Source organism: Hemibagrus wyckioides, linkage group LG02 (genome assembly GCF_019097595.1).
Source record: "Hemibagrus wyckioides isolate EC202008001 linkage group LG02, SWU_Hwy_1.0, whole genome shotgun sequence".
Classification (NCBI taxonomy): domain Eukaryota; kingdom Metazoa; phylum Chordata; class Actinopteri; order Siluriformes; family Bagridae; genus Hemibagrus; species Hemibagrus wyckioides.
Window position 1 is genome coordinate 2,959,359 of NC_080711.1, and position 71,732 is coordinate 3,031,090.

At 41.6% G+C, this 71,732-nt stretch overlaps 4 protein-coding genes, 1 long non-coding RNA gene and 1 other non-coding gene across 10 annotated transcripts in view; 2 read left to right on the forward strand and 4 right to left on the reverse strand.

The window, feature by feature from the left end:
• Positions 1–2,976: 2,976 nt before the first annotated feature.
• Positions 2,977–3,050, reverse strand: trnat-agu (transfer RNA threonine (anticodon AGU)). The gene has a single exon. It is a non-coding gene; the product is annotated as a tRNA-Thr (tRNA).
• Positions 3,051–8,010: 4,960 nt separating this feature from the next.
• Positions 8,011–31,755, reverse strand: LOC131362740 (uncharacterized). Its single transcript, XR_009206234.1, has 4 exons — positions 31,103–31,755; positions 29,368–29,945; positions 16,783–16,947; positions 8,011–8,963 (listed from the first exon to the last, which is right to left on the reverse strand). It is a non-coding gene; the product is annotated as an uncharacterized LOC131362740 (long non-coding RNA).
• On the forward strand, positions 22,908–29,562 carry pyya (peptide YYa). The gene is made up of 4 exons (XM_058404959.1): positions 22,908–23,090; positions 24,808–24,995; positions 27,789–27,869; positions 29,390–29,562. The coding sequence occupies exons 2-4, from the start codon at positions 24,808–24,810 to the stop codon at positions 29,412–29,414; spliced, it is 294 nt and encodes a 97-aa protein (XP_058260942.1). The 5' UTR covers positions 22,908–23,090; the 3' UTR covers positions 29,415–29,562.
• mpp2a (MAGUK p55 scaffold protein 2a) lies at positions 31,155–44,396 on the forward strand. 2 transcript variants are annotated; one of them, XM_058404938.1, is made up of 13 exons: positions 31,155–31,253; positions 35,600–35,648; positions 36,247–36,344; positions 36,457–36,609; positions 36,691–36,840; positions 37,082–37,309; positions 38,015–38,146; positions 38,601–38,703; positions 39,067–39,135; positions 39,875–40,036; positions 40,139–40,341; positions 40,426–40,554; positions 40,662–44,396. In XM_058404938.1, the coding sequence occupies exons 1-13, from the start codon at positions 31,221–31,223 to the stop codon at positions 40,836–40,838; spliced, it is 1,686 nt and encodes a 561-aa protein (XP_058260921.1). In that variant the 5' UTR covers positions 31,155–31,220; the 3' UTR covers positions 40,839–44,396. The 2 variants fall into 2 exon arrangements, with proteins under 2 accessions (XP_058260921.1, XP_058260930.1); XM_058404947.1 differs by lacking the exon at positions 31,155–31,253 and adding an exon at positions 31,614–33,654.
• A 4,539-nt stretch (positions 44,397–48,935) lies between these two features.
• si:dkey-283b1.6 (uncharacterized) lies at positions 48,936–53,552 on the reverse strand. Of its 3 annotated transcripts, none has more exons than XM_058406555.1 (4): positions 53,362–53,552; positions 52,419–52,494; positions 51,146–51,374; positions 48,936–50,070 (listed from the first exon to the last, which is right to left on the reverse strand). In XM_058406555.1, the coding sequence occupies exons 2-4, from the start codon at positions 52,454–52,456 to the stop codon at positions 49,948–49,950; spliced, it is 390 nt and encodes a 129-aa protein (XP_058262538.1). In that variant the 5' UTR covers positions 52,457–52,494; positions 53,362–53,552; the 3' UTR covers positions 48,936–49,947. The 3 variants fall into 3 exon arrangements, with proteins under 3 accessions (XP_058262538.1, XP_058262554.1, XP_058262547.1); XM_058406571.1 differs by lacking the exon at positions 53,362–53,552 and adding an exon at positions 52,665–53,355; XM_058406564.1 differs by lacking the exon at positions 53,362–53,552 and adding an exon at positions 52,665–53,355 and having other exon boundaries at positions 52,419–52,551.
• Positions 53,553–53,770: 218 nt separating this feature from the next.
• abi3a (ABI family, member 3a) overlaps positions 53,771–71,732 on the reverse strand; it is a 21,041-nt gene continuing 3,079 nt past the window's right edge. The window contains exons 2-11 of one of the 2 annotated variants that reach the window (XM_058374168.1): positions 70,471–70,641; positions 69,125–69,304; positions 63,727–63,785; positions 60,542–60,625; positions 60,202–60,464; positions 57,028–57,120; positions 56,668–56,796; positions 56,139–56,231; positions 54,393–54,524; positions 53,771–54,309 (exon numbers count right to left, since the gene is read on the reverse strand). In XM_058374168.1, coding sequence (XP_058230151.1) covers positions 54,146–54,309; positions 54,393–54,524; positions 56,139–56,231; positions 56,668–56,796; positions 57,028–57,120; positions 60,202–60,464; positions 60,542–60,625; positions 63,727–63,785; positions 69,125–69,304; positions 70,471–70,641 — 1,368 coding nt within the window. In that variant the 3' untranslated portion in view covers positions 53,771–54,145. The remainder of the gene's footprint in view (positions 54,310–54,392; positions 54,525–56,138; positions 56,232–56,667; positions 56,797–57,027; positions 57,121–60,201; positions 60,465–60,541; positions 60,626–63,726; positions 63,786–69,124; positions 69,305–70,470; positions 70,642–71,732) is intronic. The other variant, XM_058374176.1, reaches the window with a different exon arrangement.

Here is a 71,732-nt window from a genome sequence, read left to right on the forward strand (position 1 = left end):
TCAACAAAGCTTTAACATCATAAACAATGATTAGCTACCCTTAGTTTCCAGCAGCAAACACCATGTTACTGAGCACGAGCACAATTTGTAGGAACTTCTGACAAGAATCATCAATCAGTGAAAATAAACGTTAATTAAGGCAAAAAATATTAAATCTAACCAGTTTTGATGAAGTTAACCCATTCACAAAATTATTTATTCATTCATTAAGTCATTAAACTTACATTTCCCAATCAACCGGCTACATGCACCGGCTACATGCGCTGCCACATGGTGAAAAGGGAGAAAAATGTATTTAGGAAACGTCTCATAGAGAAACAAAGTCCTGTATAAGCGTCTATCTGATACAGTGGCCGAGAAGTGCAAAACAAAATAACAAATCCGGAAACAAAAGAGTTCTGCGCTCGCTTTAAAGTATTTTTTTCTATAGCTAACTTTAAATCTTTTAAATAAAATAACAAATATATACACCTGTCTAATATTGTGTTGGTCCCCCTTTTGCTGCCAAAACAGCCCTGACCCGTCCTTCACTGTGTATTCTGACACCTTTCTATCAGAACCAGCATTAACTTCTTCATTAACTCCGTCTGTTGGATTGGATCACACGGGCCAGCCTTCGCTCCCCACGTGCATCAATGACCCTTGACCCTGTCGCTGGTTTACCATTGTTCCTTGCTTGGACCACTTTTGAAAGATACTGACCACTGCAGACCGGGAACACCCCACAAGAGCTGCAGTTTGCTCTGATCCAGTGGTCTAGCCATCACAATTTGGCCCTTCATCAAACTCGCTCAAATCCTTACACTTGTCCATTTTTTCTGCTTCTAACATCAACTTTGAGGACAAAATGTTGACTTCAGGACCAGGTGGCGTTGCAGATATGCCACCAGGACCAGGTGGTGGTGCAGATATGCCATCAGGACCAGGTGGCGGTGCAGATATGCCATCAGGACCAGGTGGCGGTGCAGATTTGCCATCAGGACCAGGTGGCGGTGCAGATATGCCATCAGGACCAGGTGGCGGTGCAGATATGCCATCAGGACCAGGTGGCGGTGCAGATATGCCATCAGGACCAGGTGGCGGTGCAGGTATGCCATCAGGACCAGGTGGCGGTGCAGGTATGCCATCAGGACCAGGTGGTGGTGCAGGTATGCCATCAGGACCAGGTGGTGGTGCAGGTATGCTATCAGGACCAGATGGTGGTGCAGGTATGCTATCAGGACCAGATGGTGGTGCAGGTATGCCATCAGGACCAGCCTCTTTATTTGCTGTGTTAGCTCCCTGCTCAGGAATTGAACCTGGGCTGCAGCAATGAGAGTAAGATCCTGCCACTGGACCACCAGGAGGCCATAATGTATGTATGTATATGTAACAATAAGAAAGGCTTCTAAGCACTCTCCCAGGTATGCCATGTGGACCAGCCATCTTATTTGCATCTAATACCAGATTAGAACCAAGTGCTGTTATAGAAAACTAATCAACAATCAGAATGCTATAAACCACAATACCTTATAATGTGTGCTACAGGTTCCTTTATCAGCGTGAGCTCTATCATCACTGTGATGCCAGACTCCGGGCTGTGTCACCTCGTCTACTTCTGATGGCCTTGTTAGCACTTCAGCACAAGTGCTATGTAATCCGGTGTAGAGGGAGGCAGCGTGCCAAACCCACAGGTGAAATGTATCGACCCTTAATGAGAGACTGCCTTGTTTTCTGGCATTCGAATGCCACTGGGAGAGGAGACTTCAATTCCTGGAGCTGGCAGCTTCATCAAGGAGGCGACTCTCCTCGCATCGATTTCTGCACTTTCATTCTCACAACTGTCCACTCGTTTGTCTGTAATTGGCTGGTTTACGGTTTGTGAAGCCATACAAACAGAGACATCGTGCTCGAGTCTGGGAAAGTTACACAGTTGATCCTGACTTCCTGACGTGACTATACTATGTCGATTGTAGAGAAGCTCAAGTAGGATTAAGGTTCCATGTGTTTTGTCATTATGTTGTAGCGTTGACACAAATTTCAATAGTGGCGCCCTCCAAAAGTATTGGCACCCACTGAAAAAATGCATGCATGTGCAATCAGTTCAAACGTACTGTATATGAATATTGCAATTTTATTATAAATTTCTTTCTGGGTTACTGACCAGATGGACACCAGTTTAAGCCTCAGCACTGTCAAGCTGCAACTGTTGGGCCCTTAAATAAGGCCCTTAACCCTCTCTGTTCCAGGGTGCTGCATTCTTTCTTCTTCTTCTAGCTTCTTCACTGAGGCTCTTCTTGTAATGTCCAACAAAGTCCTTTGTCTACTGCTCAATCAATGCAGAACTCCTTTACATTCTTAGCTTTGTGGATGTGGACATGACTCTTTAGTCCAGACCAGCTGGTGTGGTAGACGTGTGTTTTTCCCTCTGTTGGAGAACCTTACACTGAATTTTACTGGTTGAAGATCAAATTTCATCTGCTTTTTAGATGATCACCATCTTGTTTATCTAAGTCTGAACCTCATGGCAGAAGCAACCATATTTTGGCCTGAAACATGGTTGTTTAGGTGGCTCAAGTGGTTAAGGATGGGTTGTTGATCAGAGGATTGGGGTTCAATCCCCATTACTGTGCAATTGAGCAAGGTTCTTAACCCTCTCTGCTCCAGGGAACTGTATCATAGCTGCCTCTGCGCTCTGACCACAACTTCCTCAGCTGGGATATGTGAAGAAAAGAATTGCACTGTGCGTTAATGTATATATAACGGATAATAAAGGATTATCGTCCTCAGTTCTTCAAACATCTCTGCTGAATTTGCACCTACATTCAACCTGCCTAAGTTTTCCCACAGATTCAAGATACTGGTGCTTGCCTACAAAGCACCATCAAGGGCCTAACAGTGGCAGTACTGGGGTTAACAACCCAGAGCCTTAACCACTTGAGCTACCACTGTCCCCAGAAAGAGTTGGCACAACCATTCTACACCAACATACAAGCCAGGCACTGCTGGGATTTGAACCCAGGATCTCCTGTTTACTAGACAGGCGCTTTAACCAACTAAGCCACAGCGCCACAGGCACTGAGCTCCCTGTGTTACTGTATTCATTGATAAAGACTTCAAATCACTCTTGTATGTTGCTCTGGAGAAGAGCGTCTGCCAAATGCCAGAAATGTAAATGTAAATTTATGACAGCATGAGTCTTTATTAAAAAAAACTCAAAACAGATCTCCACGTTCTTTTCACCAACCATGCTGATGATGTGTTTTCACTTCAAAGTTTCATCGACCCACAACACAACACCAGGCCTGGTTTTAATAAAACTTGGACTTCTCAGGAAGAACGTCTTAACTGTAATGCTTCCAGAGATGCTTTTTAATGTTAAGTTAGTATTTATCCCTGAGCAAGCCTGAGGTGACGCTGGTGAGGAAAACCTCCCTGAGATGATCTGAGGAAGAAACCTTGAGGCTCAGAAGGGAACCTCATCTTCATTTGGGTGACACTGGACTAATAAATAATGTAAATATATCTAGAATTCTACAGCGTTGTAGAAATGCGACTGATAGAAAACGATCTAGAGATTTTGACACGATGCTACAGATGCAAGTTAGGATGGAAAAAATGAGGCCAGTCGTTCCGAGTCAGTCTGAGCCGTCATAATTTATATTTATTTCAAAAACGTTTGACTTGAGCCATTGATTTCTTCACTAGAAAAATCCCAGCCAAGGCAAGTCAAGAACATAATACATGGCCCGAGAATACTACAGTCCGGAGTGAGCCATTTGATGCGCAGCCCGGTATAATGGGCTGAGAAATGACGATGATAAAATAAAAGAATGTGGATAAGTGTGTCTCGCGACAACAGCAGGAGTCTGACTAAGCCAGTCGCGGGAAAAAAAACACCCCACTTTTTCACGATTCCCCTGGAGTGTTTCTCATTTCAGAAAGGGCAGAGGAGATAATTGGAGCGATCAGGCGCACAGAAGGGCCGTGTAGTTTTGAATTAGATTGCTTCGCCGTTCAGCTTTTACGAGGCTGGATGATAGTTTGGAGCGACAGGGCTGACAGCGTGACATGTGGCTTGGTGTGTCAAAGAGAGAAAAAATGTGCCGTAAGCTTTCGCTGTACACCTCTGAGCTCGATCCTTAACGGCTTCACACCAGTGTGTTTTTCATATGAAATAATGGCTTCAGCATACTATGTAGTTTCCAGTAGAGCGCAATTTAGGATTCGGCCCCAGTAATAAAGATATATTCCACTGGGAGAGAGAGTGTGTGTGTGTGTGTGTGTGTGTGTGTGGGATAGGAGGCATTGAAGATCTCCGGTGGCGTTTCCATTTCCATTTCCAGCACCTCATGGCACTTTAATGATTATGACTACAAGCTCAGTAAAACAAATACTGACTGCTGTTAGTCCAAATATCTGACATCTCCATCTCCATCTCTCTCTCTCTCTCTCTCACTCTGTCTCTCTGAGAACACATATGAAATAACCTATTAACACGCACAAACGTTTTATCGCCAAAAAGTTAATAAAAGTTAAGAGGTGTTAGTCTGCAGTCTTTAACTCTTTTATCCAGAACACTGGGATGGAAATGGAATTCTGAGACGTTTTCGTTCAGTGTAAAGTACTGAGTGATGTTCAGGCTGTGAGTCTGATCAAAAACGAGTCTGTTGGCTTTCAGTGTGTGTTTTAGACGTGTGTTTTTCCCTGTTTGAACCTTATACTGAATTTTACTGGTTGAAGATCAAATTTCATCTGCTTTTTAGATGATCACCACCTTGTTTATCTAAGTCTGAACCTCATGGCAGAAGCAACCATATTTTGGCCTGAAACATGGTTGTTTAGGTGGCTCAAGTGGTTAAGGATGGGTTGTTGATCAGAGGATTGGGGTTCAATCCCCATTACTGTGCAATTGAGCAAGGTTCTTAACCCTCTCTGCTCCAGGGAACTGTATCATAGCTGCCTCTGCGCTCTGACCACAACTTCCTCAGCTGGGATATGTGAAGAAAAGAATTGCACTGTGCGTTAATGTATATATAACGGATAATAAAGGATTATCGTCCTCAGTTCTTCAAACATCTCTGCTGAATTTGCACCTACATGACTTCAACCTGCCTAAGTTTTCCCACAGATTCAAGATACTGGTGCTTGCCTACAAAGCACCATCAAGGGCCTAACAGTGGCAGTACTGGGGTTAACAACCCAGAGCCTTAACCACTTGAGCTACCACTGTCCCCAGAAAGAGTTGGCACAACCATTCTACACCAACATACAAGCCAGGCACTGCTGGGATTTGAACCCAGGATCTCCTGTTTACTAGACAGGCGCTTTGACAGGCAATGAGCGCCCTGTGTTACTGTATTCATTGATAAAGACTTCAACGCACTCTTGTATGTTGCTCTGGAGAAGAACGTCTGCCAAATGCCAGAAATGTAAATGTAAATTTATGACAGCATGAATCTTTATTAAAAAAAACTCAAAACAGATCTCCACGTTCTTTTCACCAACCATGCTGATGATGTGCTTCGACAGAAAAAGTTTTACTTTTAATAAAACCAGGCCTGAATAAAATAAGATGCACTCAGAGCGTCTCAGAGAGCAGAAATGGGTTTGATATCAACATTTACTTGGGGAAAAATATCCTGGGACTTCTCTATGAATATATCACCCTTAGTAGGCTAAAAACAAAACAGAAATACTCCTGAAACACGATAAATTCTTAAAGTCCTGAGTGTCTGCTTTCATATGAGCTTCATATTAACCACCACTGTGATATGAGACATGACGAAGACACTCAATCATCAACAAAACAGGAGGAAAGTCCAGTTTTCTGGTCTCTGGGGAAAATAAGAAGAAATCTACATTTGGCAGACACCCTTCATTTTATACAAAGGAGCTGCTGAGAGTTGAAGACCTTACTCAGGGGCCCAGCAGTAGGGTTGGACCTGGGATTCAAACTCAGAACCTTCTGATCAGCTTCCCAAAGTCTTAACCACGAAACTGCCAGATCCCCACAAGCTGTCAATGTCTAAGAGCTACAAAAAACGTTTCAGCTTTATCTGTGACTGATACAAAAAGCTGACACTGGAGACTCCTTTACAATCCCCCACAAAAGTCTTTGTGTAGCTCGTTACTACAGAAATGATGGATTGATTTGCATAATAAAGAAATCTACAATTCCTGATCGGTTTTTATTTTCCACATAAGGCTAGTAAGGTGTCTGCTGTGATGCATGAAAAAATCCAAACCAGAAAAGAAAAAGTCAGATAGTAAAATTTGTTTACACAAAGCAAGGCGTGACTTGAGGCGAGACATCCTGTCACCCAGCTAAGACTAACTGCACTGATTACGAACAACGCTGCAGGAACGTTTCAGCTCCAGGCAAAAGGAATTATAAATGAAATAATAAAGACAGAAATCTCCAGGTTTCTCTTTTTCTGTCTTTGGGCAGATCAGTTTTCTTTAAAAAAAAAAAAAGTATTTTATTCTTTATCCATCCATTACATATTAAAAGTGTAGGAAGGAAAAAAAAAAAGATCAGATGTTCAGTCACATTCTTCACAGTGAAAATCAGACGACGTGACGAATAACATGCTTTTATTTCCGATTAGTTCAGGAACTGAAAGACTAACTCCCTCGAGATCGATCAGAATGTCAGTCTGGTTATAAATTCCGACCGTAATCCATTATTCATCTGTCATTTTTAACCTGTCTTTGTTTTTTCATGGCTTTGGTTTGAAGTCTCAGTCACAGGAGCCCGATTCCATCAACAAGTCCTCGGATCCTTGAGACCCTCCAAACCTCCTTCTCACCTTACGGAATAAACAAGGTGATAAAAATCGACGTGCCGGACACTCTGGGGGATCTCCAGCTAAGGGTTCGGTCGTGACGATCTCTCTGCCTACTGCGAGGCTGTGAACCTGTAAGCCTGATCTATTTTAGTGCGTCACTAATAACTACAGGAAAATCCATAAATGCGCTAGCTCCAGGCTAACTTTTTAAGATTGACAACGCAATGACACACGGCACCTTTTTTACATCGAATTGATAGGCGGAGTCAAAAATATACAAGCTTCCTGTCCTAGCGTGATCGCTATAGACTAAATAGCATGCATTTTTGGGGAATATATAACAGCCGCTTTTTTGTTTTCATTAACCATCAGCTTGTGTACTTTGGCAGCTTTGTGTTTAGCCTAAAACAGATGCAGAAGGGAAGCCTAGAGGCTCGATATACATCACTACGCGGTAGTCTGGTTTCTGTCTACTGCTTTACAAATTATTCTCGGCTCAAATTAGAACTCGACCTCAGCACGAGACCCTGATTCATTTGGTCGGTGTCGCCGTATGACATCTGGCTGCTCGTGAACATGAAATGAGCGTGAGATGGAATGAACCTGCACTGCACAGCACTGGGGTGAGAAAGCTTGTGCTTCTTGTGCTAACTAATACGTTAGCACTTAATTACAGATTGTTCACATTAGAATCAGAACCAGCTTTACTGCCAAGTACTGAGGGTTTTACACTTACAAGGAATTTGGCTTGGTGTAATATAAACATAAACATATAAAGTGAAAATATAGATAAATACACACCGATCAGGTATAGCATTATGACCACCTGTTTAATATTGTGTTGGTCCACATTTTGCTGCCAAAACAGCCCTGACCCATCGAGGCATGGTATATCCCTGAAGGTGTGCTGTGGTATCTGGCACCAAGATGTTAGCAGCAGATCCTTTAAGTCCTCTAAGTTGTATACATGGATATGTACAGGAATTAAAGGATACTTTTGATAGACACTGACCACTGCAGACCAGGAACATCCCACAAGAGCTGCAGTTTTGGAGATGCTCTGATCCAGTGATCTAGCCATCACAATTCGTCCCTTGGTCAAACTCGCTCAAATCCTTACACTTGTCCATTTTTCCTGCTTCTAACATCAACTTTGAGGACAAAATGTTGACTTGCTGCCTAATATATCCCACCCACTAACAGGTGCCATGATGAGGAGATACTCAGTCTTATTCACTTATTCACTGCTCACAGTGTCATGGCTGATCAGTGTATACACTGTGAAATAGTGCAGTATTATATTGTATAAAAAATGAACCACTGCAAACAATTAAATTAAATAGTACCCTTACATAGCAGACGTAGAGACAGACGCTCCAGATATGGTCGTCGGATCTGATAATACACTGTAGTCTTCAGTCTTTAACTCTTTTATTTTTATCTTTTTTTGAGTTACACAACATTGTTCATTCTGTGTTTTTAAAGTGAATGAATCCCCACACCACCCTGAGATCCAGACTAGGATGTACAGTATAAGCTGGACAAGTCAAATCTGTTGATATGTATGACACTTTGTTGAAAAAAGAATCATTTGTAAATGACTCACTGAATGAATCAGTGAATAGTTTGTAAGTGACTCATTGAATGAATCAGCGAATCATTTGTAAGTTTTCTAGTTTGTGGTTAATATCAGCAGCAGCTTTTCTTGCTGTGACATGACGTGGCTGTTGGTGTATGAGAGCAGGAAAATGACTTGGGCATATACTTGGCAAAATACTTAACACATCAAGAACACTATAAACTACAACACTTCAGCATCGGCCTTCCTCTGGCTCCTGTTGCCAAACACGTAGTCATGTCTGATTTTCTGTGTAGAAATCCTAACCACCAGGACCACACTCCCTCCTGCTGCTTCCTCTTCAGCACTCATCATGTTCTGCGTCAGCTACGGTGAAGCACTCAGGGTTCTAGAGCTGGACTAACCGCAGGGAAAACCCTGGAGCTCCTCTGGTTTTGGGAAAGCTCCCAAATAAGCACTTAAGTAGCAGAGCAGGTCTCAGTGACGTATTTCCACTACGCCTCGTGTTCACGGGCTCTTTTCCGCTCACACAGTCAGTACAGCAGAAACAGGCCGTGAGTTTATTTTGGCAAATCCAGAAAACAGCAGGACCAGAAAGCAGGCGGGATGAGGCTCTAGAGAAACAGAAAGAGTTTAAACTGTAGAACAAATGACAAAAAGACAGAAATAATCACAGATCACTAAAGAAACAGGGCAAGTGTCTCTGCAATGTTTAATCATGATTCCACTATTCAGAGTCACACAGAAAGGCTGTCTTTCACTTTAACTCTGAGATTTTAATCAAACATTGGTGACACTGACAGAACTTTGTTGTCGGCCAACTGTGGTCAAAATGACACGCTTGATCACATCACACTACACCTATTAAGACTCAGTTCCATCTCAAGTCATTCTCTTTTTAATGTGCAAAAAAAAATTCATACAGCCGAAACGTGTTGACAAAAATTGTGCAGACAAAACTCATTCAGCCGAAATTCGTACAGCCGAAACTCATTCAGCCGAAACTCATTCAGCCGAAATTCGTACAGCCGAATCTCATTCAGCCGAAACTCATTCAGCCGAAATTCGTACAGCCGAAACTCATTCAGCCGAAACTCATTCAGCCGAAAGTCGTATAGCTGAAACTCGTATAGCCGAAACTCTTACAGCCCAAACCTGTACAGCTGAAACTGATACAGCCAAAACTCATACAGCTGAAATTCATTCAACTAAAACTCATACAGCCGAAATCCTGTACAGCCGAAATCTTGTTTAGCCGAAACTCATACAGCCAAAACCCTGTATAGCTGAAACTCATACAGCCGAAACCCTGTTTAGCCAAAACTCATACAGCCAAAACCCTGTATAGCTGAAACTCATACAGCCGAAACCCTGTTTAGCCAAAACTCATACAGCCAAAACCCTGTATAGCTGAAACTCATACAGCCGAAACCCTGTTTAGCCAAAACTCATACAGCCAAAACTCTGTATAGCTGAAACTCATACAGCCGAAACTCATACAGCCGAAATCCTGTACAGCCGAAACTCATACAGCCAAAACTCATACAACCGAAACCCTGTACAGCCGAAACCCTGTACAGCCGAAACCCATACAGCTGAAACCCTGTACAGCCGAAACCCTGTACAGCCGAAACTCATACAGCCGAAACCCTGTACAGCCAAAACTCATACAGCCAAAACTCATACAGCCAAAACCCTGTACAGCCGAAACCCATACAGCCCGAAACCCTGTACAGCCGAAACCCTGTACAGCCGAAACTCATACAGCCAAAACCCTGTACAGCAAAACTCATACAGCCAAAACCCTGTACAGCCAAAACTCATACAGCCAAAACCCTGTACAGCCGAAACTCATACAGCCAAAACTCATTCAGCCGAAACTCATACAGCCAAAACTCATACAGCCAAAACCCTGTACAGCCAAAACTCATAAGGCCAAAACTCATACAGCCAAAACTCATACAGCCAAAACTCATACAGCCAAAACTCATACAGCCAAAACTCATACAGCCAAAACTCATACAGCCGAAACCCTGTACAGCCAAAACTCATACAGCCAAAACTCATACAGCCGAAACCCTGTACAGCCAAAACTCATACAGCCCGAAACCCTGTACAGCCAAAACTCATACAGCCAAAACTCATACAGCCAAAACTCATACAGCCGAAACCCTGTACAGCCAAAACTCATACAGCCAAAACCCTGTACAGCCAAAACTCATACAGCCAAAACTCATTCAGCCGAAACTCATACCTAGTTGTAGAAATTTTCTTCTATTGTCTGCTGTCTTAAAAATTTTATTCAAATAAAACTGGACTGGACACACACACATACACACACACACACGTATATCTACATAGAGATGCACATGCTGCTGACAATACTTTATTACACGGCACGTTTCTCCATCTGTTTTTCCAGTGTAAACAGTGTGATACTGTAATGCCGACATTTTATTGACCATGTTTGCTTTTTTCCATCAGAATCTGTCTAGTTGTTGCACATCTTACACCCTGGACCTACAGAAACAACATTTCTTTCCAGTGTATAAAAGTTATTTAGCGGAGTGACAATAAAACCCAGTTGACACTTGACTTCAGCACCTCCGCTGAGCTGGGGGACGGCCACTGACTCGTCGAGGTGAAAGTAAACAAAGCCACAGGTGGATGGACCTGTCAGCTTAGCTCAAGAGCAGAAAGACATAATGCTAGGAAATACATGGAGGAAGAAGAGGAGGAGGAAGAAGAGAAGAAGGTAACCTTCGACTGTTGTGTTGAATTAAAACTACCTTATAGAGAAAAAGGATAAACAAACAGGACACGCCTCCTAACCTGGGACTGATATACAAACGTGACACACGTCCTTCACTGAGACTGATATACAAACAGGACACACCTCCATCACTGAGACTGATATACAAACAGGACACACCTCCATCGCTGAGACTGATATACAAACAGGACACACCTCCATCGCTGAGACTGATATACAAACAGGACACACCTCCATCACTGAGACTGATATACAAACAGGACACACCTCCTTCACTGAGACTGATATACAAACAGGACACACCTCCTTCACTGAGACTGATATACAAACAGGACACACCTCCATCACTGAGACTGATATACAAACAGGACACACCTCCTTCACTGAGACTGATATACAAACAGGACACACCTCCTTCACTGAGACTGATATACAAACAGGACACACCTCCTTCACTGAGACTGATATACAAACAGGACACACCTCCTTCACTGAGACTGATATACAAACAGGACACACCTCCTTCACTGAGACTGATATACAAACAAGACACACCTCCTTCACTAAAACTGATATAGAAACAGGACACACCTCCTAAACTGGGACTGATATATAAACAGGACACGCCTCCTTCACTGGGACTGATATACAAACAGGACATGACTTCTAAACTGGTACTGATGTACATACAAGACACGCCTCCTAAACTGGGACTGATGTACATACAAGACACGCCTCCTAAACTGGGACTGACATACAAACAAAACACACCTCCTAAACTGGGATTGGTATGCAAACAGGACACACTTCCTAACCTGGGACAGATATACAAACAGGACACGCCTCCTAACCTGGGACAGATATACAAACAGGAGCCTCCTATCTGGGACTGATATACAAACAGAACACGCCTCCTAAACTGGGACAGATATACAAACAGGAGCCGCCTCCTAACCTGGGACTGATATACAAACAGGACACGCCTCCTAACCTGGGACTGATATACAAACAGGACACGCCTCCTAACCTGGGACTGACATACAAACAGGAAACGCCTCCTAACCTGGGACTGATATACAAACAGGACACGCCTCCTAACCTGGGACTGATATACAAATAGGACATGCCTCCTAAACTGGGACTGATATACAAACAGGACACGCCTCCTAACCTGGGACTGATATACAAATAGGACACACCTCCTAAACTGGGACTGATATACAAACAGGACACGCCTCCTAACCTGGGACTGATATACAAATAGGACATGCCTCCTAAACTGGGACTGATATACAAACAGGACACGCCTCCTAACCTGGGACTGATATACAAATAGGACACACCTCCTAAACTGGGACTGATATACATACAAGACACGCCACCTAAACTGGGACAGATATACAAATAGGAGCCGCCTCCTAACCTGGGACTGATATACAAACAGGACACGCCTCCTAACCTGGGACTGATATACAAACAGGACACGCCTCCTAACCTGGGACTGATATACAAACAGGACACGCCTGCTAACCTGGGACTGATATACAAATAGGACATGCCTCCTAAACTGGGACTGATATACATACAAGACACGCCTCCTAAACTGGGACAGATATACAAACAGGACACGCCTGCTAACCTGGGACTGATATACAAATAGGACATGCCTCCTAAACTGGGACTGATATACAAACAGGACACGCCTCCTAAACTGGGACTGATATACAAATAGGACACGCCTCCTAAACTGGGACTGATATACAAACAGGACACGCCTCCTAACCTGGGACTGATATACAAATAGGACACGCCTCCTAAACTGGGACTGATATACATACAAGACACGCCTCCTAAACTGGGTCTGTTTAGGTTAGTTAGCTGCATGCTATTATTGTTAATAATCTTAATGTTATTATCTGTAAGGTTCCCAAACAACATCCAACAAAAAATATATGATAAAAATATTTTATCAGTAAAGTCCAGGACAAAATAATAACATAAGGATTTTATTTATTTATTAGTTCAGCTTGTTCATATAACTCTTTAGTGAAACTGTAAAAAGAACCAAAATAAAATAGAACTTAGGGGCAAATAAAGAGGGTTTCATAAGGAGATACTACAGATTACCCAACAGCCATAATCAGAGATCAGAAGGATCTGGGGTCATTATTCTCTCAGATTATTCTATACTCATACACCTTCTAATCTAATCTAATCTAATCTAATCTAATCTAATCTAATCTAATCTAATCTAATCTAATCTAATCTAATCTAATCTAATCTAATCTAATCTAATCTAATCTAATCTAATCAACATGGTGCTATTAAACATCATCGTTCTTTTCATTTCTGCCTCTCAGTGAAGCAAATGAGGAACATTAGGGATGATTATATGTCAGTCTGGACCGAGCGAATCAAACCCAGAACAAGTGAAGGAGCAGAAAATAATTGAAAAAGGTGAAAAAATCTTTACCCCCATTAAGAAGGTAAGGGCAGAACAACAAATACGTCAATGCACATTTATGTAACAGTGAAAGCATCTGGTGTTCACTGAAGCCTGAAGTGTTCGGAGCTTGGTGCTGTTTCTTAATGAATGACTGACATGCTGCGTAGACAGAGAGCTCTCTGACGCAGGACTCGCAAATCCAAAACACCTGCTCACACACTCAGTCCACGCCGAGCAGACCAGTGTGTGTGTGTGTGTGTGTGTGTGTGTGTGTGTGTGTGTGTGTGTGTGTGTGTGTACATTATATTGTTTGAAACTGTGGAGGGTTTTAATCAAATCAGACTGCTCTGAGGGGGGATCACTGCACCGAACAGGAAATAAACACGACTCCATTTTGGTGGCAGGATGGTGGAACGTTCGACTCGTCCTCCAATCAGAACTCGCATCACTGGTTAGGTCTGAATTTCAATAAACTAATAAAGTAATAATCAGTTTCTCGTTGTGTGGTTTCTGTGCTGGATGTGAGCTACGGTGCTGGAATACATCGAGTTTCATCCATTTCATCACTTTCCACATTGTAGGTGTAGCCCATCTTTTGCTGTACACATTAGCCCCCTTAAGTATTATAAGTATTAGCCCCCCTTCAACATGTCCATCACTTAAAAGGAAGCACCAGGAGCATCTCAGAGCAGATATTATTATTTGCTTCTTGGTTTATTCTCAGCTCAGCACTAACATGTTCACCACAGATTTATCTTGACTTTTCAAGTAGAAAAAAACCTCCCGACCAATCAGGTTCAAGCATTCAACCATCAGTAGAAATAAACTCCTTGTTCCAGGGTTCTACTGATTAAAACACAGCCCTGTTGAATGCTTTAATCTGATTGGTCAGGGGGAGTTGATTTATTTCCTGGAACTGCGGCTCTGACAGTAGCGCAGCTGCAAATCACAGCTTTTTTCATATTAATGCGCTTATTTGGATAAGCACTTGTGTCATGCATGATGGACGCTTCAGATAATCTAGATGGATGGATGGATGGACTTTATTAATCCCCAAGGGAAATTTGGGCACTACAACACTAAAGACATCGGGACGATTGAACGATATTGAGTAGAAATAATAACAGACAGATGTTGGGCTCATGCCCAGGTCTGTGATAGACTGAAGAAGATCCTGACCGAGACAAAATACTTACTGCAGATGAGTGAATGAATGAATGAACAGATGGGTGAATACATGAATACATGGATGGATGGATGGATGGATGGATGGATGGATGAATGAATGAACGAACGAACGAACGAACGAACGAACGAACAGATGGGTGAACGTATAGATAGATAGATGGATGGACAGATGGATGGATGGATGAATGAATGAATGAATGAATGAATGAATGAATGAACGAACAGATGGATGATTAAGTGAATGAATGAATGGATGGATAAATGAATGAATAAATGAATGAATGAACAAATGGGTGAATGTTTGAATATATGGATGGATGGATGAATGAATGAATGAATGAACTGACTGATTGGTGATTGTGTAAATGGATGGATGGATGAACAAATGAATGAATGAACAAACAAATGAAAGAACAGATGAATGAATGAATGAATGAATGAATGAATGAATGAATGAATGAATGAATGAACAGATGGGTGAACATATGGATACATGAATGGATGGATGGATGGATGGTTGAATAAATGAATGAACAAATGGGTGAATGTATGAATACATGGATGGATGGATGGATGGATAAATGGATGAATGAATAAGAGCTCAAAAACACAGAAATAAAAAAAAGGAAAGTCAATAAAGGTATGCCTTTAAAAACGTATTGACACAAAGCCCAGTGTGAGCTCTGTGTGTTTTTTTGTTGCTCTGCTGGTGAGAGATTGATGGGATGTGAGTTTATCCAGCTCTGTGTCTCAGCACAGGTGGGAAGCTTCACCTCGCCATCCACCTGCCACAACGATTTACAACTCTGTCTTGGGATTACGGCTGTGTGTGTGTGTGTTCAAGATCCAGCATAGCACAAGAAGATGAAAATACTTCTCAGTATTTCAGATGAAAATACTTCTCAGTAATACACCACAGGACAAAGTCATCAATCTAGTACACACACACACACACATAGTTGTTCTAATATGCTATTGTTTCTATAGTCACAGTGTAAGCATTCACAGGGACGTCTGTGGTAGACACTCTACATACCAGATTAAATACCATGCAGAATTGTTGAGGTTTTATTATTAACATTTAAAGGAAGGAGTCTCCAGTGCCAGTGCTTTGTAACAGTCGGAAATAAAGCTTCACATTTTTCTGATATCTTTAACACCAAGGAGTTAATGCTTTGCGGTTTCTCTGATTTTTGTTTTCAGGACAGAGGATAACATGAAGCTGATGAAAAAATGAATGTTTATAGCTGCTGTAACGTAAGCGAGAACAGGAACTATTACTATTAGCACACTGCTGTGGTATAAAAGGAATAAATCACCTCAGGATGTGGTGTTATAGGAAACTTCTGAATACATGGATGGATGGATGGAGGAATGGATAAATGAACGAACGAACGAACGAACGAATGAATAAATGAACGAACAAACGAACGAATGAACATTTGGGTGAACTTCTGAATACATGGATGGATGGCTGGATGGATGGATGGATGGAGGGATGGAGGGATGGAGGGATGGAGGGAGGGATGGATGGATGAATGAATGAATGAATAGATGGGTGAACTTCTGAATACAGGGATGGATGGATGGATGGATGAATGAATGAACATTTCAATTTCAAAGTATTTGGTGAAATGAGTAAGCATTTTTAAATGATAAAGATTTTTCATGGCTGTTTCTTCGCTCGGTTTGTGAAGCCCTCAGTGCAAAAGACTTGTCAGTGAGAGCTGGAGAAAAAACTGGCAGAGTGACTATTTCACACCTCAAGAGGGCAGAATACACAGAATGCATCTCGACTACTCATTTCCAGCACAGTGTGCATCATCATCCTCATCGTCATCATCATCATCATTTCATTAGCAACGCTCCCCTTTTACAATGATCGCGGTAAAACTGATACCCTTTCATCATGAGATTAAAAGTGCTAAGCTGAAGTGGATAGAACTCAGACATAGCTGAATCATATGACTGTGTAATCCAATCATCACTACAGAGCTTCTCAGATACATTACTGGAGATTTTGCACCTTTCAGGTGATGTATCCTCTTCGTCCTGTAATGATATCGACGCAGGACAGCGCACTTATGTTGATAATGATCCTGGATAAATTTCTGCAGTCAGTGAGTAAACCCGCTGACGTCGAGAACATAATCTGGAGGCTTCTCGGTGTGGGGGCTCCGTAACTCGGCCCCTGAGGAGAGACGGAGACAGAGAGAGAGAAAGAGAGAGAGAGAGGAGAGAGAGAGAGGAGAGAATGCGTCAGCTTTCCCCAGGCTAAATCCAGCCTTCTGACATGGTGAGACAAGAGTCAAAACCCGTCATCGTCTCACATCGTCATCCATCACAGTCCGGCTGATTCAATGCCGTGTGACCGCGATGATGAGAAGAAGTTGTTTTCGTAGCTTTGCAGCAGGGAGTCAAACTTTATTTTTTAATTTTAACTTAACTCTAATGATATGAGGTTCTTCATTTGTCCTGGATTGACCGCAATGACACTCTTCATGTCCTCTATAGAGCTTTTAACACGTGAAATATTTCCCCTGGGTCCTAGCGAACTCGGTTAAACAGAATCTTGGGTTTATATAGTTAGAGGTTTCACACTGCTCCTACCTTCCCCGGGGTTAACACTGGCTCTTCATAATCTGATGTTTCACACTCTACATTCCTAAACCCCACCACAACCTTCTGCTTATTTGTATATTTGCGTGTTGACAACCCTGATTGGATAAATCCAGCGTACAACTGCTTTAAATAACACCTCGACTCACGCTTTCACATCAGTGAGGAAAAAGGTTCAGGTCTGTGGATCTGCAATAATGCAGGTTCTGTTATCTTTCACAGCTTTATTACCTTTTTTGATCAAGCTTGTTGTGTAGTTCACCATTAATGCAATCACATCATGACCCCTGACTCTCTGACTGACTGACTCTCTGACTAACTCCCTTACTGACTCTCCAACTGACTCACTGACTGACTGACTGAATCTCTTACTGATTCTCTAACTGATTGACTGACTCTCTGACTGACTCTCCGACTGACTGACTGACTCTGACTGACTGACTGACTGACTGACTGACCAACTCTCTGACTGACTGACTCTCTGACTGACTGATTCTCTGACTGACTGACCAACTCTCTGACTGACTGACTGACTGACTCTCTGACTGACTCTCTGACTGACTAACTGACTGACTGACCAACTCTCTGACTGACTGACTGACTCTCTGACTGACTGACTGACTCTCTGACTGACTGACTGACTCTCTGACTGACTGATTCTCTGACTGACTGACCAACTCTCTGACTGACTGACTGACTCTCTGACTGACTGACTGACTGACTCTCTGACTGACTGACTGACTGACTGACTCTCTGACTGACTGACTCTCTGACTGACTGACTGACTCTCTGACTGACTGACTGACTGACTCTCTGACTGACTGACTCTCTGACTGACTGACTGACTGACTGACTGACTGACTCTCTGACTGACTGACTGACTGACTGACTCTCTGACTGACTGACCAACTCTCTGACTGACTGACTCTGACTGACTGACTGACTGACTCTCTGACTGACTGACTGACTCTCTGACTGACTGACTGACTGACTGACTGACTGACTCTCTGACTGACTGACCAACTCTCTGACTGACTGACTGACTGACTCTGACTGACTGACTGACTGACTCTCTGACTGACTGACTCTCTGACTGACTGACTGACTGACTCTCTGACTGACTGACCAACTCTCTGACTGACTGACTGACTGACTGACTCTCTGACTGACTGACTGACTGACTCTCTGACTGACTGACCAACTCTCTGACTGACTGACTGACTGACTGACTCTCTGACTGACTCTCTGACTGACTGACTGACTCTCTGACTGACTCTCTGACTGACTGACTGACTGACTCTCTGACTGACTGACTGACTGACTGACTCTCTGACTGACTGACCAACTCTCTGACTGACTGACTGACTGACTCTCTGACTGACTCTCTGACTGACTGACTGACTCTCTGACTGACTGACTGACTCTCTGACTGACTCTCTGACTGACTGACTGACTGACTGACTCTCTGACTGACTGACTCTCTGACTGACTGACTGACTGACTCTCTGACTGACTGACCAACTCTCTGACTGACTGACTCTCTGACTGACTGACTGACTGACTCTCTGACTGACTGACCAACTCTCTGACTGACTGACTGACTGACTCTCTGACTGACTCTCTGACTGACTGACTGACTCTCTGACTGACTGACTGACTCTCTGACTGACTCTCTGACTGACTGACTGACTGACTGACTCTCTGACTGACTGACTCTCTGACTGACTGACTGACTGACTGACTCTCTGACTGACTGACCAACTCTCTGACTGACTGACTCTCTGACTGACTGACTGACTGACTCTCTGACTGACTGACCAACTCTCTGACTGACTGACTGATTGACTCTCTGACTGACTGACTCTCTGACTGACTCTCTGACTGACTGACTGACTGACTGACTCTCTGACTGACTGACTGACTGACTCTCTGACTGACTGACTCTCTGACTGACTCTCTGACTGACTGACTGACTCTCTGACTGACTGACTGACTGACTGACTCTCTGACTGACTGACTGACTGACTCTCTGACTGACTGACTGACTGACTGACTCTCTGACTGACTGACTCTCTGACTGACTCTCTAACTGAACTTTCACCATAAAGCCCCTGGTCATGGATGTGTAGATTGAAAACAAACCCCTTACACGGAGATTACTCAGTGAAGTCAGAGTTGTATTATTAGTCATGAGGAAAGTGTTGTTGTTGAAGTGTAGATGATTTGCTCTTCTGGAAGTGTGGCTGTGTGGGTGTCTGCTTGGCAATTATTAAGTGTTAGGGAACAAAGTTGAAGTGTGCAGTGATGATGTGCCTCAGTCGCTGAAGACGCCTCCCTCACTCACAGCTTTATTAATTACATTCCCACGTAGCTGATGGAGTGATTACAATAGCGCACAGAGCGAGACTCGCCTGAGACGCACTTTCAGCCAACAAACTCCACAATACAAATAACTTCAGAGTTAAAGAAAGGACTGTCATGCTTATGGTCATGATTCTAAGCTCTAATTATTTCGTTAAAAGGTAATGAAATATAAAGTCCTTAGTTGGTCTGTAGTTACTGTAACCAAAATAGATACAGCTGGTAATTGCTGATAACTTCATGTGCTTGGGTTGGTAACAGTGACATCATCAGACCATCTGATTGCTGATTATTTCCCTCTGACAGTGCAGCACATCATGGATTACTCCTTGGATAATGTATAGAAAAAATGTTGCCTGTATTTGTCCAGCCATTTTGTTTGTTTTTTTGTTTATTCAGTGTTAAAATCATAACATCCATATATTTTCTACACCCGCTTTATTCCTAATCAGGGTCACGGGGATCTGCTGAAGCCTATCCCAGCACACATTGCGGTGAAAGGCAGGGGTACACCCTGGACAGGTCACCAGTCCATCACAGGGCCACACATATAGACAGGCAACCACACACACACACACTCACTCCTATGGGCAATTTACAATTACCAATCAACCTAATGTACATGTTTTTGGACTGTGGGAGGAAACCGGAGTACCCGGAGTAAACCCATGCAGGCACGGGGAGAACATGCAAACTCCACACAGAAAGGCCCCAGGACCTTCTTGCTCTGAGACAGCAGTGCTAACCACTAAGCCACCGTGCTGCCACGATCTCGGTTTCCTTATAGAAAAAAATCAATTTTGCTCCTTTACTGCAGTCATTAGTCTCTTCAGTTCTCAAAGAAAAGATTCCTTAGTCATATCCTTTTCCTATTTACAAGTAGATATTTTTATTAGGAACATTTATGAAGCTGTATTTCGATTGTACCTCACAAAACGCATGGCTTTTTCTCGACAAGCCATTTAGCAGAGGGATTTGAATAATTAAACATCTCGCTAAATTATCTGCTCATCACCACCTAGAATGCACCATCCATCGCCTGAGATGATGTACATGAATGTTTCTGCTTGACTAAACGTAAACAGATGATAAACTCAACCATAGCCTTGATGTTGAGATATAGCGAGTATGAGCGAACATGTTCGGAAATGCTAACGTGAATAATTCAAAAAGCTCAGAGAGAGAGAGATAGAGAGAGAGAGAGAGAGAGAGAGAGAGATGGGATGAGTGTGTGGGTTGGGTGCAGGTTCGTGTTCATGCTTTTGTATTTCTGCCACCCCGTGCATCATCACATCTGCGAGTGATTGTTCACAAACTTCCTAGTGAGTCTTAATCATAGCCTGGAAGTGATTCAACAGTCTGGATCCATAACACCACCTCTGGGGAATCAGCTCATCTTCTCGACATGCTTTATTTATTATTTATTTCCTTCATGTGGTAAATGACCTAATTTACTAAAAAACTAATACTTCAAGCGAAAATTAAATGTATGCGATGTCGCCTTTATCATAAATGTTTTATGATTTGTGGTAAAAACCTGGTGATATCTGCACCTCCAGTTCAAACCATGTTATTACTGGTGTCAAACCTCACATAGCGTAAGTGATAACAGGAATTAAATTGACTCACAGAATTAAATCATGCTTGTGAATGTGGCAGCATGGTGGCTTAGTGGTTAGCACTGATGCCTCATAGCAAGACGGTCCTGGGTTCGAATCCCTGGTTCAAACAGGCCTTACTGTGTGGAGTTTGCATGTGTGCCTTACTGTGTGGGTTTACTCTGGGTACTCTAGTTTCCTCCCACAGTCCAGAAAGGTTGATTGGTAATTCTAAATTGCCCATAGGTGTGAGTATGTATGGTTGTTTGTCTATATGTGTGGCTCTGTGATGGACTGGTGACCCGTCCAGGGTGTACCCCTGCCTTTTGCCCAGTGTGTGCTGGGATGTCTGTGACCCTAATTAGGAATAAAGTGGGTATAGAAAATGCTTGTGAATGTTGTGGTCTAAAAGTAATACATGCTGTCATGTTCAATTCCTTTTTAATGATAACGATATAAACACAGTATGCGGATTTAATACAACACGATGGTTTAGGATGCAGCCTTGAGAAGTAGTTTGTCTTCACCGCCATCTTGTGTATTTCTCCGGTATTGTACACCACTAATGTCCATAAAGGCATCCCTCAGCTCAGAATGGCATTTTGTGGACCTTTAACGTTTATGATGGCTCTGTAGGCTATACATATTGAACCACACAGTCAATTATAAATATTAGTTTGAATAACTACACAGCTAATATTGCTAAGTAAACACGTATAGCTTTAAATTAGCTCATTAAGCTAGTGTTTCTAAAAGTCCATCCGGACCCAAATGTAGGATTTAGTTAGGAAAGCGTTCATTCTTGAAAACTGTGAGATTATTATACAATTTTTCTGTCTAACACGATATTTAAGATTTGTAATCCTACTAAGTATTTTGATTTTGCTCTCGGGGTTAGCATCGTAATTGCTGGAGCGTTCGGCAGTGTGCTGTTAACTAGACCATGGTTTAGCTTATAAAATCACTTTTATTACTTCAGCTGTTATCTTAAGATCTTAAAGAAGTCTTGTGTCCAACATTTAATAGATATCATTTTTACATTCTTGGACGAAAACTGTTATTTTATCGAACATTTTAGCGTAATTAGCTTATCGATAGATCAAGCTATATAGCTCTAGCAGGCTGTGTAAATATGACAGGTTTGGAATTCTGTGAATCCTATTCAACTAATATACTTATAAATGTGTAGTTTTTAATCCTATGAGTATATTTTCACAAAAATATCTAACCTAATTACACACACACACACACACACACACACACACACATATATATATATATATATATATATATATATATATATATATATATATATATATGATTTCAAACGTTAACATTAATTCGAAAATATTTTTCAGGCTCTAACGGTCGCGCACGAGCCGTTGTCGCTTTTCCAACGTTCCGAGTCAGGCACTCAGGTGCACGCGAGCTCAACAGGTACTAATTACGCACCTTGGAGTGCGCGAGCAACAAGGAACTGTGATCGATTTCGATCAAAACACGTCAAAAATAATCTAATATTGATGTCGTGTACGTGCGCGCGCTCTCGTGCCAAGCCCTCCCCGCGTGCGTGCCCCCACTTTCCTTTCCAAGCGCGAAACCCGGGCCGGCTACGACGCGTATAAAAGCGCACGTGAAGCAGTCCACACACATATACACACACACCTCAGCGCGCGCGCCACTTCTGAGTTGAGTTCAAGGACTTCGGCTTTAGAGTTTTAGATCTCGAACCTGCAGCTTCACCTCAACACCAAAAGTAAGTGTTGTTCCAGCTGTTCTTTATTTTTATTAGAAAAGCAGGAAACAGTCGCGTGCCCTTTTTCCTTTTTAAAGAATGAAGCAGAGCATAGAATAAATATAAATATATATATATGTGTGTGTGTGTGTGTGTGTGTGTGCCAATGACGTCACACTTCTTTTAAAGAAGATTATTGCTTCTATATATATATATTAATTTGAGTCATACTAACATTTTTGTAGCCAAACTGTCACATATTGTGGTCTATGGTCATTACATTGGTAATGGACTGTCATGTCCAGATAAAAAGCAATGAAATGAAATGTTATACAGAAAAGACAAACACATATAAATAGATAAACATATAAACAATGCCTCTGTGTCAAGGAGGGAAAAAAATACAAGGTCTTTTAGATTCATTTATCTATGATTAAAGAATGGACATCTGACGTCATTCCCAAACTCTATCCTTAGTGAATTCTGTCAGAATTTAAACACTAAAGATTCCAGAAGATAAAGCGCATCCGGTTCCATGAGGGCTTCCTCTCAGACGCTGAAACTGATTAATAAAATGTCGCTCTTCTTTCAAAGCGGTATCAATATAAAATAGAAGAGACGTCTCTAATGCTTTAACTAGTATTGATTTCAATCGATAATATCACTCTGTCTCACTTGAAATGCGTAAAAGGCAAAAAAAATCTGGGGAAATAAAAGATCCTGATTGTCGTAGGAGGATCTGTCCGGCTCCCCCAGTAATGCTGAACTCTGTAATATATAAGAGTCATGACTCCTAATCACACAATACACTGGGACTCGGAATCCTCATGAGGTCTCAGGGAGTTTTTCCTTGTTCATTAGCGATCTAAAACTAAAATTATGTATCTACAAAAATCCATAGCTTGGAAATACATATGGATACATATATTATTCATACTTTCCTGTAGTGTCACGTCAGTATATTTTCAGTGTATTTATACAGGCACTAATTCAGTACTGCAGATGTTCTAAATCCTGTAGCTGATCTATTTCTAGCATTATTTTGAAGTATACAAGCATTTAAGAGCTCAAAGACAGGAATTTGTTGCTTGATGGTTTCCCATCTTGAAAACAGGATTGTTGTCAGGACGTGTGGCGAGATTTGTGTGAAATTAGCATCAGACTGGTTCGATTCCAGTTAACTGGTTTTAATGGTGTTACTTCATGTGTCGAAAGCCACATCTGGACTTTGTGTTATACCCAACACTCATTCATTTCTGTTTACACTTTCCTTCACATTAATTAGAAGGTGATAATTATGTTGTTTATGGAAATATAATCGTGTAATAAAGATTAAAGGTGAATTTATGGGAAGTCTGATGTTCCATAGGAAAAATAAAATATTAGCTAAGACATCATTAATCATATTTAATGATTTTTAAATGATTTTTATTGTATAAACACTATCTAAAGAATCATACAAACGTACATATTTGTTTGCTTGTTTGTTTTTATATTCTTTCTTGTCCTGTTCTCTTGAAGCTCTATTAATAGATATATAAAGATCAGATATAATTAGATAAATCAGCCGTATCGCTGAACACCGTAAAGAGACGACCAGAGTCAATGAAACTCGGGGGACTGACACCACTGAGGACTAAAATCCCATAAACAGTCATTAACGTGACGCATGAAGCAGAACGTCACCTGATGTGTCTCTCTCTCTCTCTCTCTCTCTCTCTCTCTCTCTCTCTAACAGATGAGTGTGCTATTGAAGTCGTGGACCGCTATCTTCACCCTGTTCCTGTGCGTCCTCCTGTATCTCAGCACTGTGGTGGACGCCTATCCGCCCAAACCTGAGAACCCCGGAGAGGACGCGGCGCCCGAGGAGCTGGCCAAATACTACACTGCTCTCAGACATTACATCAACCTCATCACCCGGCAGAGGTGAGAGAGACCAGACCAGACCAGACCAGAGATGATGATACAAGCATCAAGCATTAAAAATCTATGCTCTAGTTTATTACTATAGCGCAGGTTTATGCTGATGATTCCAAAAATATTAACGGTTATATCATAATATATCTTTTTACATAATGTCAAGGTTCACTTGATACACTTGGTCACATTTACTTGTCCAAAAAAAAACAAAAAAATATAAAAAGAAAAAAGGAAGATAATAAAATAATTTCAAAAAATAAAATAATCTATATATTAAAAACAAAATATAGTAAAAATATTAACAATATAAAATTATAAAAATATTTGTAATTATATTATATATTATATTCATATTATTCATTTTATTATGTTTGTTGTTTTTTTAATATTTTTATATCATTTTTATAGTTTAATTTTTCCTCAGTCTCTCGTATATTATAGAGGCTCAGGTTTTAGAGTTGTCGCATTTTTATTTTGATATGTGAGAGATTTTCTGAGTTTAGACAAAATATATAGTATAAAAGTTAATTTTTTGGGATGTAATGTAGAATTTCTGGCTTTAGATTCATTGTGGAATCTTATATGTGGGTTTGTGAATTCTTGGACATTTCAGGTGTATTATAGATAGTCTTTCAGGCACTTTTATAGAATTTCTAGCTTCTAGTATAGTGTAGAATTATTTAGATATAATATAGATGCTCAGATTTTCTCTCTGGTGTTTAATAAAGTTTAATGTACGGTTTCTGTAACGTTCAAGCCCAAAATGAACATACAGACAGAGCTGCACAGAGCTTCAGCTCCACAGAGCTTCAGCTCCACAGTCCCGGAGTTCTCCTCCATCTCCATCTCCTGTCACACCCTGCGCTGGATCCATCACTCATCTCTGTGTAGTCAGAGCCAAAAATATCATTACGGTTCGCTCCGAAAAGCCAGGCGGAGTCGCTCGTTCACTCACAGAGACTATTAAAGCCCAGCATATGCACGCTGAGTGCTTCCAAATCCAATCCAAAGCAAATTTGGCTGCTGGGAGCTTGATCCCGGACTCTCCGAACACCTTTATTTACACGCTGATGCTTTCAGAACGCCTCTGTGGCATTTGAAGGAGAAAGACTCATCGTACGTGAAGGGCTTCTGCGCTTCATAAAGAACTCGTTCTCTGACCTTTACACCAAATAAAGTTTAAAACAAGCAAGGGAAGGGGAGAAGAGGAAAGAGACTGAACTGGACTGAAGCAGATAGATGAGGATTTTGTATTTAATTATTATTAAATTTATCAGTAAAGCACTCATCAGTCAGCTGTTGTAAGGTTAAAATTTCTAAATGTTTTTTTTAACCTAATTTTGTTCAAGCAGGATTTTTTGCTGGCATTAATGGCGACTTTTCATCCGAATAAGTCAGAATTTTCTCACCTCAGTGTTAGCATGTCATTATGACTGAAGCAGTGTGTCGTTATATATCACTCATATCTCTCTAGCTAAAAGTGGAGAAAATGGCGCTGGCTCGACACTAGAAACCAACCATGACTCAGCTGAACGGCCAACTGGTGCCACTTGTGGTCAGACTTTAGCCCAACATCTAGGTTACTGGTAATAAGGCAAAGTAGCGTTATTCCTGGTTGCCTGGCAACAGTGCTCTTCATGCTTTGTATGAATTCAGGAGTCATCATAAACATCCACTTCTTGTAGCACTGGTGTCTCTGGGAAGGTGGAGTCTATCCCTTGGGGCCACAAGGTTGAGGTCAACCAATCGCAGGACAACAATCAGACACCACTCAGCTTTTAAACTAGAGAAGGAACCTAGAGGGAAGGTTCTGGCACTGGGAAGAACGTGGTAACTCCGCCCACACACAGGGTGGAGGTAGGAATGAAATCTCCAGCCCCAAGAAGTGTGAGGCAAACAGACTAATCCCTAAAGTTACATTATGTATGAAAGTTTTTATAGATTTCCATAAGGAGATGAGTTTATGGAAAGAGTCTCCAGTGTCAGAGCTGCTAGAACGTTAGTGTTAACAGGACGTTGACTCGCGGACCGCCCACAATGCTGTGGTGTAACTGCAGTCAAACACAGGAAATAATCAGCTTCAAGGGGAAAAGTGTCTTAGCTTCATTACACCACTCAGTCCATCATTATTCAGCATGGTGCAGCCGGTCGTACGCAGACGCAGACGCAGTCGCAGTCGAGGTCCAGCTTTTCAGCTTTCCCTACAGGTTGCCTGAGGTGGTTCAGCGAGAGCAAACGCCTACAGCTTCACTCTCACATCTCCTGCATTTTTCCGCTGGTTCCTTTTCTTTTTATCGCTCCTCCCTGTATCATCTTTTCTCCACACGTCCTGACAGAGACACAGAGCCGCTGCACGACTTCAGACCAATTACGCTCTCGTCTGGACGTTTCTGTACTGGTCCCTGTCACATCTGTCCAGGGTTTTTATTCACAGTGACATCATCGGAGGAGAGAGAGAGAGAGAGAGAGAGAGAGTAAAGAGGCGTGTAGGAGAGGAGAGGAGTGTGCACTCTTTCATTAGTGAGAGTCAGACTTTGTGATAGTTCAGGTCATGTTTGGGAGGGAAAAATAACTCTCTCTCTCTCTCTCTCTCGCTCCCCCCTCTCCCCCTCACCCCCTCTATCTCTTTCCCTCTGTCATACCCCCATCTCTTTCCCTCTGTCATATACCCCCCCCCTTCTCTCTCTTGCCCCCCCCCTCTATCTCTTTCCCCCTGTCACGCCCCCCCCCTTCCTCTCTCCCCTCTCTCTTTCCCTCTGTCATGTCCCCCCTCCCTCTCTCTCTCTCTCTCTCTCTCAGGTATGGAAAGAGGTCGACTCAGGAGGCAAGTCTGGCAGACCTACTGTTCGGAGACAGCAATGAGCACAACCAGCGATCAAGGTGAGACACACACCCATCCACACACACACACACACACACACACACACCCATCCACACACACACACACACACACACCCATACACAAACACACACACACACTCAGAGCTGACTTATACTTTAGTGGTGTTTAGTAGTGATAACAGGAACTAATTTCCTTCATGGACGTGTCACAGGACTGAATACTGTATAACTATAAAAGGAATATAAAAGGAGTATAAAAGTGTACAGTGTGAGGTTCTTTAATAAACAGAAAACATAAAGCACTCAGGGACGAGCTGGTTATCACACCGTCCTGTCACACTCCAGAGAGATGTGTGTGTGTGTGTGGGTAGGTGTGCGGGTGGGTGTGGGTGGGTGTGGGTGTGAGTTCAGTTAATTATTATGGTTAATTATTAAACGCATCACTTCATGAGGTCAGAGTGGGCGTGTCCGAGAACAACACATCGGAATGACTTTATTCCTCACTTCATGAATTTTTCACACCTGAGAGCAGTTCAGAGGGACAGATGGGACAGTTAGCGTTCTCATCCCTCACTCATCCCATCACTTTCTCTCTCTCTCTCTCTCTCTCTTTCTCTCTCTCTCTCTCTCTCTCCCCTCTCCCTCTCCCTCTCTCTCTCTTACATCCTCTCTCTCTTTCCCTCTCTCTTTCTCTCCCTCTCTCTCTCTCTCTCTCTCTCTCTCGCATGACACACACTGAACAGCTGAGAGGCCGTGACATTTTAACACATCATTAAATCAGACTTCAAAGGTGCAGCAAACTCAATTGAGCTGATCATGGGGAGAGAGAGAGAGAGAGAGAGAGAGAGAAAGGGAGGGAGAGTGAGAGAGAGAGAGAGAGAGAGAGAGAGTAAAGGAGTGCAGTAAAAGAGAAAACAGTTTGAGGAAACAAAGATCTACAAGCTGTGATTTTTCTGTTTAATGATAATGCAATGAAAATCTTCTACATGCTCAATTAAATGCTAAATCAATAATCAATATAATAATAAATAAAGAATTTTTAATTATTTTTAAATGTTTATGTCCTTCATAAATGTGTAGCAATTATATGATATAGTTCAGAATATTTTATCTGTAAAGAATAAATTAAACATATTGCAACAAAACATGCAAAAATTATTATTATGCTTATTTATTTGTATTTTTTATATCATATTTTATATATTTTTTTTATTTAATATTTATAATTTTATATTTTTAATTATTTTTATTTTAGTTATTTTTATTATGTATATTTAAATTTACCATGTTGATATTTATACTGTATTTATATTAATTTATTTATATATTTTTTGATTAATTTCATAGTTATATAAGTTAAATAAAATATAAAATAAAATATTAATAACATATTAATTAATAAAATATTAATAGCAAATATAATTGAAATGAATATATTAAAATAAATAATTAAAAATTAAAAAATATATTGTATAAAATTTAAAAATATTTATTATGAATGTAGAATGCTTGTTTGATGTTGAGAATGAAAACTGACCTCATGCGGTGGTGTGTTCCAGGTACGAGGAGTCGTTCATGTGGTGATGCTCACTGTTGCCCCCTGCTGGTCTCCTGTGCCTCCTGCTCCAGAGCCTGCCTCCTGCCGTCGCTCTTCATCCTCCTCCTCCTCATTTCTCTCCATTGAACTGTACATAATTTATTACTAGACAGAGAAAGCGTGTCTCTGAAAACATCACTGTGTTTAACGGAGGATTTATTCTTTCTGTTTGTACATATTACTGACTGTGATTAAAGGTTTACATGACGATACGTCACGTCTCAGACGCTGGTGTTTGCAGGAGAGTGGGAATGATTGAGTGTTAGAAAAAGAAGGACAAGGATCTTTAATGTGGAGTTTATCCTTATTACTGAAGTCCATGGTGATTTAACGCTGCTTGGTGATTGAAATACAGAAAAATCGGTCAGTTTCTCAGCCAAAAAAAAAAAGCTTAGCTTCTTTCAGAGAAGGTGTCTTCACTGGTAGGAGATGATGGGGGTTTCAACAAATAGTTTTCTTCAAAAAAAAAAATTGAAAAATTGAAAAAAAGTTGTTGGCGGCAATGATCACAAAAACTCCTGAGGGATGGAAGGAAGGAAGGAAGGAAGGGTGGAAAGAAGGGAAGGAGAGAAGGAAGGGAGGGAAGGAAGGAATGGAGGGAGGGCAGGAAGGAAGGAAGGGAAGAGAGGGAGGGAAAAAAGGGAAGGAAAAGAAGGGATGTCACAAATGACATTAAAATATAGAAATTATTTATATGCAATATTTGTGTAAATTACATAAATCATGAAACTGGACAATTGTAAATCATTTATATTCATTTATATTATTCATATTTATAACATTTTTATATATATTAATTATTTAATAATTATAATTATTTTATTTTTATATTATTGTGTACACATTGTTTTATAGTTCTGAAATGACCCTAAATAAATAAATAAATAATACAAAATAATTAACATAATAAAGCCATTTTTAATCATCTAAGGCTTATATACTAAAATAAAAAAAAAAAATTAATAAATCTTAATCATGTTAACAGAAATGATCAGAAATGTTCATATTATCAAGAAATCAGACTAAATATGCACTGAAATGATACGGAAAAGACAATTAAATTTAGACTATAAAGCTGTATAGTGTGTACATAATTTATTCTATATTATTAATTACATTTTATTTAATTTTATTTATTTATATGCTTTTAACAGTGGACTCTAAGCAGCTTTACAGAAGTATAGACAATAATAAAATAGTATAAAAAATAATAAAGTTTAAATTTAAATCTCTAACATTTATCCCTATATATTATTAATATTTATATTAAAAAAACAACTACATGTATATACATGCAACTAAACACTAATAACATTAACATAAAAAATGCGATTTGATCATACAATAGTGTGTGTGTGTGTGTGTGTGTGTGTGTGTGTGTGTGTGTGTGTAAAAGGACAAAACAAACATAAATTTTAAAAAATAATATTACTATACGAAAAAAAGGCATTACATGAAAATGTGTGTAATATATATATACACTAATAAAAACAATGCTTAATCATATGAATTAATGAACCATATATCACTATATATACATATGTTAATTTTCTATAAATAAATAAAGATAAATATCTTTCGAAATAACTGATGAATATTTCTGCTATTAAATGAGCGTGGTGTCGATTTAAAGCGGTATGAGTGTTCTGACATGATATCAGCTGGTGGGCCCCACCTCGCACTCAGCCCCAGCCTCAGCCTCAGCCTGCTGTTGCCCCTTTAAGACCACAAAGCGGAGCGCATCTCGGTCGCGAGCGCATCGCGGAGCAAGACAACACAACACGCGCACGCGCATGCTAACGGATCCAGACGCCGGATACAGACAGGTAGAGTTTGATCGTTTCTTTCTTTCTTCCATCCTTTTTTTCATTTTTTACATGGTTTATGTGTGTTTGGGTTAAAACGAACGCACGGTCTGGCAGTTGCCATGGCAGCGTGTTTTCCCCGTGCTGTGTTGTTGTTCCCAGGGTCCATGTTTATGGTGGGCGCGCGCGTGCAGTCCGCTCGAGCATCTCACGTCTGAATGCTTTTGTTCTTTCTTCCAGAAAGAGCGAGAGAGAGAGAGAGAGAGAGAGAGAGATAATCTCAGAAAATGAAGAAAATAAAGAGATGATGGAGAGAGAGGGGGAGGGAGAAAGAGAGAGAGACAGACACAGAGAGAGAGAGAGAGAGAGAGAGAAATCTCAGAAAATGAAGAAAATAAGGAGATGATGGAGAGAGAGAGGAAAAAGAGAGAGGGAGACAGAGAGAGGAAAAAGAGAGAGGGAGAGAGAGAGAGGAAAATGAGAGAGGGAGAGAGAGACAGTGAGAGAGAGGAAAAAGAAACAGAAACACTGTACAAAATAGAAATAAATAGCTCTACATCATGTCTCCATATTGCGCGGTTATATTAGCATATCATGAATTATTCATGATCACGTTGTGTCCTGTAAGTGACATGTCTGAAACGCAGGTGCTTTTTATCTTATTTATATATTTTTAAACCATGTTTTCTATATTCTAGACAATATCAGAGCTGTAAAATCCCACACAGCGGTGAAATGTTAGCATGGTGTTATCACGGTGTAAACAGAAGGTAGATGATTAACATGGGGTAAGCTTTGTTCGGAGGCTCATTTGCATATTATGTAAGCAGGAAAACAATGCACGAGGCAATGCTGTGAGAAAATAATCAATAAACGACAGGGTGAGTGTGTGATGTCCTTTTACTGCCAACACCAGCAGTGTGTTATTTATTAAAGAAAGACATTTAGGTACTATCCGTTTATAGCTTGTTATAGCAGTTAAGTGACACTGGAGACTCCTTCCTTAAATGTTAACCACGATCACATGCTTTGACCTTTGCTTTTGTTACTATAGAAACGATATCATGTCAGAACGAGCGCATTAACGTTCATATATCCCTCTGATTTGTATCCACAGATTTCTAAACTTCTGGCTCAGACCTCATTTGCATATTGTTTCCATGAATCATCCAGTAAAACGGCTTAGTCAGGGAGCTCATTTGCATATTCATCTGTGATTTGCATAATGGAGTATGTGGAAATGCAACTGTACATTCGACTTGTTTGTCTCCGTCATCAGTGAAGTGTGTGTGTGTGTGTGTGTGAGACGGGTCCGTGATTTAGTGTTATTAATGAGATTTCTATTTTCTCGCACCACTGAGCTCTGAATATCAGGAGATTAGCATGAAAATAAGACAGGACGATGAACTGCACACGCCTTCACAGAGCACACGGCCATTGTGTGTGTGTGTGTGTGTGTCAGGGTGGCAGATGGGGTGTGGAGTTCCGGGCCCCAAGGAGCAGATGGAGATCTGAGTGTGAGATGGAGACCTGAGTGTGATGATCACAATATAGCAATTATTAGAAATGCCAGAATTTTCTATTTGTTGTAGAGTTTATTGAGTTGCAATACATCGATTTATCTATCCGTTCTTCAGTCCATCCACCCATCCAACCATTCATTTATCAGTCAATCTTTCTAGTTATCTGTTCATCTATCCTTTCATTTATCCTTCCATCCAGCCATTCATCTATCAGCCTATCCATCATTTTATTCATCCATGCTTTAATTTATCCATCCATCCATTTATCCCTCCATTCCTCAATGTATCAGTCCATCCATTTATCCTTTCATCCACCCATTTATCCATCCATTCATTCATTTATAAATCCATCCATCATTTTATTCATCCATCTATCCATCCATTCATTTTTCCATCCATCTCTTTATTTCTTTATTCCTTCATACATTTATCCAGCTATTATTTCTTATCCATTCATCCACTGAACATAAAATCTTCTTAAGAAAAAAATCCTTTGTTTGCACTGGTGACAGCCATCTGATGAGGTACCAACCACCTACCCCTCTATCTATTTATCTATCTATTTGTCTATCTGTTTATGGAATTCTGTACATTCTGGCAGTAAAATGAAAGGTCAGGAACGTCTTCAGGAACATAACCGGAGTCTTGTGCTCTATATTTATTCTGACTAGACTCCCGTGTTGCCCCTGTGGGGTTTTCCCCCGGGAGCTGAGGTCGTAGACACACGTAGCCGAAAGGAACTGGAGCGAATCCCTTTGTCAGGGAGGATACTGTACAGAGCTTCTGCTGCTCACATCAGAGCATTCCGGAACGATCTACAGCTCCGTCTCAGAAGCTCACTCCACTCCGGCCGGGATCTCAGTGGAGCCGGAGTCTATCACGGGAACGCCGTGTGGGAGGTGGGAATACACCCTGGATGCGACTCCAGCACATCTCCGTCTGCAGCTCAATGCATTTATTTATTTATTTATTTATTTATTTATATATCTCGAGAACTGATCTGACCCACTTTAACACGAGTTCCCACATTCCGACTGAGAAAAGGAGGCAAGTGGAAATTTCTGAGGTCTGTGCTGTGTGTCTGAGCAAATCCATTTAACAGAGAGGAATTTTCAGTTAAATTGTCTTTATTTGTCACAGATACATTACTGCACAGTGAAATTCTTTCTTTGCATATCCCATCCGTGAGAGTCGGGGTCAGAGCGCAGGGTCAGCCATGATGCAGCGCCCCTGGAGCAGGGTGGGATGGGGGCTTTGCTCAAGGGCCCAGTGGTGGCAGCTCGGCGGTGCTGGGGCTTGAATCCTGGTCTTCCGGTCAAAACCATGAGCCTTAACCACTTGAGCTACCACCGCCCCCAAATTTTTGAGGACTAGCTGTAAGATGCACACAGATATATGCTAATGCTAGTCAGAAAGCATTAGGAAGCATGACAGCTTCCGAAATCGTCCGTCTCTCCTAAGCAAGTGACATATGACCTTTGGTGACCTTTGGCACAGATTCCATCCAGGAGCCTTTGACTCCAGGTGAACACACAGTCCTTCAGCTGTAAACTTTCCGATTTAGCGATTATCCATCTTTCCTTTCACTCCAGCATGGATGTGTTGATGCCGATCTGTTACTGAGATGAAGTGTGTTGTATTTGCCTTCAACCAAAATCTGGCTAACTAGCAGGGATACGTATGAGCTCAGGATCGAAGCTGGTGTGTGTGTGTGTGTGTGTGTGTTCTCCCAGGCCCGTTCACCCTGCCGAGGCTCCCTACACACTCGGATATAAATATCTCCTTCAAGTCCAGGCTGCAGTGGTGTTAGAGACTCGGAGCGAGTCGTGTGTGTGTTTATAGCTACAGCTAACGTTGTGGAACTTTCAGCTATTCCTTCATTTATTCTTTTTCTCTTCTGGAGTTAATAAAAGACGCACTGGGGGATAAAATATCACAGCAGCAGTAACCTGGCTTCAGGCTTGTGCTGGCTAATTAATCCCTCTAATCTGAATCAGTGTTTTCAAAATGTTTCCAAATGTTTCCACACACACACACACGCGCACACACACACACACTTTATTTATAACTGTATACACAGAGTCAGTTTTTGGAGAGGAACAAACGCCTCAGGTTTTGTAGAGACACAGTTCGTGTGTGTGTGTGTGTGTGTGTGTGTGTGAGAGAGAGAGAGAGAGAGAGAGAGAGAACAAGCTGAGAATCAGGGAACGGCACCAGAAAGCTCATTAGAGCTGCTTTTAAACTTCCTGTCAGAGTCTCTCTCTGTCTCCAGCACCTGCTGGTCACTATTATAGTGTCCTTTGTGTGTGTGTGTGTGTGTGTTACCATCCTGTTTTTAGTATCTCCTACTGACATTACTGATGACGCTAATTATCACAATCCAAAAATAAAAACTAAAAAAAAATTATAGTTTGACTTTTTAATAAACAAATGAATAAATAAATAAGCAAACAAACAAATAAATAAACAAATAAATGTCCCCAATGGGTCATCACCAGGATCAGATCAAAACAGATCCCCCAAACACTCACACTCACACACACACACACAGCAAAATGCAGTCTTCGTTTTCTAATTCAACACATTGCCATGGTAACCAAGGACCTCGACCATGACCCCGCCTCTACACAGTTACATACTGAACGAACCCAAGTCACACTCCGTCTGACTGGAACCCCATCAGTGACACGTTCCACAGTGTCACAGTGTCACAAACTGTGTGTGTGTGTGTGTGTGTGAGAGAGAGTTTAATGAAGTGTACAGAAGAGCTTCACAGACTGAGCTGAACCCCGAGCTATCATCGCTCTCACATCATTCTCTCTCTCTCTATATCTTTCTCTGTAGATCGGAGATCGACTCGTCATGCCTGTAGCCACCACTCACACAGAGCCTGGTAAGTCCTCACGTTCCAGCGTTTTTACTCAGAAGTGTTCATCATCCTCACACAAGTGTCCACTTACAGCGAGAAGAATTTATCGCCTTCATCACACACTCCTGAGTTCATCTTCATCACTGCACACAGAGGGGTGGAGCTATCTGCTCCCAGAAAGTGCAGTCTGAACTAAATGAAGATTTTCTCTCATCTGATTTAAAAACTGATACTGAAACATCTGTTAGTGTGTCCTCATTATACTGGTGACAGGTTTGATGGCAAAAGTTAACCTCCCTCTCTGTCTCTCTCTCTTTCTCTCTCTCTCTCTATTTCTCCCTATTTCTCTCTATATATTTCTCAATCTCTCTCTCACCCTCACCTTCTCTCTCCCCCTCTCTCATTCCTCCCTCTCTCTTTCTCCCTCTCTCTCACACCCTCATCTGTCCCACCCTCCCCCTCCCCCTCTCTCCCCTCTCCCCCCTCTCACTCCTCCCTCTCTCTTTCTCTCTCTCTCTCACTCTCTTCCTCTCTCACCCCTCTCCCTCTCCCTCTCTCGCTCCCCCATTCCCTCACCCCTCCCTCCCTCTCTCTCCCTCTCTCTCTCTCTCTCTCTCTCTAGTTCTGTCGCAGGTGGATGCTCTGAGTGACAGCACCAGCTCCGCCACCGCCAATGACCTCGACCTCATCTTCCTCAAAGGCATCATGGAAAGTCCAGGGGTGAGTTTGCTAAACAAAACACACACACACACCCACTCCCACACACACACCCACACACACACCCACACACCCACACACACACAATATCGTAGAAGTTCTGTGTGTTCCACAGAATGCAGAGAGTCCGGAGGAACCTCGTCTCGAGGCGGTGGGAGACAAAAACATAGAGTTGCTGCAGGACATCCTGAGGGACCTGAGTCCCATCACACACCGCAGTAACACGGCTGCCGAGCTCTCCAACATCCTCAACCAGCCCCATTTCCAGGTACATGCTCCTCACACACAAACCTGCAACTATCTTTATGAGTAAGGTGTGAGAGTGTGACGTGATGTGTTCGGTTTGCAGTCTCTCCTGGAGACTCACGACTCGGTGGCCTCTAAAACATGTGAAACTCCTCCCCCGAGCCCACAAGCTGCCGTGGAACTGAACCTGCCTCCGGTCCCCACTGACGCCGTGCGCATGGTGGGCATCCGCAAAGTGGCCGGGGAACAACTGGTACGACTTCAACAACATACACGATGACGTTCAGAACCTGAGCCTTACAAGAAAACACATGAAATATTTCCCCTGGGTCCTAGTAAACTCGGTTAAACACAATCCTGTACACATGTAATATATATGTATAATTAATTATTTATATATATAATTAAACATCTTAGATTTAACAATAACAAACCAGTGACAGAAAAGGGGCGGAGACATTGTTACGTAATCTCCCTGACTCCTCGCTCTCCAGGGCGTGACTTTCCGGATTGAGAAGGGAGAGCTGGTGATCGCTCGGATCCTGCACGGTGGGATGATCGATCAGCAGGGGCTCCTCCACGTGGGGGACATCATAAAGGAAGTGAACGGGAAGGACGTAGGGGACGACCCGCGTGTTCTCCAGGAGGTGCTGCAGGAGGCCAGTGGCAGCATCGTGCTCAAAGTCCTGCCCAGCTACCAGGAGCCGCAGCCCCCCAGACAGGTAGCAATGCCGAGTCGGAGTTTCGCACCAGCATCGTAACTATAGTAACGGCTCATTTACACATTTACACGATGAGGAGGAGGAGGAGACTCCAGTGTCAGAGCTTGAAGGCTTGACGTATTTTACACAACAATTCAAATCAGTTTATTTGTATTGCGCTTTTAACAGTGCACATGTTCTCAAAGCAGCTTTACAGAAGTATAGAAAAGTGTAAAGTTTATCTCTAACTTTTATCCCTAATGAGAAGCCTGAGGTGAGGGTGGTGAGGAAGAAACCTCGAGAGGAACCAGGCTCAGAAGGGAACCTAATCCTCATTTGGGTGACACTGGACACTGGATAATGTAACTGTTGATAATGTCCTTTCTTCAACAGCAACCAAGAGCTCTTGAGGAACTAGTAGGTCAGTGTAGTTTCTGAGTTTATTAAATACTTCCTTCTGCTGGAAGCCGACGTTGTGATGGCAGTCCAGAGACGGAGTGATAGTTTCCGAGAAGTTCCGTCCACAGCTCCTGGTCACAGGCTGTCCACACCACCAGCACCACCAACCAGGGGAAGAGCATCTGGATGTGCACAAGCTGCCTACGTCTGGTTTCCTGGCATGACCTTTAACCCTGAGCCACCGCTCCAGGGGTCGCTGTACCACATCTCTCCAGAAATGTCTGAGGACAGTAAACTCAGCCTGGTTTTCTTCCTTCTTCCTTGCAGGTCTTTGTGAAGTGCCATTTCAATTACGACCCGGCCAGCGACAACCTGATTCCCTGTAAGGAAGCCGGACTGCAGTTCAACAGCGGAGACATTCTGCAGATCGTCAACCAGGAGGACGTCAACTGGTGGCAGGTACGACTTGCAAGATGTCATGGACCTCACACACACACACACACACACACATGGTACATCTAACGTCTTTTTCTGACGTGCCCCAACGGTAGACGTAACTATAAATAGATAATAAGTAAACTTTTAATTTATATTTATATATTGTTAGCTGTGATTTACACGGAAGCTACTCGAGTGTCCGGTCGCTGTACTATTCCTGCTATTGGTTGCCATAGTAACAAGTTTTATCCGCAGGTGGCGCAGGTGGCATTCCAAGTGCTGCTAAAATGAAGCAATATTTTGCTGCTGGTGAATAAATTTCATCATCATCTTCATCAATATAAGAGATGAAGGAGATCTCAATTTTGTCTCTGGACACGCCCACTTTACTAGTTTAGTATTTAATACACAGAGCTGTAAAAGGTGATGAGCGAGTAATGGAAGTGTGTGTGTGTGTGTGTGTGTGTGTGTGTAGGCTCGACGGGTTCAGGGAGGACGTGCCGGGCTCATCCCCAGTCAGCTGCTGGAGGAGAAGAGGAAAGCGTTTGTGAAGAGAGATGTGGAGCTCCCACCAGCAGGTAGCGCTGTTCCTCTGCTGGAATATCCCATCTACAGCCATCATCATCATCATCATGTTTTAGATATTCTTAGATATTTACACAATTGTTTCTCTGAACCTACAAGTAAAACTGGAGAGAGATTCCATCAGGAAATTGAACACACATCAGGAATGTTTGACTATTTGTAGATAAATGGTGAGCATCAGACTGGGGAAGGAAACCATATTTATACAGCTGCAACAGAAACACACATCTGGGTTGAAGGCTTACTGTAGTCTCAGTTGAAGTTGCTGCACCTCAGAGGAAATGTTCAGACACAGAGTTCATCCCGATCTCGAGCTTTTGGTGTGTAAAGCTGAAGCGAGCGCTGCTGTGTTTCAGGTACACTGTGTAGCGGGATCGGAGGCAAGAAGAAGAAGAAAATGATGTATCTGACCACCAAAAACGCAGGTTTGTGCTCCGTTTTAACAAATTTGAATTCTATTAATGAAGCTCCACCCCCCTTTTTTTTACAATGTACACAAATCAGCCATTACATTGTGAGAGGTGAAGTGAATAAGACTGAGTATCTCCTCATCATGGCACCTGTTAGTGGGTGGGATATATTAGGCAGCAAGTCAACATTTTGTCCTCAAAGTTGATGTGTTTGAAGCAGGAAAAATGGACAAGAGTAAGGGGCGAATTGTGATGGCTAGACCACTATATCAGAGCAAGCTGCAGCTCTTGTGGGGGTGTTCCGGGTCTGCAGTGGTCAGTATCTATCAAAAGTGTTCCAAGGAAGGAACAGTGGTGAACCGGCGACAGGGTCATTGATGCACGTGGGGAGAGAAGGCTGGCCCGTGTGATCTGATCCAACAGACGAGCTACTGTTGCTCAGATTGCTGGTTCTGATAGAAAGGGGTCAGAATACACAGTGCAGGACGGGTCAGGGCTGTTTTGGCAGCAAAAGGGGGACCGACACAATATTAGGCAAGTGGTCATAATGTTATGCCTGATCTGTGTATTTATTTTACAAACAAATAAAGCATCCAAGCATCCAATCCAAGCACAGTGTTCAGAAAATTAAGGATTAAAGATCTAATAAATAACATTAACGCTCTTTACCCATCCCCTGATATTTAATATGATCGTATGCTGGAGATCGTGTTAGATTGGACCATATTTCACTTTCCCTTCTCGCCTCACTCAGATTTTGACATGCATGAGCTGATGATCTATGAGGAAGTGGCCCAGGTTCCTCCGTTCAAGAGGAAAACGCTGGTTCTGATCGGAGCTCAGGGAGTCGGCCGGCGCAGCTTAAAGAACAAGCTCCTGGTCTCGGATCCTCATCTGTTCGGAACCACGATTCCCTGTGAGTAAAAGCTGCTATTAGTATAGCAGATATTAACCCTAAAAGTTCTGATGAAATTTTCCTGGAAATATCAGTCGTAAACGTTGCTGCTTGATCCCTCAGACACTTCCAGGAAGCCTAAGGCAGGCGAGAGGGAGAGCAGGATGTACGCCTTCACGAGCCGAAGCAAAATGGAGGCTGACATAAAGGCAGGTCGTTACCTGGAGCATGGCGAATATGACGGAAACCTGTACGGCACCAAGATCGACTCCATCCACGAGGTAGCCGAGGCAGGACGTCTCTGCATCCTGGACGTCCACCCGCAGGTGAGATACAGAACGAGTTCAGTAAGGATCATGCGCTGCTGTATGAAGAAGATGCGAGCTTCATCGTTACATACGTTTGTCTAGGCTCTGAAGATCTTAAGGACATCAGAGTTCCTGCCTTATGTAGTTTTCATTGATGCTCCAGAGTTTGAGGTGCTCAGATCCATGAACAGAGCAGGCATCGAGGCCGGAGTGGTCAGCAAAGAGCTAACGGTGAGAGCCTCACCACATTAACATTCTATTTATGGCCGAACTTCATCTCTGTAAGTCTGAAAAACCTCAAACGCTGAAAAACTCTGTGTCCATCTTCTTCCTGGCAGGATGCTGAGCTGAACAGGATACTGGATGATAGCTGGAGGATTAAGAAGGCGTATGGACACTACTTCGACCTGACCATCGTAAACGACGGCCTGGACAGGACCTACAGCGGTCTGAAGGCTGCACTGAAGAAGCTGAGCGGAGTTCAGCAGTGGGTTCCGGTCAGCTGGGTGTTTTAGAAAACTATCCCTCATTCAAAACTCATTTCAGTTACATGAAAGTTTATTTATTTATTTATTTATTTATTTATTTATTTATTTATTTATTATACTGAGTGAGAGTGTGTTTTGTAGCTTCTACCTGCCCTTCACACGTCGCTATATGTGTAAAAAAAAGTAGGCTCTGTCTCAAATCACACATCACTTGATTAGAAGTGAAATTTAACCCTGCCTCACGACAAGCTCCAATCAGCGATATTCCAGATTATTACAGTGTTTATAAGCCTGAGTGTGTGATTTGAGACACGTAATTAATAACAGACGTACACGATGACCAGCTAACAGGCGCAGGGACTATAGCAACGTCCGAAACTCTTGCACTAATACATCAGGGAGATAAACACACAGTCCACTACCAGGAACTGCTTTACTGTTTGTTTTCACTTCCTAATGTGAACTAATACAACACTGATGATGATGATGATGGTGGTGGTGATGGTGATGGTGGTGATGAAGCATAAAGCATATGGAAGCTGTACTGATTTGGGTGACTGGATCGTCTGAAGTGCTGAAATATACAAATCCCAGTGCCAAGGAAAAAAGAAAGAAGCAGAGGTTCAATGGAAAAAAATTCCAGAAAACGGTCCGAAAGTTTTATAAAGCGAGCCAACACACAACAGCAGACTCTGATAGCTGTGAGGATGAGGAGGTAGTAGTGTTCACTCGTTTATTAACAGGGTCTAATGAACACCTTCACATGAGGTCAGCAAAACAGTACGGTCTGGTCCAGTTTGGTTTGACTGGACGTTATTACAGATAATAGTCCAGCGACTCTACAGAGAAATAAAACACAGAGAGCAGGAGTTAGAGTTGAGGAAACTCATGTCCACTTTCCATTTTTGATTGACTGACTGACTGACTGACTGACTGATTGATTGGTTGATTGACTGATTGATTGGTTTATTGATTGATTGTATGATTGACTGGTTTATTGACTGATTGATTGGTTTATTGACTGACTGACTGATTAACTGATTGATTGGTTTATTGATTGATTCACTACCTGATTGATTTATTGACTGGTTGATCGACTGGTTAACTGATTGATTGGCTTATTAATTGATTGATTGATTGACTGATTGATTGACTGACTTATGGACTGACTGATTGACTGATGCTGATTGCTCCTCCAAGATGGTGGTTAATTCCAAACTCCGCCCTTTCAAGAGCTTTAGGAAAAGTAAAACCAATTGACTGATTTATTGATTGACTGTTCGGTTTATAGATTGATTGAAGGACTGATGGGTTGGTTTGTTGACTGATTGATTGGTTTATTGACTGACTGACTGATGCTGGTCCTCCAAGATGGTGTTTAATTCCAAACTCCGTACTTTAAAGAGCTTAAGGAAAAGTAAAAGCAAACATTTCAAACTTCCTGCAAGATCCCGTTTTTCAAATACAATCATGTTAGCTGAGTTTTTTTAGAGACAAAACACTTCAAAGGAAGTAATGTGACATCATTAGCAGGACAATTAACGGCTTCGTGATCACGTGACCAGGTTAGACGCTCAGGTTAGGCTCTTTGTGAAATCAGGAACTGTGTAGAATAGGTTAGCTGTCACTACTTGACCCGTACCAGAAACACGATTTGTACTGCGCATGTGCGGAACTGAGTCTACCTCTGGTCTGTTATGATGAAACGATTTACCACAGTTTATTTATACGCCAGATATTTATAATGTAGTTATAGTGCTACTAATAATATAACAGCAGCAATTCCACGCAGTACAGATTGTGTTTCCGGTACGGATTGATTAGTGACATTAGCCCTCATTTTGAAATTCTGAGCTTTAGCATAAAATGGGGAAAATACTTAGCGAATGAATATGAAGTTAATGCTGTTAAATTTGGCTTGAAAAGAAAACCATGAAGTAAATGGATGTGTTTATTGTGGTCTACTTAAAAACACTAACACGACGAGGAGTAATCAGCTCGCCACGCATGACTTACCGGAGTCACGTGTACAGGTGCAACACGGTTCTTCCACGACTTCCGGTTCTTCTTCTTTTTCTTTTTTCTTTTTTAAATCTTTTTTTTTTATTTTATTTTAACCCAATTTATTTCAATTAATTGTATTTTAAATTAACTTATGTAAGTAATTTAAAATAACATTTAATTAATTAATTTATTTATTATTATTTTTTTTGTTTTGTTTTGTTTTTTTGTTTAATCTCCAAGACCAAACTATATGGACCAAATGTTTTAAAATCAAAGCAGTTCCTGGTAGTGGACTCATATTTACAGACACTACTGTAGTTTCCCTTACAGAAAAATCACACGTGATGGCAAACTGAAATCGCACGTGGACAACATGGATGGTTTAATTCGTACGAGAAAAATCACACCATTGATATGAAAAATGAGCATATGGAGGAAAAACATACAAAATGTAAGCCCTGTGTGAAATATGAAAGCTCTTATTAAATCCAAACACATGACGATTCACACGTGACTTTTCTGTAAGGATCAGTCTTGAGATAGAAACCAGATTCAATCCTCACATCACTGTTTTTATAAGAAGACGATATAAACCTATAGTATTGACCAATGCAATAGTTAATAGTCTGCTGTTTTTTCTACCGAATTCTATTTTATTACATCTTCAGTGTGCTTTCTTAAACTTCATAAACTTTAATCGTCGTGCACGTGCAAACTGTAGTAGCATAGGATTGTGTTTTTCTTTTTCAAACCAGGGAGGCTTGTATTTAAATCCCACATTTATACACTATATTGCCAAAAGTATTTGGACACCCCTCCAATTCATTGAGTTTTGGCCTGACTCGCAGTCTCCCCTCTAATTCAGTTCTATGCGGTTGAGGTCAGGACTCTGTGCAGGCCAGTCAAGGGGAAGGGGTCATCCCCAAACTGTTCCCACAAAGTATGAAATTGTCTAAAATGTCTTGGTATGAAGCTGAAGCATTAAGAGTTCCTTTCACTGGAACTAAGGGGCCGAGTCCAACCCCTGAAAAACAACACCTGAACTCAATAACTTGAGGGGTGTCCCAAAACTTTTGGCAATTTAGTGCATCTTTATTGTTTCCCTACAGATTGAATGGATTATATTATATAATATAATATATAATTACATATAGCAGCTCAGTTGACCAGAAACCTCCAGTTATGTCAGATCAGTGGCAGTGTTGTGGCTTACTTCGTGTTGATGATGAACCAATAGATGAGTAACGAGGAGAGAATAAAGTGTGCATGCCATCTGTGAAGTGTTTCCGCACTGCATGTGTTATTCAACATGGCATTAAATCATCCACCGCTTTGCAAAAAAACAGCAAATTAGCCGTGTTGTTATCTGCTCTGTGACGATCTCCATACTGACAATCCACTCATCTTCATTCATGCAAGCTGTAAAGCATGGATACCGGCAGCTATTTATTAACGAAGGGGAATTTGAAATAAAGCTTACTGTCTTTTGTTTTCGTGATATTTTCAACAAAATGTAGCTCCAGTGAATGTATAGGCTACACATGTCCTGTTCTGATTGTGATATGTTTTTTCTGAAATAAATGGCCCAAAAAAAGACATCTGTGAATTTTTTTGCAAATTTCTGAGGTAAAATGTGAAGCATGAGACACGTGACCTTTCATAGGTGTTCACCAGCCTTGAATGTGTCTGTGTGGATGTTCAATGAAGTCAATAAACCTTTGGCATAATTTCTCTCCTTCAATAACTTTCGGATGTTTGAGCACAGTGACTCAGAGAAATTATAAAACATTAAAACTTGTCTATAAAAGTCTCACAATTAGATTATGACACTCGAAAAAAAAAGGTTATGTAAGGTATGATGGACAAATGAGTTTTGGTATAAAGCTGAGGCCGTCTAAAGACCGTCCTATTTATTTATCTATCTATCTATCTATCTATCTATCTATCTATCTATCTATCTATCTATCTATCTATCTATCTATCTATCTATCTATTTATTTATTTATTTATTTATTTAACCACAAGGGGGCAGAATTTCTATGACTTTCTTCATTACAACATTTTGTATTAGCATCATCTTCTTAACCTGTAGCAGACCTAAAGTCATAGGAATCAGTGGTCATACATTATAAGCTATTATAATCTATCAAAAATCCCAGTTTTAAGACAGATTCCTTAGATCCAATATATACAATCAAAATTCTGGGAATTACGCTTTTCCACATACGACACAAATGTAGCATTAATAAAGAGTTGTGCTAATGGTAATGATAGGAATTTGTAGCAATACAGAACACCTAATTTACTCTCATTACTGTTGAAGTGTGTCATGAAACATCATGATAGCCAATCAGAGCATAGTTCTAGCCTGAAACATGATAGCCAATCAGAGCTATCATGTTCTAGCCTATCATAGTTCTAGCCTGAAACATGATAGCCAATCAGAGCATAGTTCTAGCCTGAAACATGATAGCCAATCAGAGCTATCATGTTCTAGCCTATCATAGTTCTAGCCTGAAACATGATAGCCAATCAGAGCATAGTTCTAGCCTGAAACATGATAGCCAATCAGAGCATAGTTCTAGCCTGAAACATGATAGCCAATCAGAGCATAGTTCTAGCCTGAAACATGATAGCCAATCAGAGCATAGTTCTAGCCTGAAACATGATAGCCAATCAGAGCATAGTTCTAGCCTGAAACATGATAGCCAATCAGAGCATAGTTCTAGCCTGAAACATGATAGCCAATCAGAGCATAGTTCTAGCCTGAAACATGATAGCCAATCAGAGAATAGTTCTAGCCTGAAATGTCATGATAGCCAATCAGAGCATAGTTCCAGCCTGAAACAACATGATAACCAATTATAGTATAGTTCCTGCCAAAAATATCATGATATCCAGTTACATCATAATTCTTGCTTAGATGCCATGTTGCCAATCAGAGCATATTTTCAGTATGCAGTAACATGATAGCCAATCAGAGAGTAGTTCCTGTATGAACCATTATGATAGCCAATCATAGTTCCATAGTTCCAGCCTAAAACAACATGACAGCCAATCAGCGTATCTATCTTACCTGAAAGGTCATACTAGCCAATCTCAGCATAGTTCCAGCCTGAAATAATATGATAGCCAATCAGAGCATAGTTCCAGCCTAAAACATAATAGCTATTCAGAGCATAGTTCCAGCCAGAAACAACATGCTAGCCAATCAGAGCACAGTTCCAGACTGAAACATTGTGATAGCCAATCAGAGCACAGTTCCAGACTGAAACATTGTGATAGCCAATCAGAGCATAGTTCCAGCCTGAAACATTGTGATAGCCAATCAGAGCATATTTCTAGCCTGAAACGTTGTGCTAGCCAATCAGAGCATAGTTCCAGCCCGAAACAACATGCTAGCCAATCAGAGCATAGTTCTAGCCTAAAAGGTCACACTAGCCAATCAGAGCATATTTCCACCTTAAATAAAAATTATAGCCAATCAGATCACAGTTCCAGCCTGAAACAACGTGCTAGCCAATTAGAGCATAGTTCTAGCCTGTATGATCTGGCTTCTTATGCATTGAAGTAAAGCAAAAATGCAGCTACACAGCTCTCCTACAAACAGCACTTACTGGTCAAATAAATACCAATGCCCATTTGTTTCAATTTAAACAATTTAAAAGCACATGAAACTTGATCTAGGTTCCTGCTAGTGAAAAACATTCAAGAGGTTAGCATTTGAGATAAAGTGTGTCACCAGAAATGTGTTAACTGGTATGTTCACAGAGGAAGTGACATCACTGTGAGACTCATATTATTGTCTGCTGCTGGAACCTGTGTTTCACCGTGTTTCATGTTTTATCTCCAGAGAACTGCCGTGAACTTTGCCAACAGTCGCTGCATTCTTCTTTCCCAGATACAGTAAAGCTGATATGAAGGTGAAGCTGAACTTATCATGTGATGATTAGATAGAGCTATAAGACTTACTCAAGGGTAAAGCTCACGTAACCCGCATTGTATGACCTTGTGATAATTACAAGTGGCTTTATGCTAGTCAATGTTTAACATCTTTAACATATTCCTGGACTAGGTGTGTGTGTGTGTGTGTGTGTGTGGAAAGTTCCACTGTAACGTTTATGAGGCTGGGACATACACTGTCCAGTTCAGTTTAAATACAATGCCATCCTTTATGTACTTATAGATTATCATACTATTACTAATTTTAGGTAAGCTCTCTGTACCATTTTACACCATTAGGTGACATAATAATAGATTGAGGTCACAGGATAATAAATGCAGCAAGGCCTGTTTTGATATAAGAATACATACTGTATGTAATGTTTAAAGACATCAACATTATATACTGAGGTCATGAGATCATGTAGTGAGGACACCAAATAACATATTGATAATAAATTGAGGCCATGAAATAACATAAAGACCACAAGATAGTAAATTAAGGCCATGAGATAATGTAATTTCACCTAAAGACCATGTACTGAGGGCATGAAATAGCATAGTGAGGACACAAAATAATGTAGTGTGGACATATTGAGACCACAAGATAATAAATTGGGGTCATGAAATAACATTGAGACCATGAGATAATGTACTGACATCAGGAGAGAATGTAGTGAAAACATGAGATAGCATAGTGAGGCCACAAAATAATGTAGTGTGGACACGAGATAACATATCAAGACCACAAGATAATAAATTGGGGCCATGAAATAACATTGAAACCACAAGATAGTACATTGCGGCCATAAGATAATGTATTTACACCAGGAGAGAATGTAGTGAGAACATGAGATAGCATAGTGAGGACACAAGACCAATAATTGAGACCATAACATTGAGACCATGAGATGGTAAATTTGTGCCACGAGATAATGTATTTACACCAAAAGACAACGTAGTGAGGACATGAGATAGCATAGTGAGGGCACGAGTTAACATTGTGAGGACATGAGGAAATATATTGAGACCACAAGATAGTAAATTGATGCCATGAAATAACAATGAGACCACGAGATAATGTGTAATAATAAGAACATGAGATAGCATAGTGAGGACATGAGATAATATATCAAAGCCACAAAATTGAGACCATGAGATAATGAATTGAGACCACAAGATAATGTATTGATACCACAAGAAAATGTAATGAGGATATGAGATAATATATCAAGACCACAAGATAATAAATTGAGGCTATGAAATAACAGAGACCATGAGATAATAAATTGAGGCCATGAGATAATGTATTGACACCAGGAGAGAATGTAGTAAGAATATGAGATAGCATAGTGAGGACACATGATAATATATCAAGACCACTAGATAATTGAGACCATAACAAAGAGACCATGAGATAGTAAATTGAGGCCAAGAGATAATGTATTGACGCCATAAGAGAATGTAGTAAGAACATGAGATAGTATAGTGAAACCACAAGTCAACATTATGAAGACATAAGATATTAAATAGAGGCCACAAGATACTAAATTGAGGCTATGAAATAACACTAATACCATGAGATAATGTATTGACACCAGAAGAGAATGTAGTGAGAACATGAAATAATATATTGAGGTCACAAGATAATAAATTGAGGCCATGAAATAACAGACCATAAGATCAAATGACCATGTATTGACACCAAGACAGAATGTAGTAAGAACATGAGATAGCATAGTGAGGCCACAAGATAACATAGTAAGGACATGAGATAATATATTGAGATGACAGAATTATGAATTGAGGCCATGCAATAACTTTAAGACCATGAGATAATAAATTAAGACCACGAGATAATGTATTGACACCAGGAGAGAATGTAGTGACAAAATGAGATAGCATATTAAAGCCACGATAAAGATAATGTAGTGAGAACATGAGATAGCATAGTGAGGCAACAAGATAACATAGTAAGGATATGAGATAATATATTGAGATGACAGAATTATGAATTGAGGCCATGCAATAACATTAAGACCATGAGATAATAAATTGAGACCACGAGATAATGTATTGACACCAGGAGAGAATGTAGTGAGAACATGAGATAGCATAGTGAGGACACGAGATAACATAAGATAATATATAGAGATGACAAGATAACAAATTGAGGCTATGAGATGTTTATTGAGACCACTAGAGAATGGAGTGAGGACATGAGGTAGCATATTAAAGCCACAAGATAATGTCATGAGGACATGAGATAATATAATGAGATAATACATCAAGGACATATTAAGGATTCTGTAGAATATATATTAATACATAATATACAAATTAAGCTTCTTATATCCATCAGCTACTATATTAAGCCTGTGAGTAAACATTTTGGAGATTTTTGTGTCATCAATCATTTATGGCATTCATTTAATTGATACTGAATCTTTGGCCTTAAAATATTTACCTGTGTCTTGAATATATTCATTCAGGCTGATGTCTTAAAAAATAGTGTCACCTTCCCAAAATCATTTCCAGAAACATCTGCACCAAGCTGTTAGGTTGGTGTAGAAGACATAAGTAGTAGATCTTACAGTGGTCACCATCTTGTATAAGAGATTCATACCTTCTGGCTCCACCCCCCTAGACCCCGCCTCCTACAGATTGAAGGTGGAGATGTTATAGTTCTTATTATTTCGGTGAATAAAGTCTATGGCTGCTGTCTCACAGGATCGATAGAGTAGAAATGTGACATTATTGGAAGCAAAAATGCGGTTTGAAGATTTGAGTATTTATTTATGTAAAAGATTTCCGAGGCTTTTATTAGCCTCACAGTGTGAATACAGAATGATTCGATTCCAGATTTCTTTCCGTAAATTCTTAACATCTAACATTTATTTATTTAATATATGAGAGTCATGCTCTTTCATTCCAAAGTGCTTTCTCTGTGGAATAACTTAAATGATGTGCATCAGTCATCACAGTTTGTGAATTTTAGGCAATTATATACATGTTTTCTGCTCATCTACAAAACTGAAAAATGGCTATATTTACACATATTACAAATATCTACAGGATTCCAGGTAGAAAAATAGCAGCTGTGCCTTTTATTCTGTGTGACTAGTCCGTGGTTGTGTTGGAAGGAAAGACATGTTCAGCTTTCCGTTGCACAGTTCCTCACTCTCTTCTCTTACTGTGGCGGCGCTGGAGCGGACGGAGCGACCCAGGCCGGGTTGGAGGAGATGAACGCAGGACTGAGGGATTCTGTGTACGATGGAGGAGGATCGTGAGGATAGTCGGGTTTCACCACCATCTGCAGCGAACAGACACGGAGAAATGAGCATGTGATTGTTGTGAGTTTTATTGGCAGCAAAGTGTCTGCTTTCTTTCTACGTCCATACAAGACACGAAGCCATGGCAACAAGTGAGAACAACTGGCCTGGGTGATTCCTTGACCCCCGCTCACTCAGAGCAAAAAATAATCTTGTAAATACTGCTGCTATTGCCAAAAGTTTTGGGACACCCCTCCAAATCATTGAATTCAGGTGTTGTTTTTCAGGGGTTGGGCTCGACCCCTTAGTTCCAGTGAAAGGAACTCTTAATGCTTCAGCTTCATACCAAGACATTTTGGACAATTTCATGCTCCCAACTTTGTGGGAACAGTTTGGGGATGACCCCTTCCTGTTCCAATATGACTGCACACCAGTGACCAAAGCAAGGCATAAAGACATGGATGAGTGAGTTTGGTGTGGAGGAACTTGACTGACCTCAACACCATAGAACACCTTCGGGATGAATTAGAGGGGAGACTGCGAGCCAGACCAAAACTGGGACGTCTGTCTTTACATAAATTGTTACATGAATGTAATATGGAGTTGTCCCACCCTTTGCAGCTATAACAGCTTCAGCACTTCTGGGAAGGCTTTCCACAAGGTTTAGGAGTGTGTCTAGAAGCAGCTTTTGTGAGGTCAGGCACTGATGATGGACGAGAAGTCCATCAGGATTCTGTGCAGGCCAGTCAAGTTCCTCTACGTCTTGGTATGAAGCTGAAGCATTAAGAGTTCCTTTCAGTAAAACTAAGGGGCCGAGCCCAACCCCTGAAAAACAACACCTGAATTTAATTCAATGATTTGGAGTCTATGATAGGTCTATGATAGCTCAAAGTTCTATGGTCTATGATAGCCTGGTCTATGATAGCTCAGTGGTCAGACTAGTGATCGGAAAGTTGTGTGTTTGAATCCCAGGTCCACCAAGCTGCCACTGCTGGGCCCTTGAGCAAGGCCATTAACCTTTAATTGCTCAGTTGTATAAAAATGAGATAAATGTAATTCTGCCAAATGTCTGGGTTCTTGGTGGTGATGGTAGTGATGTTGGTGATGGTGATGTACCTCACTGTAAGGTGGAGGAGGAGCGTATTCCTGGCTGTAACTCGGTGTTCCTCTTTGTTGTTCTTCACGCAGTGAACAGGGGATGATGTAGACGGACGACGGAGGCTCTAGAGCATGAGCCGACGCTGCTGCCAGCTGCCTCCGTTCGTGCCTACGCCGCCGACTATGCAGATAACATTTACACAAACCAGTGCAGAGTATAATCACAGCAAACGTCGGGATAACAATCCTGCAGAGGAACAGTTCAGTCAAAATAATTAACTACAAATAAATGTCTGAAGCTTCATTCAAATAAAATAAAAAAGAAATGAATTTACATGTAAATGTATGACAGTGTGTCTCTAAAAAATTAATAAAAAAATGTAAGGGTTTAATCCTTCAAAAAATATTTTTTTAAAAGCATATATAGAATAAGTTTGATTTTTTAAAAATAAATTTATATGTAAATGTCTGAATTTGAATGTGTAAGTCAATTTCAGAACTTAGATTATTAAAAAAAATCTTTATGCAAATGTTTTATTTTTAAACCAAAGTATAGGTTAATGACTGAAGTTTGATTATTAAAAAAAATATATGTAAATGTTGGAATTGTTTTACTGTAAAAAAAAATATATATATATAAAAAAATTAAATGTATTAGTAAATTTCAGAATTATTATTCTTTAAAAAACATGTATTTGTAAATGTTTTTTAATTCAGGTATAAGTAAATGTCTGAAGTCTGATTATTAAAAAAATTACTTCATATAAATTTAATGAATTAAATTATTTGAAAAGAATTAAATGCATATATAAATGTTTTTAAATGAATGTATATGCAAATATCTGAATTTGATTACTTAAAAATGTTAAATTAATGTATATGTAAATGTCTTGTGTTATTATTTTTGTAAAATAAATAAATAAAAAATAAATGTATGTGTAAATGTCTAAATTTGATTACTTAAAAAATTTAGTATTTTATTAAGACAAATTAAATGTATTAAGTTAATATTTTTGTACTTTTTGTAATTACTGTACATGTAAATGTCAAAATAAATTTTAAAATTAAATGTATTTGTAAATTTCAGAAGCTTTATTTTAACAAAAAAATGAAATGTATAACCAAAAATCTGAATTTTTATTATTTTTTTTTATTAAATATTATTATTAAATTAAGTAAATGTCTTTAGTTTGATTCAAATTTTTGGAATGAAATTATCTGAAGTTGGAGAAATTTTTTTTTTTTTTTTTTTTAATGATTTATCTCTGTGATTTTAGGAAATGACACTCACTGGAAAACGCGAAAGATCAGCGGTAACTGGGTGTCCATCTTACTGATGAGACGGTCAGCGACTTTCAGAGGATCTCCTGAGGTAATGAGAATCAGTTTAAAATGTTTTCTGTAGAGATTAAACCAACAGCAGCCTAGAATTCGAATGAGATTCTGGTTAGTTTGGGTTCATAAATATTAAATCTGACACCTTAGACACTTTCACTAAAATATTTCCGAACACATTTATAACACACAGCTGACTTACCTGCTAACGATGGAAGGCTTTTGTTTACGTTTCGAAACTCCAGTCAGAGCTGAACTTCCTCAGTCTCAGCTGGACAGTGTGTGTGTGTGTGTGTCTCTGTGTGTGTTACAGTTTATGTTCTGACGCCTCCAACAGATGAGGAAACATCCAGGATGAGAACAAAGCTGGTCATTAACTCATAAACGCAAGCAGGAGGATCTTTAAGTGAGAGTCTCACATGACAAGATTTATTGGGATATTTTATTGCCATTACCAGAAGGACCAGCATCTAAAAAAAGTCCTGGAAGTCCAAAGCGATTTCTATATCTGATCACAATCTCAATTTTATCTCACGAGACACCATTTCTACTTCCCGATTCAGCTAAACGAGCCAATCTGAATCTTTAAGATTAAATATTTGCTTATTTCCTTTACATGTTAAAGCAGGGATCCCCAAATTGGGCTCACGAGATCCACTTTCCTGCAGAGTTTAGCTCTAACCTAAGCTCCAACACACTTGAGCGTGCTAATCAATGTCTTCAGGATCATGAGGAAATCCCAGGTAGAGGAGTTTGATCAGGGCTGGAGCTCAACTCTGCAGTGCACTGGCCCTCCAGGGCAAGATCTAAGGAACCCTGCGTTCAAAACTGACCATCACTCGGGATTAAACATGTCCAAGTAATTTCTACTATATTTTTACTATAAACAAACATCTTACCTGAAGGTGATCAGGTGATCTCGTCCGGCCTGGATCTCAGACGTCGAGTGAGCCTTATCACCTGCGTCTACACGCACACACCTCGGTGTTTATTACCGCGTCATGCTGGTTAAAGTCACAGTGCCTGCACTCGTCATGTCATCAAAATAAAGGCGCGTTCCTGACCACCCAAGCGTGGACGCTAGTACGCTAATACATGTTCTTTATCAGGGCTTACAACACGCTTGATTTATGTATTTGCAGTCAAAACATTTCCTGATCCTATATATATAAACTTCAAGAGATAAAGTTAAAGGAGCGGTGTGTGATATATGTTCGCCCCCTACTGTCTATAAGGTGAACTGCATTCCTTTAACCCCCCCTTCCCCCCCCACCACAAAAAAACACCAATTCACTCAGGAAATCCCATGTGAAACGTTTTTATTTACAAAAATGTTGCTGTTTACATGATTCTTTCCAAAGGTTTGTATGTAAACACATCAAAGCAAGGCATTCTGGGAAATCATGCTCCCGCGATCATATATTAACTACTAACTTGAATAAAGTATTAATAAGGAGAAGGCTCGACTGATCCGGGTTCTGTTAGCTGGTGTTAATAAATACTTAAATTATTTCTCAAAATCAGTGCCGATTTAAAGAACGGTGATATTGAGGAACCTAGACAGACGTTAGAACATTTATTTAGCATTTAATAAAATTGTTTTTTGTATGCAGTAATCAAACATACGCTGTGCATTTCATCATTTTTGCTTTTTAAAAATATATATAACTTGGCTGTGTTTATTTAGCTCATGGTTTCGATGTAGTTTCCAGGGAAGTACCCATTCATGCCATTCAGGAAGCCCTCACACCAGCCGTCATCGTTCCTCTTTGTCAGGTAGATGATGTCTCCTTCCTGAAATGTCAACTCTTCCGGTTTGCCTGCCTCATAGCTGTACAGTGCCACCACTTGGTGAGAAAAAAGAATCGAAGTCAGCTTCTATCAAAAACCTATAGAGTTTTAACGGGTTTAATTTAAAGTGCTGTTCTACCTTTCTCCAGGTATTGTGCAGGAGCAGAGGTGTCGTAATCCACGGGTGGAGGTAAAGGAGGAACTTCCTCAAAGCCATCCATGCAGTCCATAGGTGGGGGAGGAGGGGGAGGAGGAGCCGGAATCTCCAGGTCTAAAATGATGGATATCAGGATACGTTATCGGAGATATTTACGTTATCTGTTATCTTCTACATGGACAAAGCTGACCATCACACCGGTATGTCCTTATTGAACATCTCATTCCAGATTTATGTTCCTCTTTGAGCTCCAGGATAATCTTTTGGGAAGGTTTTGTATAAAGCATAGCTATGGGGATGTGTGATCAGTCAGCCACATGAGCATGAGTGAGATCAGACTCTGATGTTAGGATGTTGAGGAGACTCTGTGCAGGACACTTGAGCTCTTTAGTGGGTGTGATGGTCGGGGGGGGCACATACTTTTGCCCACAGAGTGTACCTTGTCTAGTCTTATGAACTAGTTTTGGTGAGTTTGTATTAAATTTCTCAGAAAATATTAGACACAGACAAAGATAAAGCAACAGACATGATCAGAGTGGACTTTAAAGTCAGAATAAGTCAGTTGACTGGACAGAGGGGGTTGGACAAGCGTATACAGTTTACGCTACTCTGCTCAGGTCTATAACCTGCTATGCTACCAGCTTCTTCTGACTTCTGCTGCTCAAACTAAGGCTTGTTTTTGCCCATGCTGGGGCTTCTTCCATCAAAGCTGTTGCTTTTTTCTACCCATATTGAGGATTCTTCTACCCAAACAAAGGCTTTTCTCCAACTTAAGGTTTTAAGCTAAGGATTTCATCTTCATCTTGAGGCTTCTGCCCATTCTGGGGCTTGTGCTACCCAAGTTAGGGCTTCAACGATATGAAAGGAAGCTTCTTACAACCAAGCTGGGGTTTATTTTAAGTTAAGTTGTCTCTATGTCACATTTACATTACTGCACAGGGCAATTCTTTCTTCAGATATCCCATCCTTAGGGGTTGGGGTCAGAGCGTAGGGTCAGCCATGATGTAATGCCCCTGGAGCATGGTGGGTCGGGGGCCACTTGGTGGCAGCTTGGTGGTGCTGGGGCTTGAATCCCAATCTTCTGGGCAACGACCCAGAGCCTTAACCACTTCAGCTACCTCTACTGTGGCTTGCAGAGATTTATATGCCCAAACTGGGACCTCTTTTGTCCGTACTGGGACTTTGCCCAAGATGGGGCTTCAATCTGGGGAATCTTCTGCCTAAGCAGGGGTCTCTTACACCCAAGTAAGGGTTTTCTCTGCCCAACTCGGGGCTTCAAGCTGGGTCTTCTCCTGCCTTTTGTCCTAGCTGAGGCTTCAAGCTGAGACTTTTTCAGCTAAAACCGGGGCATTTTACACCTTTCTCTAGTTTTCCTGAGACTTATTTTGCCCAGTCTGGGGCTTTTCCTTCCCAAATCAAGTCCTCAAAAGCTGTGGCTTTCTCCACCAACGCTCGGGTTGTTTTTGCCCAAGCAGGGATTTCTTCTGCCTTATCTGGGGCTTCTTAAAGTCTCTAAAGTCATTAGTTAAACATCTATCTATCTATCTATCTATCTATCTATCTATCTATCTATCTATCCCCAATTTATTCTTCTCTGAGAGAGAGAGAGAGAGAGAGAGAGAGAGGGAGAAAGAAAATGATCGATAGATAAAGAGAGACCAAGCGATAAAGAGAGAGAGAGAGAGAGAGAGAGAGAGAGAGAGAGAGAGAGCATGCACTCAGACTTACCCAGGTGCTGCAGCCGAGCAGGAATCCTGGACAGAGAGCTGAAAGTGGGCGGAGCCAGAGGAGGCGGGTATGGAGGGGGCGGGGGGATAATGACTGACAGGCGAGTGCAGAGAAACAGGCCAATCGTGTTCAACAAATATTATTTATGACAGAATGTTTAATATCAGCTTGAAGTAATATAACTACTGACTGTTTATCTTTCACTTCACTTTCCTTCTTTCTATCTTTCATTTCTCATTTTTAATTCTTTCTTTCTATCTTCACCTCCCATCTTTCTAACTTGATTAGTCTTTTGTTCTTTCTTTCTTTCTCCACCCCTTTTCTGTCCTTTAATTCTCCCTTGCTGCTTTAGCTGCTTCTCTTTTTCTTCCTTTAATTTTTTATGTCTTTCATTTCCTTTTCTTCTTGACTTTTCTTTATAACCATCCATTAAAAAGTCAACTCATCCCCCACCAGCTCCACTGTGACGTTATTGTATTACCCCGCTGAAGGGTTTAATGCTGTGTTCGATGCTGACTCAGGCTCTTACGTGATTGGTTGTTGGGCAGGAAGAGCGAGCGTGTGTGCAGCGTGCGAGGGGCGGAGCCTGAGCGGACCCGTAGAGAGAGAGAGCGGGTGCTGGGAGGTCGACGCCCCCGAGAACGGCGAGAGCAACGAGCTAAACAGAGAAACATGTCAGCTCGCAGATGCACACACACACACACACACACACACATACGTACAGCTTGAACGAAACAATAGATTAGCAGAACTCCAGCAGAAGGATGAGAGGAGGCTGAATGGAAATAAACACATACACAACGCACACAAACACACAGTGAAGCCTCACACTGCTGCATGTTCACACTCAGAAGCCTGGTGTTTGTGGATCTGAGCTGGTGTTCTGTACCTTCTCCGTTCTCCAGGGATTGTGGAAGAGGAGGAGGAGCTGGAAGATGGAGTCCGTCAGCCTCTGGAGGAGGAAGGCTATTCTCTTCAGGGACTATGGAACCAAACATCATCTTAAACACTCGTTCAGCATCTAAACACTTTCTTAAACACTATTGAAGCATTTAAACACCATCTAATATCTAATTCGTTCATCACCTTAAACACTTCTCCAGCATGTTAACACCACCTTAAACACTTCTCCAGCATGTTAACACCACCTTAAACACTTCTCCAGCATGTTAACACCACCTTAAACACTTCTCCAGCATGTTAATACCACCTTAAGCACTTCTCCAGCATGTTAACACCACCTTAAACACTTCTCCAGCATGTTAACACCACCTTAACCACTTCTCCAGCATGTTAACACCACCTTAAACACTTCTCCAGCATGTTAACACCACCTTAACCACTTCTCCAGCATGTTAACACCACCTTAAACACTTCTCCAGCATGTTAATACCACCTTAACCACTTCTCCAGCATGTTAACACCACCATAAACACTTCTCCAGCATGTTAACACCACCTTAACCACTTCTCCAGCATGTTAACACCACCTTAACCACTTCTCCAGCATGTTAACACCACCTTAAACACTTCTCCAGCATGTTAACACCACCTTAACCACTTCTCCAGCATGTTAACACCACCTTAACCACTTCTCCAGCATGTTAACACCACCTTAACCACTTCTCCAGCATGTTAACACCACCTTAAACACTTCTCCAGCATGTTAACACCACCATAAACACTTCTCCAGCATGTTAACACCACCTTAACCACTTCTCCAGCATGTTAACACCACCTTAAACACTTCTCCAGCATGTTAACACCACCTTAAACACTTCTCCAGCATGTTAACACCACCATAAACACTTCTCCAGCATGTTAACACCACCTTAACCACTTCTCCAGCATGTTAACACCACCTTAAACACTTCTCCAGCATGTTAACACCACCTTAAACACTTCTCCAGCATGTTAACACCACCTTAACCACTTCTCCAGCATGTTAACACCACCTTAACCACTTCTCCAGCATGTTAACACCACCTTAACCACTTCTCCAGCATGTTAACACCACCTTAAACACTTCTCCAGCATGTTAACACCACCTTAAACACTTCTCCAGCATGTTAACACCACCTTAAACACTTCTCCAGCATGTTAACACCACCTTAACCACTTCTCCAGCATGTTAACACCACCTTAAACACTTCTCCAGCATGTTAACACCACCTTAAACACTTCTCCAGCATGTTAACACCACCTTAAACACTTCTCCAGCATGTTAACACCACCTTAAACACTTCTCCAGCATGTTAACACCACCTTAACCACTTCTCCAGCATGTTAACACCACCTTAACCACTTCTTCAGCATGTTAACACCACTTTAAACACTATTTTAGTATATAAATACCATCTTAAACACTAATCCAGCATCTGAGCACCATCTTGAACACTATTTCCGCAGCTAAGCACCATCCTTAACACAACTTCAGCACCTGACCATAATTATAAACACTACTTCAGCATCTGAAGTCCACCTTCAACACTTCTCCTGCATGTAAACACCCTCCTAAACACTAGCTTAGCATCTAAACACCATCTTAAACACTAATCCAGCATCTAAACACCATCTTATTTTCACAGCTAAACATCATCTTTAACACTCCTTCAGCATGTACACACCATTGTAAACACTAATCCAGCATCTATTCATCTTAAACACGATTCCAGCCTCTAAACACCATCGTAAACACTGATCATCTCGAGAAAAACCCCTTAACACACCTTCAGCAACTAAACACCATCTTAAACACTCATTCAGCATAGAAACACCAGAGTAAACATTATTCCAGCATCTAATTACCTTCAACACAATTCCAGCCTCTAAACACCATCATAAAAACACTTGATCTGCCCGAGAAGACCCCCTTAACACACATTCAGCAACTAAACACCATCTTAAACACAATTTCAGCATCTAAACACCAACTTCAACACTACTCCAGCATGTAAACACCATCTTAAATACTAATGCAGCATCTAAACACTATCTTTAACACTATTTCAGCATCTAAACACCATCTTCAACATTATTTCAGCATATAAACTCCATCTTAAACACTATTCCAGCATGTAAACACCACCTTAAACACACCTTCAGCATTCAAACACTATCTTAAACACTCTTTCAGCACCTAAACACCATCTTAAACACTCTTTCAGCACCTAAACACCATCTTAAACACTCTTTCAGCACCTAAACACCATCTTAAACACTCTTTCAGCACCTAAACACCATCTTAAACACTCTTTCAGCACCTAAACACCATCTTAAACACTCTTTCAGCACCTAGACACCATCTTAAACATTCTTTCAGCACCTAAACACCATCTTAAACATTCTTTCAGCACCTAAACACCATCTTAAACACTCTTTCAGCACCTAAACACCATCTTAAATACTCTTTCAGCACCTAAACACCATCTTAAACACTCTTTCAGCACCTAAACACCATCTTAAACACTCTTTGAGCACCTAAACACCATCTTAAACACTATTTCAGCATATAAACACCATCTTAAACACACCTTCAGCATTCAAACACTCTCTTAAACATTCTTTCAGCAGCTAAACACCATCTTAAACACTATTTCAGCATATAAACACCATCTTCAACACACCTTCAGCATATAAACACCATCTTCAACATTATTTCAGCATCTAAACACCATCTTAATAACTATTTCAGCATATAAACATCATCTTAATCAGCTTGAGAAGACCCCCCTTAAACACACCTTCAGCATCTAAACACCATCTTAAACACAGCTTCAGCACTCAAACACTATCCTAAACACCATCTTAAACACTATTTCAGCATATAAACACCATCTTAATCAGCATGAGAAGACCCCCCTTAAACACATCTTCAGCATCTAAACACCATCTTAAACACACTTTCAGCACCTAAACACCATCTTAATCAGCTAGAGAAGGCTAACTTAACACACCTTCAGCATCTAAACACCATCTTAAACACTCATTTAACACCTGAATATGTTTGGTATTTAACTCTTTCCATCCTTTATCCTGCGATCCAGGCTTTAGCGGAGTCTCACCTGTCTCCAGCAGCGGAGGAGGTGCTAGCTCATGGTTCTCCTCCACAGGATTGACAGGAGGAGGAGGAAGGAAATCATACATGTCAAGGGGAGGAGCAGGGGGTGGAGCTACCACAATCTCAGACCCTGCCCTTTCTTCTCCGTTCATGGGTGGAGGCGGGGGAGGAGGTGTGTCCTCCAGCAGCGTGCTGATGATGTCAGTCTCAGGGGTCGCAGGCCAGCTCGGGATGACCGGAGGAGGAACGGCTTTCCCGAAACTGGAGCTGCAGAAAAAAATCAGACATCAGTGTGGGCGGAGAAAATTCCGACATGATGTTCTGAGTCGAGAGTGAACTCTTACATGGTGGATTTGTCACTGAGAGACGTCACGGAGGATCCACGAGACAAAGTCGGAGCCACGGGACACTCGGTAGGACGGTTCCTGCTACAAAAACACACACACACACATACACACACGTTACAGTCTGGATTTCTAGAACTTTCCTTTACCGAAGCTCCGCCCATTTGTCTATATAGTTTGCCTTTGTCTATATAGTTTGTTTGTGTTCAAAAGTAATTTTAACTTTAAACTTAACAAATAAATCTTTAATAAATTGTCATTTATTATTTTAGGTTTAAGGATTAAATAATAAATTATAATAAAAATGAAAGAGAAGAGAAAAAACAAATGACATGAGGTAAATAAACATTGCTCGTAAGTTTCAACAAATGCAGCAGTCGCTATCTGGGCATGGCCTGTGTAGATATAGGTGTGACCTGTGCCGATATGGGCGTGGTCTGTCCAGATGAGAAATTACCTTAGACAAAATGTACGTTATGTGATCTATACACAGTGATCTCTGGTGTTTCCTTTCAAGCTTAGTTTTTCTTTCTAATGTCTCCATATATAGTTAAAAATAGATTATATACTGTATAAAAGGACGAAACAGGAAGTTATAGCGTACCGTGATGTGCCCTAATGTGGATTAGTTTAAAGCATCAGAACTACTTTGCATAGAATTAACACAAAAAGCTTCATTACTTGAAAAATCTGAGCTTGAGTGGAACAGTAAGATTACAGGGTGAAGAGGTGAAGAAGGTACAGGAGTTTATGTACTTGGGGTCAACAGTCCAGAGTAATGGAGAGTGTGGGAAAGAGGTAAAGAAGCGAGTGCAGGCAGGTTGGAATGGGTGGAGAAAGGTGTCGGGAGTTCTGTGTGATGGAAAAATATCGGCAAGAATCAAGGGGAAGGCAGTGGTGAGACCGTCCATGCTGTATGGTTTAGAGGCAGTGTCACTGAGGAAGAGACAGAGTCAGTGCTGGAGGTAGCAGAGCTGAAGATGTTGAGGTTCTCTTTGGGAGTGACACAGTTGGACAGGATTAGGAACGAGTACATCAGAGGGACGTTGGATGTTGGACGTTTGGGGGTCAAAGTTCGGGAGGCCAGATTAAGATGTTAAGAGTTTGGACATGTCCAGAGGAGGGAGAGTGAGTATATTGGTAGGAAAGTGTTGGACATGGAGCTGCCAGGCAGGAGGCAAAGAGGAAGGCCAAAGAGGAGGTATATGGATGGAATAAATGAGGATATGAAGCTAGTGGGTGCAAGTGTTGAGGATGCAGAAGATAGGGATAGGTGGAGAGAGATGATTCGCTGTGGAGACCCCTGAAGGGAAAAGCCCAAAGAAGAAGAAGACTTGAAAAATCTCAGCTTCCTCGCTTGATGGTATAAACGTAGGGTTAAAACTGAGATTCAATGTTTGCCTTGAGATAAAAAAAGAACCAAAAATGAAGTTATTGTGCCGCACTGTGGCAGTGGTAGAAATCGTTGAGGAAAATCATGATGTCATAGTCAGCGCCACTTCCCTCAGCACCGACCACGCCGTTTACAGAGAAAAAGACGTCCACGTCTGAGATTCCTCCGCTCTCCGATCGGCGGCGCGCTCTAAACAATAACCTGGAGGTCGAGAAGTCTCACACGGCCGCTTTAAAAAGACACTTCTCTGTCTGACAAAAAGCGAAACTCAACAATGAAGCTGTGAATAAAGACCGCGTTTTCGTGACGGCGTGCAGAGGAAGTGGAAAAAAAACACTTCCTGATTAAGAGTCGCTCGTACAGGACTAGAAGAGGAACTAATGAAAGCGCTGCAGTGTGAGCAGGCACGCATTCACACACACACACACACACAGATCACGATGGTCAGAAGGTGTTGATGAATTTCCCATAGCAGTAGTATTAATGAGCTCATTCCGAGATCGTTTCCATAGCAACAGCTTATACGTAACGAACGCTGAGTGTAAAAAAATATCTCGAGTCTCCGGTGTCTTAGAGTTCTACAGACACCTTCAGCTTCGAGAGAGATGATCTCGAAGGAGGAGGGGCGTTTATAGCTGCTATAACAACAGAGAAAACAGGAACTAGTCACATCGCAGACCTAAATATAAGCAGAAATGTTTAAAAAAGAGGGTAACGTTATCATTTAATCAATAAAAATTAATCTTCTTGGCATATCGTTGTAATATCAGAGGAATAAAACACTTTTATTATGACCTTTACATCATCGTCTTCTCTTTATTTCCCGCATCTTATATTTTACCCACTAGCCTCAGATGATAGATTTAAAGATTTCTCGAATCAGGAAGCAGTTACGGACCGAAACGCGATGATTCTGGTATTTCGACACCTCCAGACGCCTCTGATGTAATTTAAACAGGACACACAGACAACACAGAGCAATAAAGAGGAAAAAGAAAGATATACATTTGCACGAATGGTGTATGAGTGCAGTGTAAACAAGACTATAAAGCTTTTCACATGGATTCTAGTCACTTCTAATCCCCCGGGGTAGAGGAAGGTTTCACAGGAGTAATGTAGAAGCAGGGTTTAACACAGCGGGGTTATGAAACTCTGAGGCTTTTACAGAGTTAACTCCACATCACAGTGACAAACAGTGTGAACCCATTAGCATTAGCAGGGTTAGAATGTTAAGGCTGGTTGCCTAGCAACAGAAACCCAATCAGAAAGTGAACAGAGCTTCAGGTGGAAACAAGGAGGTAGCTGAACAACACTGAACAAAAACGGCTCGGTAGATACAGTCAGGCGGCAGAACACTGAACATCACGGAAGTGGGCGCCGTAGTGAGGGAGAAATATGAGGATGACATCTGGTCGCCTTGACGACAAAGTTAAAAAGAGCTAAAAAGATGATCAAGCTGTGAAAGCTAACAGATCCTACTCGAGTGCAGAAGCACGCACCTGAACCTATTTTTCCTCACTGATAAAAGTGAAAGTGTGAGACAAGATGATATCAGGGTCGTTGATGCGCAAACATGCAAATAAGCAGAAGGTTGTGGCGGGGTTTAGGAATGTAGAGTGTGAAACATCAGATTATGAAGAGCCAGGATTCAGTGTTAAGCCCGGGGGAAAGTAGGAGCAGTGTGAAACCTCTAACTATATAAACCCAAGATTCTGTTAAATCGAGTTCATTAGGACCCAGGGGAAATGTTTCAGGTGTGAAGCAGTGAGGTGTAAGGTGGAGTGTCAGGTACCTGAGCGTGCCTCCATGTTTACGGTTTATAGTCGCTTTTCTTTCCTGTGGCTTTGAGTCCTGTGAGGAAAAAACACACAGATCAGATGGTTGGGGGTGGTGTTAATGTGGTGTTGGGGTAGTGTTAGGGGTGTTGGGGTGGTGTTAGGGGTAGTGTTAATGGGTGTTGGTGTGGTGTTAGGAGGGTGTTTGGGGGGTTGGGGTGGTGTTAGGGTGTGTAGAGTGGTATTGGGGGGTGTTGATGGTGGTGTTGGGGTAGTGTTGGGGGTGGTGTTAGGGGGGTGTTAGGTGGTGTTAGGGGGGTGTTGGTGGTGTTAGGGGGTTGTTGGGGGATGTTAGGGTGGTGTTTATGGTAGTGTTAGAGGTGTGTTGATGGTGGTGTTAGGGGGTGTTGTAGGTGGTGTTGGGGGGTGTTGGTGGTGTAAGGCGGTTGTTGGGGGGTATTAGGGTGGTGGGTGGTGTTAGGGGGTTGTTGGTGGTGTTAGGAGGTTGTTTAGGGGGTGTTAGGGGGTGTTGACAGTGGTGTTAGGGAGGTGTTGGGGTGGTGTTAGGGGTGTGTTGATGGTGGTGTTAGGGGTGTGTTGATGGTGGTGTTAGGGGTGTGTTGATGGTGGTGTTAGGGGTGTTGGGTGGTGTTAGGGGTGTGTTGATGGTGGTGTTGGGTGGTGTTAGGGGTGTGTTGATGGTGGTGTTAAGGGTGTGTTGATGGTGGTGTTGGGGGTGTTGGGTGGTGTTAGGGGTGTGTTGATGGTGGTGTTAAGGGTGTGTTGATGGTGGTGTTGGGGGGTGTTGGGTGGTGTTAGGGGTGTGTTGGTGGTGTTAAGGGTGTGTTGATGGTGGTGTTGGGGGGTGTTGGGTGGTGTTAAGGGTGTGTTGATGGTGGTGTTAAGGGTGTGTTGATGGTGGTGTTAGGGAGTGTTGACAGTGGTGTTAGGGGTGTATTGATGGTGGTGTAAGGGGGGTGTTGATGGTGTTAGGGGTGTGTTGGTGGTGTTAGGGGGGTGTTGATGGTGTTAGGGGTGTGTTGGTGGTGTTAGGGGGGTGTTGATGGTGGTGTTAGGGGTGTGTTGGTGGTGTTAGGGGGGTGTTGGTGGTGTTAGGGGTGTGTTGGTGGTGTTAGGGGGGTGTTGATGGTGGTGTTAGGGGTGTGTTGGTGGTGTTAGGGGTGTGTTGGTGGTGTTAGGGGGGTGTTGATGGTGGTGTTAGGGGTGTGTTGGTGGTGTTAGGGGGGTGTTGATGGTGTTAGGGGTGTGTTGGTGGTGTTAGGGGGGTGTTGATGGTGGTGTTAGGGGTGTGTTGGTGGTGTTAGGGGTGTGTTGGTGGTGTTAGGGGGGTGTTGGTGGTGTTAGGGGTGTGTTGGTGGTGTTAGGGGAGTGATGGTGGGAGTTTGTGCTGGTGTTAGGGAGGTGTTGGGGGGTGGGGTGGTTTACATGTTCGTTTCTTTCACTTGTGCCATTTATATTTGCTGCAGTGAGTGCGAATAAATAACATTCCTCTACACAGTAACACTGAGTGTGTGTGTGTGTGTGTGTCCCAGATTCAGGGTGGATTGGCGAAGGCATCAGTGAACTTAATGAGTTTGCACAGCACCAATTCACTCCTCTCGCCTTTTCCCACGGTGCTTTGTGTGTGTGTGTGTGTGTGTGTGAGTACATCTGAGAACAGACCAGGATGAGAGACGAAGAGAGTGAAAGGCATAGTTTGTTTGAATGTGCATTTGTGTGTGTGTGTGTGTGTGTGTGTGTGTGTGTGCTGCTAATTGCATGCATGTCAATCCCTGTTGCTTTATATACAGGATGTGGTGAAGAGCGTTAGAGCTGAAATGACAATGGGAAATCACACTATACACTAACACACACACACACACACACACACACACACATACACTGTCTCAATCTCACACACAGACAAACACAAACACACACACACACACACACTATCTCTCTATAACACACACCACATACAGACATAAATATGCACACACAAACACACAATTATATCTCTCGCTTAAACACACACACACACACTGTCACACGCACACACACACACACACACACACATATATATATATAAATATATATGTGAATCTATGTGAATCTGCTGAATCTAAAATGCCCAGGTTCCTAAGGGGTGGAGAACACCTTACTACTTCCTGTGAACACCTTACTACTTCCTGTCTAACTGACAGTCTGAGTGTTTCTCAGAATATACAATGCTTTCTTCTTCTTCTTCTTCTTTTTTTTGTGAATGTCACTGTAGCGCCCGATACGATGGCTGTAAGCCACGCCCCTTTGGTAAAAAACAGCCAATCACAGTGTTGTTCAGCCTCTCAGCTTCGTACACTGACTCATGAGCAGATACAGATCTCACTTTACTTCAGTTGTGGAGAAACACCTCTGCACTGTTTCCATAGCAACCTGGAAAATTCTGGGGGTGGCGACATCATGTTTTTAACGATGATTTTAAAAACTGAAGTCAGATGATTGAATTCTCAGATCTGATTGGTTCTGAAGGTTTTTATCTATATTGATATTAATGTGCCCGTTGCTATAGCAACACTGAATGTCCAGGTTCAGCTCATACACAGGGACTTGACCTGCAGCCTCTTGGTCTAATCTAACAATAACTTTAATCAAGAGTTTAATCAACAACCGAAAGGAAACAACATCCCTGTAACTCAACATGTAGCTACAATGTATGAATGGATGAATGTATGGATGGATGGATGGAGGAATGGATGGATGGATGGATGGATGGATAGATGGACGGAGAGATGGACGGAAGGATGGACGGACGGACGGACGGATGGGCAGGCGAACGAAGGAATGGACAGATGGAGGGATGGGCGGACGGATGGATGGATGGATGAATAGAGGAATGGATGGATGGACAGACGGACACACAGATTAATGAAATTTTATCCATTTAAAGTGGAACTTCTGTAAAACATTGATTTGAATTGAAACATGTGGATGAGAGAAGATGTTTCAGTCTAGTGGTGTGTGTGTGTGTGTGTGTGTGTAGTACATGTGTGTGCAGTGTGTGTGCATATGTGGTGTATTTGGGGTATGGTGTGTGTGTATATCTGATATGTGTGCGTGTAGTGTGAGTGTGTGTTTAGTGTGTAGTGTGTGTGTATTGTGTGTGTATGTATGTATGTATGTATGTATGTGTAGTAGTATGTGTGTGTATAATGTGTGTGTGTATGTGGTATGTTTGGTGTGTGAGTATGTGTATGTGTGTGTGCGTGTGTGTGTGTGTGTGTTTGCTGTCTGTGTAGTGTGTGTGTGTGTGTATGTGTGTATGTGGTATGATTGGTGTCTGTGTATATGTGTGTAGTGTGTGTGTGTGTATGTATGTATGTATGTATGTATGTATGTATGTATGTATGTGTGATTGTGTATGTAGTAGTATGTGTGTAGTGTAAGTATATGTGTAGTGTGCGTGTGAGTGTGTGTAGTGTGTAGTATGTGTGTGTAGTGTATGTATGTATGTATGTATGTATGTATGTGTGATTGTGTATGTAGTAGTATGTGTGTAGTGTGTAGTATGTGTGTGTAGTGTATGTGTGTGTGTGTGGTATGATTGGTGTATGTGTGTGTAGCATGTGTGTAGTGTGTAGTATGTGTGTGTGGTGTATGTGTGTGTGTGGTATGATTGGTGTATGTGTGTGTAGCATGTGTGTTGTGTGTAGTATGTGTGTGTAGTGTATGTATGTATGTATGTGTGATTGTGTATGTAGTAGTATGTGTGTAGTGTAAGTATATGTGTAGTGTGCGTGTGAGTGTGTGTATGTATGTGGTATGTTTGGTGTGTATCTGTGTGTGTGTGTGTGTGTATGTTTGCTGTCTGTGTATGTGTAGAGCATGTGTGTACGTGATATGATTGGTGTATATGTGTGTAGTGTGTAGTATGTGTGTGTAGTGTATGTATGTGTGTGTGTGGTATGATTGGTGTATGTGTGTGTAGCGTGTGTGTAGTGTGTAGTATGTGTGTGTAGTATGTGTGTGTGTACGTGTATGTGTATGTAGTGTGTGTGTGTGTGTACGTGTATGTGTGTGTGTGTGTGTGTGTACGTGTATGTGTATGTAGTGTGTGTGTGTGTGTACGTGTATGTGTGTGTGTGTGTGTGTACGTGTATGTGTATGTAGTGTGTGTGTGTGTACGTGTATGTGTATGTAGTGTGTGTGTGTGTGTACGTGTATGTGTGTGTGTGTGTGTGTACGTGTATGTGTATGTAGTGTGTGTGTGTGTACGTGTATGTGTATGTAGTGTGTGTGTGTGTACGTGTATGTGTGTGTAGTGTGTGTGTGTGTGTGTAGTGTGTGTGTGTGTGTGTGTACGTGTATGTGTATGTAGTGTGTGTGTGTGTACGTGCATGTGTGTGTAGTGTGTGTGTACGTGTATGTGTGTGTGTGTGTGTACGTGTATGTAGTGTGTAGTGTGTGTACGTGTATGTGTATGTAGTGTGTGTGTGTGTGTGTGTGTGTGTGTACGTGTATGTGTATGTAGTGTGTGTGTGTGTGTGTACATGTATGTGTGTGTGTGTGTGTGTGTGTACGTGTATGTGTGTGTAGTGTGTGTGTGTGTACGTGTATGTGTATGTAGTGTGTGTGTGTGTACGTGTATGTGTGTGTAGTGTGTGTGTGTACGTGTATGTGTATATAGTGTGTGTGTACGTGTATGTGTATGTAGTGTGTGTGTACATGTATGTGTGTGTAGTGTGTGTGTGTACGTGTATGTGTGTGTGTGTGTGTGTACGTGTATGTAGTGTGTGTGTGTGTGTACGTGTATGTGTGTGTAGTGTGTGTGTGTGTGTACACGTGTTTGTGTATGTAGTGTGTGTATGTGTATGTAGTGTGTGTGTGTACATGTATGTGTGTGTGTGTGTGTACGTGTATGTGTATGTAGTGTGTGTATGTGTATGTAGTGTGTGTGTGTGTACGTGTATGTGTGTGTGTGTGTGTGTACGTGTATGTAGTGTGTGTGTGTGTGTACGTGTATGTGTGTGTAGTGTGTGTGTGTGTGTACACGTGTTTGTGTATGTAGTGTGTGTATGTGTATGTAGTGTGTGTGTGTACATGTATGTGTGTGTGTGTGTGTACGTGTATGTGTATGTAGTGTGTGTATGTGTATGTAGTGTGTGTGTGTGTACGTGTATGTGTGTGTGTTTGTAGTGTGTGTGTACGTGTATGTGTGTGTGTGTGTGTGTACGTGTATGTGTATGTAGTGTGTGTGTGTACGTGTATGTGTGTGTACGTGTATGTGTGTGTGTGTACGTGTGTGTGTGTGTATGTGTATGTAGTGTGTGTGTGTGTGTGTACGTGTATGTGTGTGTAGTGTGTAGTATGTGTGTGTAGTGTGTGTGTGTGTGTACATGTGTGTGTGTGTGTGTGTACCTTCATGCCGTGTCCCAGTGTATCCAGGTTGCTGTAGGTGATTGGAGTTCTGCTGTATTTGGGTTTAGGATCTTTGCTGGTTGCAGGTGGGATGATTTTACTGCTCCTCGAGTATCTCTTAGCCACGGTGAAGGCACCAATCTCTCGACGTGCCACTTTCTCCCTGTGCATGTCAACCGTCTACACACACACACACACACACACAGGATGAACAGTGTTCATATTCACATTCATGTGAAATTTAATCAGAGTGTAAGTTTCTGTTTTCTGTGTAAAACAGCAGCATCAGCTGAACCTACAGCATTCAGGTCACTGACCCAAAGCACAGGCCACTGACCAACACCCTTCACCAGTGTATCACCAATGAGCTGCTCAGAGTGACCCTTGACCTCGCTGTATGAAACAGATAAGCTTGGAGTTGTTCTTCTGTGCTGGTGTGGTGTGGTTTCCTGCCCTGCCACAGAGGGGTGTACATACTTTTGAGCGTGATGGTGTAGGTGTTTATAGTGTGTGATTGTGATGCTGCACTGCTGCTAACAGATCAGCTAACAGATTAGCCACTTCCTAAAACACACACTCTCTCTTCCTCTTCTCACTTTAACACACTCGTCTCTTCCTCATGCAGCTTTCGGGCCTTCAGACTGTAGAAGGGGATACAGCTGAGTGTTTAAATCCCTGAAGCTCAGTGGAGAAGTTTCCGGAAGCTCTGATCAGCGCTGGAATTCAGCTTTAAATGACATTCACGTGGCTGTGTGGTGAGCTGCATGTCTGAGCACTTCTACACTTCCCTCAACACAATGCTGGACATCAATCAGGTTCAACTCTGGAACACACTGACCCTTTCATCCAGGGACAGAGGGGGGGGGGAGTGAGAGACAGAGAGAGAGTAAGCAAGGGGGAGTGAGAGACAGAGAGAAAGAGTAAGCAAGGGGACAGACATACAGAGAGAGAGAGAGAAAGAGAGGGAGAGAGAGAGAGCGAGAGAGAGAGTGGGAGAGAGAATGAGAGAGACAGAGGGGTGGAGGGAGGGACAGAGAGAGAGTAAGCAAGAGGGGAGAGAGAGAGAGAGAGCGAGAGAGAGAGAGAGATCTACTCAGGTGACCGGGTTAGAGAGGACGAGCGCAGAGCTTTGTGGAATGTCACGTCTGTGTTTGAGTGAAAAGATGGAGAAAGGGGAAGGAGGGAAGAGGAAGGAGGGAGGAGGGAAGAGGAAGCGGTGCTCGGAGCTCAGCCATGAGGCCCATGGGAAAATCCAGACACTTTAAAGTGCTGAATGAAGATTTACACAGTGCTTCATCTTCACCAATGTGTGTGTGTGTGTGTGTGAGTTGTTCTCACGTTCTTACCAGTCCGATGAGGTTGATGTTAGACTCGATGTGACGGAGCTGTGAGCACTGAGCGTCCAGAAGTTTTAGCACACTGGTGGCTAGCGTGCTAATCTGGTAGGCCACACTGGCTAAAGACTGAGTGGTGAAGGCCTTGGTTTCCTCCAGAGCTTTGATGGTATCTCCACCTGCCTGTGAAGACACACAGAGGAGACACACACACACATCTTTAACACTGATATCTGTCACTGAAAAATAACCTGATAACTTAAATGCAGATGTGATAATCTGGCTGAACAGAATGAAGCTCTGGTCATGTGACCTTCCTGATTAAAGTCATGTTTTTATGAATGAGAAGAGAATTAGAATAGAATTAGATTGTTATTTTAGAGACAGAAAGAGGACAAACATAGAGAGAGATGATATACAAATATGTGAATAGAGAACAGGACGGACAAATGAATGTGTAGTAGTGTAGTGTAGTGTAGTGTAGTGTAGTGTGTGTGTGTGTGTGTGTGTGTGTGTGTGTGTGGAGTGTGTATGTGTGGAGTGTGTGTGTAGTGTGTGTATGGTGTGTAATGTGTAGTATGTTTACAGTGTGTAGTTTGTGTGTAGTGTGTGTGTGTGTGTGTGTGGTATGTGTAGTATATGTATATGTGCGTGGTGTGTGTATCGTGTGTACAGTGTGCAGTGTGTAGTGTGTGTGTGTATAATGTGTAGTATGTTTATAGTGTGTAGTTTGTGTGTGTTTGTGTAGTGTGTAGTATGTTTATAGTGTGTAGTTTGTGTGTGTTTGTGTAGTGTGTATGTTTATAGTGTGTAGTTTTTGTGTGTGTTTGTGTAGTATGTTTATAGTGTGTAGTTTGTGTGTGTGTTTGTGTGTAGTGTGTGTGTGTAGTGTGTAGTATGTTTATAGTGTGTAGTTTGTGTGTGTGTGTTTGTGTGTAGTGTGTAGTATGTATGTGTGTGTAGAATGTGTGTGTAGTTAGTATGTGTGTAGTATGTGTATGTGTGTAGCATGTAGTATGTGTATGTGTGTAGCATGTAGTATGTGTATGTGGTTAAGAAAGAAAGAAAGAAAGAAAGAAAGAAAGAAAGAAAGAAAGAAAGAAAGAAAGAAAGAAATTAACATTTAACTGAGACATAAATAAACTCAGTCAGTGAAATTAAATCATTCACACTTCATCTCAGAACGGAAGCCGAGACTCGTTTACAACAAACACTGAGAGGACGAAAAGAAAAGAGGAGAGATTCACCCTCACCTCACTGATTATAATGAAGAG

Excerpts from the sequence above, each read along its gene's own strand:
- pyya (XM_058404959.1), top strand. The coding sequence starts at position 24,808 with ATGAGTGTGCTATTGAAGTCGTGGACCGCTATCTTCACCCTGTTCCTG. Across the intron at positions 24,996-27,788 it reads AACCTCATCACCCGGCAGAG|GTATGGAAAGAGGTCGACTC; the intron begins GTGAGAGAGACC and ends TCTCTCTCTCAG. Across the intron at positions 27,870-29,389 it reads GAGCACAACCAGCGATCAAG|GTACGAGGAGTCGTTCATGT; the intron begins GTGAGACACACA and ends GGTGTGTTCCAG.
- mpp2a (XM_058404938.1), top strand. The coding sequence starts at position 31,221 with ATGCTAACGGATCCAGACGCCGGATACAGACAG. Across the intron at positions 37,310-38,014 it reads AGCCGCAGCCCCCCAGACAG|GTCTTTGTGAAGTGCCATTT; the intron begins GTAGCAATGCCG and ends TCTTCCTTGCAG. Across the intron at positions 39,136-39,874 it reads TCTGACCACCAAAAACGCAG|ATTTTGACATGCATGAGCTG; the intron begins GTTTGTGCTCCG and ends CGCCTCACTCAG.
- si:dkey-283b1.6 (XM_058406555.1), bottom strand. The coding sequence starts at position 52,456 with ATGGACACCCAGTTACCGCTGATCTTTCGCGTTTTCCA. Across the intron at positions 51,375-52,418 it reads CTGATCTTTCGCGTTTTCCA|GATTGTTATCCCGACGTTTG; the intron begins GTGAGTGTCATT and ends GTTCCTCTGCAG. Across the intron at positions 50,071-51,145 it reads CTCCTCCACCTTACAGTGAG|ATGGTGGTGAAACCCGACTA; the intron begins GTACATCACCAT and ends TGTTCGCTGCAG.